Source organism: Euprymna scolopes, chromosome 28 (assembly GCF_053919585.1).
Source record: "Euprymna scolopes isolate OS-2025 chromosome 28, ASM5391958v1, whole genome shotgun sequence".
NCBI classification, from domain to species: Eukaryota; Metazoa; Mollusca; class Cephalopoda; order Sepiida; family Sepiolidae; genus Euprymna; species Euprymna scolopes.
The window spans coordinates 14,245,136-14,317,224 of record NC_136509.1 but is presented as its reverse complement, the minus strand read 5'-3'; the positions used below and the strand labels follow the sequence as shown (position 1 = coordinate 14,317,224).

The 72,089-nt window shown below is 34.1% G+C and overlaps 1 protein-coding gene and 1 pseudogene across 1 annotated transcript; one reads left to right on the top strand and one right to left on the bottom strand.

The window, feature by feature from the left end:
• Positions 1 to 46,878: 46,878 nt before the first annotated feature.
• LOC145249349 (general transcription factor II-I repeat domain-containing protein 2-like) lies at positions 46,879 to 48,735 on the top strand. The gene has a single exon (XM_080110924.1). The coding sequence runs from the start codon at positions 46,879 to 46,881 to the stop codon at positions 48,733 to 48,735; it is 1,857 nt and encodes a 618-aa protein (XP_079967050.1).
• A 4,911-nt stretch (positions 48,736 to 53,646) lies between these two features.
• On the bottom strand, positions 53,647 to 53,763 carry LOC145249787 (5S ribosomal RNA; annotated as a pseudogene).
• Between the last annotated feature and the right edge of the window lie 18,326 nt (positions 53,764 to 72,089).

Sequence of the window (72,089 nt, the reverse complement as noted above, 5' to 3'; positions counted from 1 at the left end):
GAACCTCTGCCACACTTGGAAGAAGAAGAATGTCAGAGTGACCACCCTCAGTGGAGAGACACAGCTATGTTGCGGGGTGGGCGCTGTGAACATTCGCACAAGAACTGGCAATTCGGTTGGTTTGTTGTTTGATTGGTTGTTTTTGTTTTACGGCATATCAACCCTTTTCAGGTTATTTAATGCCGAATCCAAAGATTCTGAAGAAAATTTTTTTAATATAGCATATTTGTTGTTTTCACGTCACTTTCTATTTAACCCATAGTTGGGACCCTAACAGGTACTACCACTCTGGGTCAGAGTGAACCTGAGAGCAATGGCAATTAAAGGGTGGCTCTACACTCCTCAAAGCCTGCAAGCTGGGCCCTCACCACTGTATATAGTTTAAGGTCATATCCAGGACCTGGAAATTCGGCTAATGTTGAGGCGCTGGTAGTGCTTGAAAAATGAAGTGGGCAGTGACGGACTCTATCTTAACTTTTTGTTTATTATATTTATTCTTTTTTTTTTTTTTTGCTGTTTACCAGCCCATTTAACTGCAAGATGATACCCCAGAATCTCAAGGATGCTTCATACCAAATTTGGTACAATTTTATCTGGTAGTTTTGGATCCTATAAGTGTTCAACAGACGTGCAACCGTAATACAGATTCCATCATAGCAAAACAGCTGTTGACAACCAATTTCAATTTTACAAACATAAAATTGAAGATAAAACAATAAGTGTCTGACCCAAGGAAAACCCGGATCTAAAAATAACCATTTGATTAAACAAATTGCTGCAAGTTTTCTGACGCCTTCTTGCAAGACGATATGGGTGGTCCATCTTTAAACCAGTACCATTGTTAGTTTTTATGTTTGTTTTATGATTGGATTTTTGGTCTTAAATCATTTGAAGCACAGATTATAAGTTTGGACAACAGCTGGAACTGAATCTTTGGCTAAATGATACAAAAATTGGTCACATGTTAAGTGGGCTTCAAGTCTCATTCGCATAGAAGAAATTTCAGAAGGTCTTCTGACAAACAATTTAATCGAAATTATAAACATTTCTACCACTAAGTATATGTTAGCGTGTTTAAAGACATTGAAGGGGGAAAAATTCACTACAAATGTTCTGGAAATATCGATTACCAACGATTACTGTATATACTTGTGTATAAGTCGATTTTTATGTATAAGTTAATGTGCATTTTAAGACCAAAGATTTTGTCATTTTAGGTATTACCTGTATATAAGTTGAGTCTAGATTTTAGACAAGGTAAATGGTCCATCTCATGGTTCTTTCTTACACAGATGATTTCCTTTTTGGTGTTTTTTTTTTGTTTTTTTGTAAGGCATATTACAAATTGTTTCTCAGTATCCATGATCGATAATATGTGCATTTATGCAAGTACAGTATATTCAATTTTCATGTATAGAACCAACCGCTGCACACTTACATGCAATGAATGCAAATATTGCTAATCAAACATTCTGATCAATGACATGCTGCAGATTCCAGATGCAGTTACTGTTTTTAGACATAATTTATGTCACGTACGATAATAACGTAAACACATACATTGCACGAGCCGTAATATACCGTAATTATGTGAACACATGCGTTAAGTGCTATCAAATGGTTTCATTGCATAGTTATCATTAAATTGTTAAAACTTGTTGAACTTAGGGGAGAATGATATATTGTGAACACTACATTTCTTTACCTACTAAAAATAACTGTCATATCATCACCGAATACGTCGTATTGAATTTAGGCCTATAGCCACGTCTAGAGAGTGAACATTGCAAGAGCTATTTCAATTATTATTAAACCTCTCACTATAAAAACCACACATCTGCTTACATGCTGCTGAACACACTGCAGTGAGGTTTGGAAGGAGTGCAATTAATTACTAGGATTACTGATATATACCAAGTGCACAAACAAAATGGCGTTTTGTATCTTATAATCGAATGCTGAGTCGCTCTTTAACAACATTTCCAAAAACATTACCTGTGTATAAGTCGACCTTCCCCCCCCAAAAAAAAACTTTAAATTGTCCATCAGAAATTCTACTTATACACAAGTATATACGGTATATATCCGATTCATTAATAATGATTAGACACTGAGATGCGATTCAAACAAATGCTAAAACGTAAATGCTTCTAATTGTTTGTCCTCTTTCTTTCTCTGATTCATTTCAATACACTCTCTTTGTCACTTCTTAAGGCTACAAAGTTTTAACATGAACGTGTTAAACTTAAAGAATTTTCAACCAATGGAAATCTTTCCAAACCCCAAAAAGTAACACCTCTATGTTAATGTAATAAGCCAGTGCAGACTTAGAAATTCCTACAGGACTTGGTCAAGAAAATCATTTTTAGAGATCCTTCAATAGCAGGCTGAATGAAAGGAGCCCAAAAACACCACCCTGGGCTTTTGGGCTGGAGTAGCAAGGGAAAAGAACTCAGTGACTCCCATATCAACTTTAGTAACTCGAGTACAACTATACATCAACTAACAAAAACAAAGGTAAACGCACACACATACACAATGCCACGCAGCCTTAATACACTATGAATTTATTGACTATTCACTCAACTCCTTTACCCAAACACATGTTGTACTATAAGATTTACTAACATAAAAATAACTTTTATATTCTTATCTCTTATATAAAAACGTTTCTTGTCATCACTTATCAAGACCAAAAGCTACTTGATGATAAGTGGTTACGATGACTTAATCATAAAGTGATTCCTACGAACACTAAAAAGCAAATGGTTTTAATTGGAATTGACTTCCCACCGGGCTCACCAAGGCAAAGAAGTTTTAACATGCACATGCTAACTCAAAAATATTTTCAACCAATGGAAATCTTTCCAAACCCCAAAAAAGTAACACGTACATCTAAAATAATAAGCCAGTGCGAAGTTGGAAACTGCTATAAAGCGGGGAGACAAACAGCAAAAACTAGACAGACTTTACCAGTTGCATCTGCATGGAAGATCCCAAGATGTATTCTCTACGTATTGATAACTCACATTTTTTTTTTTTAATTACATTTTCACCCCAAACAAGGCAATTGCCACTTTGGTGTAGGGGGCTACTATCAGGGGCAGCAACTACTGGGGCACTATGTTTGGATTTGGGCAGCAAGATGTCGGTTGACGTTACACTTGAACTTCTGCATGTCAGTACAGTTAGGGAAGCAGGAACCTGGAATGGAATTCCAGAGTCTAGCGGTTCTGGGGAAGAAACTACTGGAGTAGAAAGATCTTTTACATCTAGGGATCTCTACTGTGTGGGGATGGGATTTAGCTGCCTGTCGGGTTTGTCGAGGGTGTCTATGTCGTGGGGGCACAAGTGATTGCAGTTCGTCAGAGCATTCACCATTAAAATACTTGTAGAACAGGCAGACGGATGCAACGTTTCATCGATGGGATAGAGGCTGAAGCTTAGATGCCAGTTCAGGGCCTATCAGATTGGTGACTCTCTTTTGAACCTTGTCAAGGAGCGAGAGACTAGTAGCAGATGCACCAGCCTAAATGTGACAACAATACTTCATACATGGGCGAATGGTGGCCTTATAGAGGTACAGGATACTTTCAGGTGTCAGTAGTTTTCTAGCACGGTAGAGAGAGCCTACCTTTTTCGCAGCGGCCCTGGCAATGTTTTCAATATAATTGTTCCAACTCATGTTTCCTGTGAACGTTAGGCCAAGCAGTTTGAAAGATGTACTCTCAGACAGGGAGTCACTTGAGTACTATTTGAGACCATAATTAACCATGCTCTAGTCCGGCACCTTACAGATGCTAAACTTCTAGCTGACAAACAATATGGATTTAGACAAGCCCGTTCCACAGCTGACATCCTCACTGTAATCTCTGAGCGTAAATACCATTCACTGGACAAAGCGGGGGAGGGCAGAGCAGTAGCTCTAGATATATCTAAGGCTTTTGACAGGGTATGGCACAAGGGTCTCCTCAGGAAAATGAAATCATACAGTATCACTGGTAGAATACTTAACATAATTAAATCCTTCTTAGATAAGAGAAAAATCCAGGTTGTCCTCGACGTTCGTACATCTAAGCAGTGTGATATAAATGCGGGGGTGCCTGAGGGGTCTATCCTTGGACCTCTATTGTTCCTAATATTTATTAATGACCTCCCCGACAAAACTGCCTCTGAGATGGGTATATATGCTGATGACACTACACTCTATAACAGGCATGACAGGAAAACAAATGAACACATATCTAAAGAAATGGCAAAAACACTAGAGGATGACCGCCAATCTGTAGTGGAATGGGGACATAAATGGATGGTCACATTCAATGCTGCCAAGACTAAACTGGTTTCCTTCAATAATTACAAGAAACCTTCTCTGCCACCAATAGCAACTCACATACCAGCTTTATCAACGAACGAACTTCTGGACGCTCACTAACAAGAATAAGGTAAAGCAACACAGGTACATAATACCACACTGCCAAATACTCACATACACATATTCACTCTATAAACACATTGACTTGGAACAACTATAATATATTTTCCTCTTTCTTCCTTTGCTAAAACAATGACATTTAAACACCAATTCATATTAAATGTCAGTGTGATTCTTGGCCCTACCCAAAGACGTTCCAAAATGTCCTCTACCAAGGCCAGGGACCACACTACAAGCTGACGTGTACCAGAAGTTCTCATTGGAGGAAGTAAAGTGACAAAGATTCTCTCTCATGGGCGTTAGATGTCAAGGGGAATGGGCGCCTATTTTTGAAACACATTCATCATCTTCAGTTGGCTGGGAAGATGCAATTCATAATAATCTCATGACGTTCTTATTGACATTAGTTAATTTCATATTTGTTCATATATCTCACGAAAGGGATATATTCGGTTGAAGTACCTGAGTGGTCTGAGCTACAGTCTTCAAATAATAATCTAGTAAGCCACCTTACTGAACTTAACCAGCCAATCATAATCATGTGAAGAAGAATCCGGATGTACTCATATTCATTACATCTTCTGTTCATGTCTAGATTGATTAGGTTACCTTACACTAGGACAGTGACATACAGAGGATGTACGGCAACGGAGCTTTGGCCTCGGGTTTCCATTTAAGAAATTAATAATGATTTAAGATTTGGAGGTTAAATACACTGACAAAAGCGGCCGATATCCCTTTATTTCTTATATCTCTTTCTCTCTATATAAAGCTAGTTATGTATATGTTTACATGTTTCTACGTATAGGCCTCATTCCTAAACTAATAAATCGATCAACCTGAATCATGAAATATATATTTGTTATGGGGTAAGCTGATCTATTTCAGGAATAAATGGATTTACCCAGGCACAATAAATACAGTTATGACTAAGCATTTCAGCAGCTATTGGTGGCAGTTATGGCTCCAGAATCATGATGTATACTTCTGTAACTTTTGTTAAAACACTTTTATTAATTATATGGCTGTCTTTGTCTTGAAAATTACCGGCCCTGCAATCCACAAGAGTGGCTACGAGGATTTAAGATTTTCATTGCCCCAACCAACTGGTGACGAGGATTCCTATAACACTGGTGTTGAGGATTTATTCAAACATTGCTCAAACCTGTGTCACGCAACATCGGAAGCAAGGATTGCAAATCTACATCCCACAAACCTGGAGACAACGTATTTGGTCAAACATTTTCCTTCGAACGTATATCGCACAACTTTGACAAAAAAGAAATTTGGATTTATTTTTTTTAACTCAAAAAGTTGAAGAGCTACTAAGATGCAAGTGGTACCATTAAAACTTCAGAATTTATTTTTCTGCATAGTCACCACTATTTTCATTGAAAACGACTTTTATTTTTTGCAAAAAAGCTTCTTATTCATATATATCTTTTTATGTTTTTTTTTTCAAATTTATGTTAACCAGTGATGCATTTTTACTAATGTTTATCTTCTGATGAAAAACGCTAATTTTTGAAAATCAATTGGTTAAGGTTTGTTCTTTTATGATTCCTTGTTTGAATTTTTGATGGATCAATAGATATTGTAATTAATTCAATTTAATGTTTCATCATCAATTTTTCATATATATATATATATATATATATATATATATATATATATAGGAAATTTATTACTGTGAGTCCAGAATGAGTTTACAAATTGTTTCAACTAGAGGAAAATCCTCAAAGAGAGGAAAAATCCAACTAGCATCATCAGAATTCATAGATGGACTAAGTTATAAAGTCAAATAAAAATGGAAAGATCGTAGATAAAGGGGAGTTAGAAAAGAATATATAATGTATAAAATGTATTTATAATTACATATAATAAATATTATTTATAGTATTTATAATTACATATAATAAATTTATATATAAAAAAAAAAATGTATATATGTAAAAATAAAATATTTTTAACCTTTATATATCTAATTTGAAATAAATAAGAATGTAAGTATACAAACTACTAATTATAGTGGGGGTGATAAGTAGTTAAATGGATTAATCCAAATCTTATAAATACAAGACTGATAAATAAAAAAATGTATCCATTTTAAATGGATAGTACCAGTCAAGGATCCGTCACTTGACACTCAGCCCAACAGGTGAGGGGCCGGAGACCGGCCCAGCACCTGTTGGACTGAGGTACACCGCCTGGGTAATACCTAGGAGGTCCACCCTCCCAGGCCTTGCCACTGGGCTTTCCGGTGGGGCAAGTTTATTGCTTGCTGCCTGAGGCGCCCCGACCGGGGAATGCCGACGGGGTTACTCAGGCAATTTTTAAAATTGCAGGAGTGCCCCTCCTTTAGGGGAGCCTGCTAGGTTACCACTTTCCGGCCTTGTGCCACATTTTGCTGAGTGGACAGCAAATAAATATAATCCATTTCAAATGGATAGTACCAGTCAAGGATCCGTCACTTGACACTCAGCTCAACAGGTGAGGGGCCGGGAACCGGCCCAGCACCTGTTGGACTGAGGTACACCGCCTGGGTAATACCTAGGAGGTCCACCCTCCCAGGCCTTGCCACCGGGCTTTCCGGTGGGGCAAGTTTATTGCTTGTTGCCTGAGGCGCCCCGACCGGGGAATGCCGACGGGGTTACTCAGGCAATTTTTAAAATTGCAGGAGTGCCCCTCCTTTAGGGGAGCCTGCTGGGTTACCACTTTCCGGCCTTGTGCCACATTTTGCTGAGTGGACAGCAAATAAATATAATCCATTTCAAATGGATAGTACCAGTCAAGGATCCGTCACTTGACACTCAGCCCAACAGGTGAGGGGCCGGGAACCGGCCCAGCACCTGTTGGACTGAGGTACACCGCCTGGGTAATACCTAGGAGGTCCACCCTCCCAGGCCTTGCCACTGGGCTTTCCGGTGGGGCAAGTTTATTGCTTGCTGCCTGAGGCGCCCCGACCGGGGAATGCCGACGGGGTTACTCAGGCAATTTTTAAAATTGCAGGAGTGCCCCTCCTTTAGGGGAGCCTGCTGGGTTACCACTTTCCGGCCTTGTGCCACATTTTGCTGAGTGGACAGCAAATAAATATAATCCATTTCAAATGGATAGTACCAGTCAAGGATCCGTCACTTGACAATCAGCCCAACAGGTGAGGGGCCGGAGACCGGCCCAGCACCTGTTGGACTGAGGTACACCGCCTGGGTAATACCTAGGAGGTCCACCCTCCCAGGCCTTGCCACCGGGCTTTCCGGTGGGGCAAGTTTATTGCTTGCTGCCTGAGGCGCCCCGACCGGGGAATGCCGACGGGGTTACTCAGGCAATTTTTAAAATTGCAGGAGTGCCCCTCCTTTAGGGGAGCCTGCTGGGTTACCACTTTCCAGCCTTGTGCCACATTTTGCTGAGTGGACAGCAAATAAATATAATCCATTTTAAATGTGGAAATTGATGAATCGCACAGGTAAGAAATTCATTTTTATACTATGAAAAGGTTAGTAATTGCAATTAAGAATAGGAAATTGGATCAAATGTTTGTAACATGTCTTCTTCCTAAGATAAAGGGTGGTGGTGTTTGATCAACACTGCTGGGGAGCCATGATGTAATATACTGTTTTGTTTTTAAATCCCCGAAACAGTGTTTCATGGTAAACAACTGATGATCCCTTGAAAAATAAAAACAAATTGGTATTATAGTAAATTTGAGAGAGTTGATGCAGTGATTGCAGGTGATTAAATGACTTACTGACTAGATGGTTTTTTAACAAATGGTAAAAAGTAATTTTTTGTATAGTTTTAAAGATTAAAAACTTCAAAGACTGTATATATATATATATATATATATATATATATATATATATATATATATATATATATATATATATATGGAAATGTTAGTTATTTCAAGTGACGAAATAAAAAATGAAGGATTTTCAACCTGGAAGATTTTCAGCAAAATAAACAGGAACACTATTTAAATAAAATTGAGGCAGAAAACTTAGAATTACAGAAAGAACAGCTGGCACAAAATAACTTAAGATGTTCATTCAGACCTAACAAAAAAAATCACTCGACTTGTCAAATGGATGGCAAAATTGTACAGAAGAAAACGTGTTTTCTCAGAACACAATTTGGAATATCATTAAGAATTTCAGCTATGATCTAGAAAACGAGGGTACTTTTGTATTGTACTTCAGGCGTTATGAAAACATATAATTCACACTGTGAAAACTGGACTGGTTTTAATAAGGAAATTGGACAGTGGAACTTGCGAAATTTGTAAATTACATTTTACCTGAAAAGATCAATGTTAAATTTAGTGAATCAGTACAATTGTTGACTGAATTAGTTAGTCCAAAAACATCACCTTTCAGCAAAAAGTGGAAATGTTTGGACCTTACAATAAAGGATAATGATGACTACACAACTTTTGCAAGCATAGTAAATAAACACTGTGATAATTTATCAGAATTAAATGTTAATAATTCCAAATGTCGTATATTTGTACAATGATTGGTGTTGAATGATATTGATGCTGGTTTAGAAATTACAAACTTGGAAATGAGCCAAAGATTCGAAGGATGTCAAGCACCTAGAGTGCTCCACATCAAAACAATCTATAACAAGGTAAAAATGACTTCATCAGTAAAATTTGATTGTCGAAAGAAAATAGTCTCACTCCCAAACTGTGTTTCAGTTTTAAATAAATACATTGGTATAGAGATTGCTCCTATAAAAAGAAGAAATTCTTTAAATGCGATCGTATAGGGCATAAAAGTATCCATTGTAAAACAAAAAAACGAATAACCCCCCAAGCAGACACACATCAAGCTGTCGAATGGAGGAAAGAAAGAATCAAAATTATGGCACCAACAGCTTTTATAACTAAATGGTTTCACAAACTAATGCAAAATCTCGCTGCTTGACTGAATAAAAGGAGGTCACGGGGGGGGGGGGGGGCTAGTAAACACAGACGAACGGGGACAAAAATTCTTGGAGACTGTTATATGTGAATCTTTGGAAACTGTTGCATGAGAATCCGTGACGACTGTTGTTGCATGTTACTGAGAAACTTTTTTAAATAATTTTTTTGCAGAGGGGGTGTCCTTTTTTTTTATGTGTGTTACACTCGGTCCATGTTACATTTCTGCATGTGAGTAGAGTCAGGGAAGCAGGAAACAGGGTTTGAATTCCAAATTCGAATATGTCGAAGGAAGAAACTATTAGAGTAGAAAGCTTTCCAGAATCTAGGGACCTCTAAAGTGGAGGGGGTGGAACTTTTGCTGTTTTGTCAGGTTAGTCTGGGGTGTTTTCGTTGAGAGGACATAAGTGCTACAAGTTCAACTAAGCACATTACATTAAAATATTTGTAAAACAGGCGCAGGGATTCCACACTGTTGTGATGGGACAGGGGATGGGGTTTGGTTGACAATGCAGGACCTATTAAATTTTAGACTTTCTTTTGGGGGGGGGGGTCCTTTCTAGGAGGAAGAGACTAGTGATGCACCAGCTCAGATTTGGCAACAATGTTCCATGCATTTGATAATGTCATCTTCAGCAAGCCCAAGAAATTCATGATCCCAGTAATTATTAATTGTAGTGTAATTTGGACATCTATAAATAATAAATAACGTTCAAACGTTTGTATTATTTCGTAACTACAGAAGTAACATATTTATGTAGAAACGATGAATTCATTTTTTTTTTGTTTGTCTTTTGTTTTTGTTGAGGAATGAAGTAATTGTACCTGTACACAAACATTAGGAGGAAGATACTACTTAATATGAACAGAAACAAAAACATACTCCTCATTAACCCCATGATTAACTGCATGTTTTGGATGAAAAAAAAAAAAAGCAGATGAAAACGGTGCACACACAGTATGTGTAACTGAACCATTAAAATCAATCTCTAGTCTAAGTAATCATTAATTTCACCTAAAAATATCCTGGTTGATCCTGTTGGCACTGCTTTATGGATGAGAACGCATCAGGTGATCAACAATAAAAATATTCTCTTCCCTCTCTAAAAGGAGGTAGTAATGCCTGTAAAGTTAGCGTCGAATTATCTTAGATGTGATACATTCTAGGTAGCATAAAAGTGCTGTTTCTTTGTATCATAACAGTAACCCTAAGTTCAGGTGGCAATGCAAATAAAAGACAAAAAAAGAAACAGTGTGCACACATTGAGCATAATGGAACCATTCTGTCATATGGTCAAGTGGACAACAATATACAGATATAATAATATAGAATAGATTTATTCCAATAGGTACAATAATAGACGTCCATGTCGGATAGCAACAACGGTAACTGAGTTAGAAATAAGCTGAGTTGGAAGCCATGTTTAGTTTCAGAACAGTTTCTGAGGGTTAGTTGTTCTACACAAGTCCTGGAGATAACGTGTTCTCAGTAGACAGCTGTTCTATACAGGTTCCGAATTTTATAATTTTGTAGCCAGAGAGCAAAAGACTCTTCCCATGTTGACACGAAGAAAACATATGCAAGGTTGCTAAAAAAGGTTTAATTTTTATGGAGCAATTCTGGATTCTGATTGGTTGGTAGCAGAGTGTGAATTAATTTGATTTGTCAGTTCCTAGCAGCAGCGTTTATAAATAGAATCTCCTAATTGTGCAAGAACATATCTCTATTATAAGCCAAAAATATTGCAACATATAGAATAGATTTACTCCAATAGGTACAATAATAGACGTCCATGTCGGATAGCAACAATGATAACTGAGTTAGCAATAAACCATTAATAGTTTTTTATGAGTTTTCCTTTTCAACTTACAGTAACCTATTACTTCTCAATGACAATATGCCTTGCTTGAGATAAACCAAAATGAAAAATCAAGTTTAAGTAAACAAAAAGAAAATCCTTAGTCACATTTTGACTGCCCCACTACCACACTCTCATTGGCAACTGATTCAATATAAGAAAAAGAAAAAGTAAAAAAGTCATAAGTAGTTGACTGACTGTTTGACATAATTTCAGTGTTGTTTTTCGGAAATGCCACCAATAAGAATGAAAGAAAAATTTCTGCCCCCCATGCATTAATTTGGTCTTTGGTGGTCTTATAAGAACAAATATTACCATTTTTTTTTCCATAACCAGCTTGAGATCATACGGAATCCTATGATGTATGGTTTGTGTTGCATTGTTGATTAGAAAACAATACACAAATATAATGATATAAAATAGATTTGTCCTGAAAGGTACAATAATAGCCGTCCGTGTGTGGTAGCAAGAATGTTTATTATGAATTTGCCTTTCCAACTCGTAGCTTCAACTGACAACTACCAGTTTTGCTTAAATATACGTGAATGATAATCACGTGTTTGAACCATGTCAGAACATATTCAAAGTTAATTTATTGTCTTAGGAACTGATAAAAGTCAATTTCATCTAAAAGTGTCCTCCCCAGTTATGTTAGTACTCTATTACAGATGAGAGTGGTACAAGTGATAACAAATAATACTCATCCAAAGAAGGTAGTAATGCCTGGGGAGACTGGATTCCCATTAAATTTGAATGTTGCAATTAATTAGAAATAATGCAAAAGTGATGTTAGTAAATCTGATCCTCCAACATCCTGTATAGATGATAATGTCATTAGAGCTCTAACACTAGCTCTCACCCTAAAAAAACTAACCCTAATTTTAACCCTAACACTAATCCTAACTCTAACCTTAACTATAACTTTAACGCTAACCTTAACCATTAATTAACCCTAACGCTAACTCTAACCTTAACTTAAATGCTAACCTTAACCCTAACTTTAACCTTAACCCTAACACTAACCCTAACTTTAACCTTAATCCTAACACTAACCCTAACACTAACCCTAACACTAACCCTAACTTTAACCTTAATCCTAACCCTAACACTAACCTTAACCATAACATTGACCTTAAGCCTAACCCTAACCCCAACCCCAACTCAAACCCTTACACTAACCTTAACCCTAACCTTAACATTAACCTTAACCCAACACTAACCCTTACACCTACCTTAAACATAACCCTAACACTAACCTTTACACTAACTCTAACCCTTGAAGTGTCAGAAATAATGATAAAATCATTTTATTTACTTTTATTGTTGTTGTAAGTCCAAGATTTTGCTAAAAATTGTTTCATCAGGGTAGGAATCTGGTCCGTGATTTTTTTCTTTTCTTCATTTCGGTGTTAAGGTGGAGGTAATGCCTTGGAGTAGAAGAGAAGAGACATATATGTGTTGTTCTGTTGGCTCCATGTGTGTTTTGCTCTAGTTTCGAGCGAGAATTCAAAATTAAAGCTGGTCACGCACTTTTAGAAGACACTTATTTTGAATAAAATTTACATGAGAAATTTGAAAAGATTCAAAAAGTTTTAAAATTTCTCAATTAAATGAGCTAATCTGGATAATGGAAGTTAAAATATAAAACATAAGAATGTCACATGATATAAAAAAATTATATAAGAAAAAATTATATAATATATAAGAAAAAATTATATAACATATAAGAAAAATTATATAACATATAAGAAAAAATTATATAATATATGAGAAAAAAATCATATAACAGATAAGAAAAAATTATATAACATATAAAATAAAATTATATAATATATAAAATAAAATTATATACAAAAATGTAGGTATGAATGAGGTATCTATATGTTACAAAAAGACTGTGACTAAAGACTTGTATTATCACCATTTAATATAATTTTAAATAGAAAGTATTAGTTTATTGGTACAATAAAGTGCTATCAATCGAGGAAAAATAAAAACAATTATAAGAAGGAATGTAGATTAAGAAATTAGAGCCACATTGAATTATATTAGAGTTGAATTTATGGGGGTATGCAGATGGCTAAAGAAGTGTGATTAATAATGTCTAAAATTAATCAATGTCTCTTGATTTTTGTTTAGGCTCTATTCCTATCTTTAAATGTAATAATTAATTTTTCATTTAGGCATAGAAAACAGGGGGAATTTAAGGATTGACACTTTTTATTTCCCTTTTAACAATTCGTGTTAGGTTATTGTTGATTAGTTCCTGGTAATGTAAAGAAAATGGAGTTTTATGGTTATAATTTGGATTAATGAAGGAGCATTTATGGCCACTATCTTTCATTGATATAGTATTTATTTATAGTTGGATTTTAGTATATATAGTATTTATTTATAGTAGGTGGTTAGACATGTTTGTTCAAGAAGGTATTCTGACTTGTTCATACAATTATATGTTTTGGTGTTCTTAAATTTATTTTAGTTGGATTCAGTATTGTCTTTTAGAATTTTGGTTTTACCATTGAGTTAAAAAGCGATGTAAAGCAAATGATGTTTCTTTTATGCGTTTTTTTTTCAGGTATATTAGTGTATAATGTAGGTTTAGTGTAGTCTAGTTGGGTGTTCTTATAACCACTATCTTTTAGGACCTTATTATAAAAGATTTTGTGAGTGTCAGAAATTTCTTTACTTGAAGAGTTATTACAAATTCTTTTACTGGTAGCGTTGGGGATATGTTTGATTATAGATTTTGAAAGCGGGTGGACATAAATAGAATTTGTATTCTCTTTTTGTATTGTTCAAACGTTCCTTTACTAAGGTGTAGGGTTAGTTAGATTAAGAAAATTAACTATTTTTATTTAAATGAAAAGTGTAGAAGGTGGTACAATGCAGAGGTAACAGAAAGACACAAGCTGAAGTAGGTGAGAAAGTTTTATTAATACAACTTACAAATACATGTGTACATAGTCACGTATTTCTTATACACATTATATTTATATTTGCACCGTGAATACATGGGAAAGTCGGTCTGGTGGTATATCCGTGTTATATAATATTTCGAGAAAGATCTCATCGTCAGATATTTATTTGACTTTGGTTCAAACGTGCTGTTGTAAACAGTAACAGTCTCGCAGCAAGCAATAGCCCAGAACTTGTTGATAGCATTTTAATTTAATATAATTAAGAGTTTTTTTGTTCATTTCTTTTTTTATCTAATTTATTTATTTATTTATTTATTTTATAATAATTTATATTCTATGTTGAGGAGATTTAATTAATTTATTTATTTGTTTGTGTTTCTGCATTCTAGTTGAGAGGGGTTGGGACATAGATTTTGAATTAAGTCGGTTGGTAAAGGGAGACTACTTTATGAGCTGATCTAAGGGAAATAACCGTGTTATCTTTGTATAAGTTCGGCTATTACTAATTACAGATATTTCTTCTAAGTTAATAATATTGCATTACTTTTTAATATATTTATTTATTTACTTATTTTTATTTTTTTAGTAATATTATTCCTTTTCCTTATTTAATTCGTTATGCAGTATATATATATATATATATATATATATATATATATATATATATATATATATATATATATATACTCATTTATGGATTCTTGTATCTTTAATTATATATTAATATTTTATTGACTATAATTATTTATTTATATACGCAATGTGCGATGACGAAATAGAAGTTATAAAAGTTTATATAATTTTTTTTTAAATTTATTTACTTATTTATTTTAGTTAATTTGAGTTTCTGTTTTTGGTGTATTATGTCTTATTTGTTATTTGCAATTAATATTATCAGGCTAACTCGGAGAAATCAATTAGGCCATATTAGGCCATATAAACTTGCATGAGCACATATACATGCAGCCATGCACTATGTTCAAATCGAGTGCATAGACTACATATACATGTAAGAGTATATATTTACGCACCCACGCACATCCATATGGTCTCGCACCATCTAATTCATATATCTTAGGCTTGCTATTTAATTGTTAAACATTGTTATTATTATTAATGTGTAGTAATCTTAAGTAAGGATTGCTTATTTATTATTTTGTTTATTTATTTATTTTGGTTTACCTTTAATTTAATTTTGGTTTTATTTTATTTTATTTTATTTATTTATTTATTTATTTTTTTTTTTTATTATATAATGGTGGGATAGTGTGGGTTAAGTTAAGAATGAAGAGCCTAATTCATGTCGGCGATTAATCTTGGGATGCAATTTGGCAATTAGGATTAATTCTTTGATACAAAGGTTGCCAACATTGCGTTCGGTGGCTAAAATATCTACTCTGATGGATTTGTTAGTGTTACCGCATGTGTGAAGCTGTCTGCGAACAGAAGAGGCTTGTGTTTGTGTGTGGTCTTTTACTCTAATATGCAGGTGTCTCACTGTCTCACTGATCTACCGACGTATGATTGGTCACATTTGGTGCACTGTATACGATATACTGTGTATGTATGATGGCACATGTTAGTGGTGTTTATCGGGTAGTTAGTTAGGGTGCAGGGTACGTTGGTTAGGTGGGTTTTGCATTTTGACAAATGTTGTCATAGTGATGGCCCAGTGTGTATATAAGTTGTATGTCTAGACCCTCCCCGTGTATAGCAGTTGTCAAAACGCAAAACCCACCTAAACAATGTATATATATATATATATATATATATATATATATATATATATATATATATATATATATATGTGTGTGTGTGTGTGTGTGTGTGTGTGTGTGTGTGTGTGTGTGTATGTATATATATATATATATATATATATATATATATATATATATATATATATATATATATATATAATTTAAAGGGGGTTAGAGCAATTTTCTATAAAGCAGAGTGTATTAAAATACACTCTGCTCTATAGAAAATATAATCTAAACCCAGCTTTGTAACTTTATTCTAACGTTTATTATTAACCAATATTACTTTACTTATCTACATCATTAATTAACTATTTTTCCTTATATTTTAATATTTTCCAGATTCATCTGTACTACTTAAATGCTAGGTTTATTTATGGTGTCTTTTATTTAAAATAAAACAAAGAAAAACACCCAATATTTTTCTGATGAGGAGACTTTGTTTTCATAAAAAACTATATGCTAAAATTATTTTCTTTGACTCAATGTCTATCACAATAAAAAAAAAACATCGTACAATTTATTGGCTTTGTTGTGCTCCTTCTTATGAAACGGATTTTTAATTTTTAATTTTCAATTTTAATTTTGAATTATAAATCATCAATCACCTTACCATATATATATATATATATATATATATATATATATATATATATATATATATATATATATATTTATATATATATATATATTTATATATATATATATATATATATATATATATATATATATATATATTTATATATATATATATATTTATATATATATATATATATATATATATATATATATATATATATATATATATATGAACAAATGATTAATAAAACATGTTAAAAGACATCTTGAAAAAGAGTTAAAAACATATTTAATTTTAAAAAAGGAAGCACAAGATAAGTGGATAGTCCTTAATCCGCGGAGTTTCGAAGAAATACTCTCCTTCTCATCAGAGGGCAGGAATTAGCAAAATGCAGGATCGGATTTTGCATATAAAAATATTTAATGAAACTACAAGTAAGTCACAGATCTTACTTGGTTAAAAAAAGGGGGAGGTAAGGGGAACAGGAGGCAAAAGAAAAATGATAAAAAGATTTCACATGAATGGATAGTCCGGTGAAGGGTAAAAATCCAAAAATGGTAAAATCCAAAACGGTCGAATTTAAAATTTCAATCCAATGGGTAAATTCCAAATGGTCCAAAATAATCCAAAAGGCAGAGTTCCTTGGAAAAAAGAGCAAATGGAATGAATTCCAAATCATTAAAAGAAAAGCACTGGAGATAATATTTAAAACACGTCTGTCAAGGCTGGATGAATCAAAAAAAATTAATTAATTAATATTTATAATATATTTTAAGTTTACCATTTTGATTACCTTGGTAAACTTATTGTAATTTTTATTTATATATATATATATATATATATATATATATATATATATATATATATATATATATGTAAGTAATCGATATGTATATTTATATTTGTGTTTTGTATGTGAGTACGTTCCTTATGAAATCCTAAACGATTGGACCTATTTATTTGGAATTTGACACAAATGTACTTACATGTACTTAAATGTACAGTGCTCTTAGATAGGTTTTATATTGGAATGCCTTTGATAACTATCGATAATCGATAATTTTGTCTAAAGTTAACACCTTTTACAGACTAACATCACAAGTTCATTTGAGAAGTTTTATTACAATACAAGCAGAAAGGCTCAGCATATAAAATTAACAGTAGGTTCTTCGATATAACAGGGAAGCGTTCGAAATGAATATTTCTGTTTAGAGGACAACTGAGCTATGATACTTTACTTTTGCATTTTCAACTTTAATACAAGCCATTATATAAAATAATTTTATAAAATCAACAGTAGTTTTTCAACAGTGCAATGTAGAGGTACGTGCGAAATGAATAGCTGACGCTAAAAATGTATAAACATTTTGAACCCCCCCCCTCCCATTACTTAAAAATTCATTAAAAATCCGGAAATTAACCAATGTTTATGAAATTTTCAGTATTTATCAAATAATGATCACGGAATATAATGAACCCATTATTTTTATTTGAATCTTAGTGGAAATTTATTATTTTGTTTAAACAAAAACATCTTTACTAACGTTATGGTTTTCAGTAGTAAATAAAAATTAATTAATTAATTTTTTTTTTATGAAAATAAACATCGCAAATTGTAACAATATAAAAAAAGAAAAATTAATTTTCTTTTTAGGAGCATTACAAAAAAAGCCCTTAAAGTCCATATTAATGAATTCAATATAACTTGAAGAAAAATTAATTTCTCGAACTACCGATATTACCATTGGTTTAAGCATTGTTTATTTAATGCTTTCACGCAAAAAATTATAATTGCAAAAAATATTTCCTCGTTTTTTTAGATTACATTTTTTGCAAAATTTTTATTTATAAGATTCAAATAGTTTCCTTGCCTAGCTGAACGTGCAACTTTCAGCATAACATGATTTTTATATAATCTTGAAAAATAAAAAATAGTTGAAAAAATTTAAAAGCAGGAACATAGAAAAATAATTAAATTAAAAAATGGTAAAAATTATATAAATGTTCATGATAGAAATGTACGGATGCACGGTTGGGGGGAGTAAACCAGCACACCTTTCCTCCAACGTCATTTTCAGACAACCTTTTGACTTTTTGATATTTTGGGCTTCCGTAGGATCTATGGTTAGACGACTTCATTTTAATTTGTTTGAGCAAAGCCAGAATCTTTTGGGGGCCAATGAAGCTGTGTTTTTTTTGTACAAACAAGGTGTTTTTTTTTTATTATTCAATTTAATTTCTTAGGGCTTTACTTTACTAATTATCTTTGAAATAGACAAAAAAAAACTAATATTTATCTTTCAAAGGATTTTCACAATGAATTTATTTAACTTCGAAATTTAATATAACATTTTTTTTACGTGTACAATTTTTTTTTTTTTTTCCTGTTTTTGAAATTAACTTTAGGCTTTAATCTTTCAAAAACAGTCGGAAACCTACAAAAAAAATTATGATAAACTGGCTTTCAAAACTATGTCGCCCTATCACATTTTCTGCCATGATTACCCGTACCTACAGACTATGTACAATGGAAGAAATCACTGCGGGGAGGCATGTGAAGCTTCCTTCGTCACGGTAGGTCACAAACTACTAGAGCAAGCAATTATTGAAAAATAGTCGATTTCACTAATTTCAATGACAATAAAATATGAGAGTGTGAAACATTCATTGATCCTCATTCAACTGCGGGCAATGTCGGGTCTCCCTGATAGTATATATATATATATATATATATATATATATATAAGTAAATAATGGATTTGATATCTGGTAGTATATTTTTTAAGTAAACGTTACTTGTGTTTTCCTAGAAAATATTATGTACGTCTACGACAGACTTTTTTTGCATCGGGCTTCTCTTCTTTTTTTTTTGCATAGAGGTCACCACTTATCAAGGCCTGGAAGCCACTCGGGGATAAGGGTTATTGCGTGTACAGTAATCAATGGGATAGTATTGTAGTAATCGTTAGTATTGGAGATTTGATAAAGTGTCTTACTTAAGGGGGCAGTTCATCAGGAATTTGTTTATGTTGGACTTGAAGACATCCAAGTTGTAGTCAGGTGGGAAACAGATAAACGGAAGAGAATTCCACAGGTGTGCACCTCTAAGAAAGAAGCTTTGTTCATGGAATCTACGTTTTGATTTAAGCATAGATAAAGAGTGGGGAAAATTATTGACAGTGGTTTTAGCTAGACGGGTGTTTTTCGTGAAAGATTGGCGAGGGGGGACCAGAGATTGGAGCTCAGAAGAAGTTTTCAAATACTTCCAGATCGTTATATCTTGCATTCGTAAATGGACATCCTTTCTTTCCTTTTCAAAAAAATTTCCATTGTGCCGTCGTCTCGGTGTTTGTTTATCTTTTTCGTATAAATAAAGCGAAACTATTGGAATGCGATCACCTGACCTTTGGGCCGGGTAGTATCTGTTCTGTAATTGGTCCTTTGTCAGTGTAGGGGAAACCCTTCATACTGAGACAATATTTATTTGGATACTGCCAGTTGGGGGAGCTGGTTTCCCCTATCCCCACATTAAATACGACCTTGTATCTAATTTGCTTTCGTGAGAAGTTTAAAAACAACGCCATTTCTGCAAGTCATGTTTTGTTTTTGATTGACTACGTTAAATTTGAACGCTTTAGACTTCCGTTCGCGTCATGGAGTAATGGTAAGACGTCGGATTTTCTTTCACTTTCTTACCTGCCTGCTCACTTTTTTTTTTTTTTTTTTTGCTCAACACACACCTCCAAATACTCAGGCAACGCCAGGCACCCAGACTACTATTGAATAAATAGATAATAATTATCTAGGGGCTTAGAACATAAATCAACAAATTGGAAAACATGACTTGGTCAGGATTCGAAACTGTACCTAAAAATAACAACCGTTTTAAGAAAGCGTCGCCATATGTTGTGCTGCCTTGCACATTCTGAAATTTGATAATTTTGCAAACTTTGAAAAATAAAATAAAAATAAATAAGAAGAAATAAAAAGTCCAGTCAACATTTCTTGCATGTTTGCGATAATCCGGAGAGAAATGGCTTAATGTATGGAAATTAATTGCAAAGGGAAACAGCTGGCCATCGCGCGGCAGGTCATTGAATGTGGTCAAAGAATAACAGACAGCAAATGTGTGCTAATCAGGGAATAATTGACCAAAAATTTATGCTGGCACAGCTTTCAAATTTTTATCGTGAAACATTTACGAAAGTAAAAACAGAATTTAATTCGGCTTTGGGGAATATTTACTTTTCTTTTCCGATTGCCACACTGCCATCTTGTGTCCCCCATTATGGATAACAATGAACTCTTTCTCTTACTATAAAGACTGGGAGGAAATGCCTCTCGGTATTGTTCACAGATTATGCACAAGACTTTCCCACAGAAGAGACGTTGCGAACCTGTTTCTGCTTTATCATTATTTTCATGACAAGTGCTCATCTGAACTTCAATCTCTGGTCCCCCCTCGCCAAACTTTCACGAAAAACACTTGCCTAGCCAAAACCACTATCAATAATTTCCCACACTCTTTATCTGTGCCTAAACCTAAATGTAGATTCCATGAAAAAAGCTCCTTTCTTAGAACTGCATGCCTGTGCAACTCTCTTTCATCTGATTGTCCAATGTAAACAAGTTCTTGACGAACCGTCCCCCAAAGTAATCCAATTTACAAAATTCCCACTACTTATACGCTATAATCACATTGACTAATGTATACCCATGAACCCTTATCCTCGAGTGGCCTCCGAGCCTTGATAAGTGGTGATTCCTGTGGGGGAGAAAAAAAAAAGTCATGCATACTTGGCAGTCGGACTAACGTATACCCATACTCTTTGTTGTATTTACTTTCCTGTTCAAGATATTTTATCTCTACTAAATATCAAGTTGTATCTTTTTTTTCTGGGCTCTTATCGGTCCACATATCACCATAGTAATTATCGGACCGAACTATTTGCTTGTTTAGTTCTGTCAACTTGGGAACGTTCAAATGCTTATTATATCTAAAGCAGCATGAATCTATCCTTTTCTTTAATTCAGGCTAAGTACTAATTAATTGTTAATAGTTATAATAGCAAATAATAATTTGTGGGCAATATGAACAAATACATAGAGGACATTGCAAAGGCTGCTGCAAAGGAGGTGGGTTCCTTCTATCGGGCTAGAAGACTACTCACACGTGAGAGTATCCTGTATCTCTACAAAGCCACCATTCGCCCATGCATAAAGTATTGCTGCCACATCTGGGCTGGTGCATTTACCTCTAGTCTCTGCCTCTTAGACAGCGTCCAAAAAAGAGTTGTCAATCTAATCGGTCCCGCTTTATCAACTAAGCTCCAGCCCCAGTTCCATCGCCGCAATGTTGCATCACTGTGCCTGTTTTACAAATATTTTAATGGAATGTGTTCTGATGAACTCGTTTCACTCATACTCCCTCGACTTACATATCCCTGACAAATCCGCTTAGCAATGAGATCTCACCCTTTCACTGTTGATGTCCCTAAAAGCCAGAAAACTTTCTATTCTAATAGTTTCTTTCCTCAAGCAACTAGACTTTGGAATTCCCTTCCTGCTGCCTACTTCCCTGGCTGTACTAATATGCAGAAGTTTAAATATAACATAAACAAATATCTTGTTAATCTTTCCTAGACACGGCCCAAAATACGTCCAAGAATACGTCCAAGGATGGAGTACTGTTGCCGCATTTGGGCAGGAGCTGCTAGAAAGGACTTGTCCTGCCTTGATAGAGTTCAAAATAGACTTTGTAGCCTCGTAGGGGATGTCCTTTTCTCTTCCTTGCAACCTCTTTCTCACAGAAGAGATGTTGCGAGTTTGTCTCTGCTTTATCATTATTTTCATGGCAAGAGCTCGGTTGAGCTCCATTCTATGGTCCCCCCTCACCAAACTTTCACAAAAAACACCCGTCTAGCAAAAAACACTATCACTAATTTCCCCCACTCTTTATCGGTGCCTAAACCTTAACGTAGATTCCATGAACAAAGCTTCTTTCCTACAACAAATGCCTTAATGAATCATGCTTTCCGGGCTGTTGGAAAACTGCTTTTGTGGTACCAATATTCAAGAATTCTGGCGAAAGAACCGACCCATCAAATTATCGCCCCATTAGCTTCCTCCCACTTTTCGCCAAAATATTTGAGACCATAATTAACCATGCTCTAGTCCAGCACCTTACAGATGTTAAACTTCCGACTGACAAACAATATGGATTTAGACATGCCCGTTCCACAGCTGATATCCTCACTGTAATCTCTGAACGTATATACCATTCACTGGACAAAGCGGAGGAGGGCAGAGCGGTAGCTCTAGATATATCTAAGGCTTTTGACAAGGTATGGCACAAGGGGTCTCCTCAGGAAAATTAAATCATACGGTATCACTGGTAGAATACTTAACATAATTAAATCCTTCTTAGATAAGAGAAAAATTCAGGTTGTCCTCTACAAGTATTTTAATGGTGAATGCTCTGACGAACTGCAGACACTTGTGCCCCCACGACGTAGACATCCTCGACAAACCCGACAGGCAGCTAAATCCCACCCCCACACAGTAGAGATCTCTAGATGTAAAAGATCTTTCTACTCCAGTAGTTCCTTCCCCAGAACCGCTAGACTCTGGAATTCCATTCCAAGTTCCTGCTTCCCTAACTGTACTGACATGCAGAAGTTCAAGTGCAACGTGGACCGACATCTTGCTGCCCAAATCCCAACATAGTGCCCCAGTAGTTGCTGCCCCTGATAGTAGCCCCCTACACCAAAGTGGCAATGCGCCTTGTTTGGGGTGAAAATATAATTTAAAAAAAAAAAAAAAAAAAAAGAACTGCACGCCTATGGTATTGTCTTCCGTTTTCCGACTTTCCAGCTGACTACAATATGGTTGTCTGCAAGTCTAATGTAAACAAGTTTTGATGAGCCGTTCCATATAAGTTAACAAATTTACCGAATTTCCATTACTAACGATTACTATATTGTTCAATTGTCTTTAACCCTTATCCTCGAGTGGCATCTTGGCTTTGATGCCTATGTAAAAGAAAAAGAAAATAGTAGCTCCTTACGTCCGAGTGGCGATATGCTTTGTAAGGGGTGAACATGAGTTAAAAAAAAAAAAATAGGGCGTAAATATGTGGAGGGCAGGGTGCCGCCTGTGATTGTGATCGGCGATTCCATCCTCTGTTGAATGTAGTTATTATTTCCTCTTTCTTTATTGCTCCTTTGTTGTCCTCCTACCCATTTTAAATTATGCCTTACCAAAAGACGGATTTTTATAACAACGCCAAAATCTTGTTAGTAGTGTGGAGGACAGGGTTGCCTGCTAATATTTTTGGCGATCCCATTCTCTATTGTTACGTCAGAGAAGAAGCAAAGGTCGCGTAATGAAGACACGTGGTATGCCGTCATATGATTACAACCAAAGGAATTTATTTACATTAGAGTACAAAACAAACATCGTAAAAGTTCATAGTAGATATGTATTTTGTTACTTGCGTTTTAATAAATACCTTCACGGCGATGTGTAAAACGTCAGTATTACACATTAATAGTGACGTCATCATTTCGTGCATTTGTGTTAATTTCTATAGACAAGCATTCGCGTTATAATTGTCTCGCATTTCCATTATTTTTGTATGCTGTAAAATATTTTTTAAAAATATTAGCAGTTTATTTGAAGCTTCTTCTTTTAAATAGTAAAAAAAAATAGGATGATAATATTAAATTAAATTACAATTACATCGTGTTACATATAGGACGGGGTTAAAACTGTGGCGCGCGTTAGAGGTACCTACGTTTTAGCCTACAGTTCTTGATGAGAGGTCAACAGCAACGTCGGTGTCGGACTGGCATTCGCCAGACTGGAAGCGTCTATCGTCACATCTTCACTTGTTGAGAGTTCCAGCGAAAAGAGAATGAATAATACAAAAACGGAAGTGAACGTAGCTGTATCGCCCCCTGGTGGCAAGGCATGTTGTTACCAGAGTTGAAGGGCGATAATCGTGTTTACGTTAAGGTCATCCGTTTGTATTTATGAGTTCGCTTGTGTGGAGAACTCAGTTGCAATACTGTTACCAAGTAAAACTCAGATTTATCCGAACAAAATAATTTATTACAAAACCCAATTACAGAGAACGATTGGCAAACAGGGAAGGGACAATATGACATAATTATTATTCCAAATGTTTCCCTCGATCATTCACTACAAAGTCTTTTAGGTAAATCATCTAAAGCAGCACGTGCAACATCTAAGGGTATTTTCTTTCAGCATTTGTCCAATTTTATTTTAAAAGCTCCAATATTTTGACCAGGAGCAAAGCAGGATTCACCTTCTTTATATTATTTTATTTATTCATTTATTTATTTTTACAAAGGAGTCAGCACTTGTCGCACCATTGTAGTACTTACCAACACAACAAACGCCCTCGTGTTTGTGCCTTGGGTTTTTATAAGCGGAAGTCTCGAGGTTGTCAGGAATCTACAGGCGCATGCGCAAGAGAAGGGATTGAGATAGTGGTATAAAGGCAGGTCGAGTGAGAAGGTTGTTGTTGTTGTTGTCATTGGACATTACAGTGACGCGTGCGTTAGCAGGTGATTAAGAGGCGGTTTATTTTTGTGTGTCAAGTCGCGCAACTCGGTGAAGGTCATATAAATCGTTCACCTCGGTGAAGGTGAAGGTCATAAGCTATTTCGGCTATTTCATTTTATCTCTTTTCCTGGACAACTATGGCTGGGGCAAAGTTTGATTTAAAACTGATACCCGAATTCAACGGATCCACTTCTGTTGTCGACTGGGTCGAAAGGGTTGAGCTGACCTGCAACCTCTGTGAAGTAAAGGGGGTGCATACCGTGATTCCCCTGAGATTGGCTGGAGGCGCCCTAAGTGTATATCAGCAACTGAGTGCTGTGAAGAAGGCTGATATTACCTGCATAAAAAATGCTTTATACAAGGCATTTGCCATGGATCCCTGTACGGCCTACAAAACATTTGCCACTAGGAAGCTCGTGCCAGGAGAAACCGTGGACGTCTTCTTCACGGAGCTGAAGAAACTTGCAGTTCTATTTGGCAATGGAGTGTCAGAGCAAACACTGGCGTATGCGTTTGTGGCCGGCCTTCCCACCCATGTTAAGCAACTGTTGAGGGCTTCCACCAGCGTATCTGTAACACCCATGGAACATTTGTTAGAACGCGCTCGAGCCATTATCAGAGATGAGGAGGACCTGAGGGAACCGGTTGTAATGATGGCGCAGGCAGCCAAGACTAATGCTGAAAAGAGTCCCAGTTTGAGACCCACGACCAATGGGAGATGTTTCTGCTGTGGCCAGCGAGGCCATTTCGCAAGAAATTGTACTAACAAGGGGCGGGGGCGCCCACGCTGTTTCCAATGTGGTAGCTATGGACATTTATCCCAAAATTGTGCGGGAAATGCATCAGGGGGCAGGACGTCAGCGCCGCCCTGTTCCCCGGACAAGATTTAATTGAGGCGCAACTGACAATAAATGTGTACGTGGACCAAGTCCTTTGTTCAGCTCTTCTCGACTCCGGGTGCTCACACACCATCATGAGTGCCAAGTTGTGTCGAAACTGGACAAAGCAGAACATCAAAGTAACCACAATAGGTGGCAATACGCAAGCTTGCTGTGGAGCCGGAACTGTCAAAGTCCACACGGACTCTGGTGTGGCCGCAAACATTAATGTGCTGGTGATGCGAGGGGATTTGCTGGGATTTGATGTACTGTTGGGATATGATGCTATTAAGGCACTGGGGGGGAGTGGTTATCGGAAGAGATGGGACTGTGCGATTTTTGGAAACCCCAGTGTGTGCTGCAGTTCACATTGATCGGCCTGATTTTAAGGTGGACTACGACCCTCACCAAAAAGCATGGACTGCATCGTGGAAGTGGACAGAAGGAAGGGCGCCAACCGAACTCAAGAATAGCATTGCAGAGTACTCGATACCCGACGAGGCCCGTAATGAATACGAGAAGGAACTTGAGGCATGGATCCAGGATGGATGGCTGATCCCCTACCCCAACAAGCTGGGACCACCCAAGGGTCTGATTCCCTTAATGGCGGTAGTCCAGCATAACAAATCAAAAGTTCGTCCGGTGCTGGACTATTGTGAACTCAATAGATACATTGAGACGTACACTGCCGATGCTGACGTGTGCGCCAGCAAGCTGAGAGAATGGCGCCAGAAGGGCTCCAATGTGTCTATAGTAGACTTGCGGAAGGCTTATTTGCAGGTGCGAGTGGATGAGACATTGTGACCGTTCCAGACAGTGTGGTTCCGGGGTCAGAGATACTGCCTTACTCGGCTTGGCTTTGGGCTGAATGTGGCACCGCAAATCATGAAGACCATCGTAAATGCAGTGTTGTCCCAGAAAAAGACCACTGAGGACGCAACATCGGCCTATATTGATGATGTGTATGTCAATGAAGACGTACAATCTGCGTCGCACGTCAGAGAAAAGTTAGCTCAATTCGGGTTGGAGTGCAAGGATCCTGAACGTCTGAGGGATGGAGCACGGGTATTAGGATTGGACGTTTGCGGGAAAGACGGTACCTTACGATGGAGGCGTGGCAGTGAGATTCCAACCATCCCTGATGTTATTACGCGGCGGACTATTTTTTCCTTGTGTGGGAAACTTATTGGTCACTTACCAGCGTGTGGCTGGCTCCGAGCAGCTGTGGGCGTCATCAAACGCAGGGGGCAAGTTTAGTAACTACAGGTTGGGATGATGTATCTGATGATGCTCTTCTAACTCTGATGACGACAGAAACCCTAGAGAGAGTTAACAAGGAGGATCCTGCCCGTGGAGAATGGTGTGTCGATGGGGACACTGTGAATGTGTGGGTTGACGCTAGTTCTTTGTATGTGGCTTTTGTCATCAAATTAGAGATATCTCCTGCAGGTACACCGGATTGCATCAGTGCAACATGACGACATACGTAGATGTGTGATTTAGCATAAATTACTGAAAAACAACCCAAAACTATAAATAAATAAACAAATAAAAAGTGGGAGAATTATTAAAGTTAGTTAAGAAATTCTCAAAATGCAGTTGTATGTTATAACTCTATTTATGACATCAGTCAATGGACAATGGACAATGACAATTAAAATCTGATAAACAAGTCAGGTTTTTAAAGTAACATAAATACTGCCAACAATCCCCGGCAAGAACAGAGTCTCACTCCTTCCCATATATCCATTCCTTTGAACCTCCTCGAAATCAACATAGATTAGATCATTCATGTAATGATCCGGTCCCTGTTGATTTTTGTAGTAGTTAAGTTCTGTGCAGTTCTAGGAGGTTCAACTTCCTAGGGCTTGCCTTCTCTCTTTGAGAAGGGCTTTGTTTATTGCTAATCGCCTGAGGCACCCCCACTGAGAAATGCCGACGTGGCTGCCCAGGCACTTTTTGCAGGTTAGAATGCCTCTTCTCGAAGGGGGGGGGGCTGACTTCTCAATTCCACTTTCCGACCCTGTTGTCTAAGTTCTTGCAGTGAGAGAGAATTAAATAACATACATCATCTTTTTTTTTAATAATTTTATTTTATTAATGTTCAACCAGAAAATACTTGGTATGTTGTTTTCACTGTTTGATGCGTGACTTGTTCACACAAACTTAATACAATGGCACTCATTTAAAAAAAAAAAAAAACTTCCCACAGATCCATTCCTTTGAACATATATTTCTTTTTTTAAATTTTGTTTTATTAATGTTCGCTATAAACAATAAACTGTGCAAGATTTAAAAAAAAAAAAAAAAAAAAAAAAACTTGAAACAAAGAGAAATTGTTTTCTCTGGGAAATATAAAAAAAACACTGAAACGAGTTAAAATTGCAAGATGAAAAACAAAACAGGACGCAGACTTTTCAGGTTACAATCTTTCATTTCAACAAATTAAGTTAAGAGAGCTTCTTTTATTGAAAAGAGGTAAACAATGCTCTCCGCCATCTTGATGCTAAGCAAATCTGGTGAAATGTCCGTCTTGTTTTCTTTGACTGTTCCATCTTTACTCATCAATCAATTTTCTATTTATTTTTGGATGTACACACACAGTTATCTACTGTTCGTTTCAATATCATCCACACACACACACACACACACATACACACATATAAACACACACACACACACACTTATATATATATAAACATACACACACACATTTAAACACAAACACACACATATATAAACACACACACGCATGCACACACACACATATATAGCACACACACATAAACAGACACACACATATGTATAAACACATACACACACATATCAACACACACACATATATATATATATATATAAACAGGCACACGCATATATATAAACACACACACATATATATAAACACAAATACATAAATATCTAAACACACGCACATATATATAAACAAACACACACACATACATATACACATATATGTAAACACACACATACACATATAAACACAAGAGCGAACTTAAATGCCTACTAGACACTATCCTCGAATGTCTCTGTACAGGGGTCTGTCAGGACAACCTGGCAAGAGGATACTATCGCAGACTTAGCATCTAAATAATACGACTTCTAAAACGTTTATAATTACAAAAGAGAATTAAACTATATAAGGATGAAAAAAAAGCAAGAAAGCCTTAACTAAAATTGTTAAATAGAAATAGACTTAGCACTTGTATAAGCCGATTTCTCAAAAGTCTACACTTATAAAAGAGAATTTAACTATATAAGGATGAAAAAAAAAAACCTTAACTAAATTTTTTAAAAAGAAAACAGGCATCTGGTAAGAACAAAATTGATAGGTGCCCGCACGGAAGTCGTAGAGCGTTCCGACGATGACGACGACGACGACGATGACGACGACATAAGCAATAGCTATTCAGCAAATGATGTCAATGACCAGGTTTGTTATAAGCGAAGTAAAAAAAGAAAACATAAAAACGAACATTAAAACTTAAACGGCTCTCGTCAGCCATCTTGTTTCTGTCCGGGGGAAAAAATTTCCAGGCCCGCATTTATTTTTTATATAATGATGTTCATTTTTATTTAACTATAGCTTATTCCTATCTTTGTATACTTTATTTTATTCTAATATGAATTTTCTAATTTTTTATTTTTTTATTTAATGCTTTTTAGTAAATATGTACTGTTCTGTTTTTGCATGGTTTCCGGTTCTGTTAAATTTAGCTGGTGCATGGGAGATAATTAATTTTTCTTATTAATTTCCCTTCCGTTTTCTCGTTAAGGGGAGATAATCCATATTCCAGTTGGTCCAAGGGAGGTAATTAATCTATCTTATTTATTTATTTATATTTTTTCCTTTAATGTTTTAAATATTTTAAATATTTTAAATAATTGAGGGTAGGTGTGCAGGCTATTTAATTTCTAAGTCTTTTAAATGTGTTGTGTTCTTTAAGGTAATTATAATATTCTTCATTTTATACTTAATTTTTGTACTTAATATTTATACTTACAATTTCCTAAATGTCCATTACACTTTACTAATTTATGCGTTAAGTGACTGCATCTAGAGTACTCTTGAAGAAATTTCTATTAGGTGGGGTCTTCGTTTATTGTCCGGTCCTCCCAGTTTATTAGTAGCGCTTGTCTCCTATGCAAACAGGCTTTGAAGGTCTCACTGCGTACGTTCAAACAGGTATTTTGAGGGTCATTAATAGTCTTTATAATGTGGTATTTCTCCGCATCACAATGTTGGCATCGTTTTTAGGCTGGTGAGTATGTTGGATCATAGAGAGAAGACCAGCATACTCACCAGCCTCAAAACGATGCCAACTTTGAGATGCGGAGAAATATCACAAATTAATAAGAAAAATTAATTATCTCCCTTGCACCAGCTAAATTTAACAGAAGGCAGACCGGAAGCCATGCAAAAACAGAACAGTACATATTTACTAAAAAGCATTAAATAAAAAATAAAAAATTAGAAAATTCATCTATATATATAAAAGCAAAAATGTATGTATGTATGTATGTATGTATGTATGTATGTATGTATGTATGAGTGTTTGTGTGTCTGCTAAAAACTTTCGACAGACACGACGAAAATTCACAAACTCGGTATCATATTGAAGCCCCATCCTTCGCCTGAAAAATTGGCCAAAAACGTTAATTTTTCACCCTGAAATTGACAATTTTCGACAGGCGGGGGAGGGGGTCAACAAAAACCGTCTCCTCTGACGACGACCGGTTCTACGCATGCGTCAGATGTCGTCATGACCTGATTTACTTTAAATAGTTGAAGAAGTGACTAAATTTCATGTACGTCGCGTTAGCTCAGTTGGTTAGCGCGTTGGGTAATTATCTAAACGTTTTGGGTTCAAATCGTGGTGTGAGATGGGTTTTTTTTTTCGATTTTTTAAATTTAAATATTGAACCAGTTTTATTTAAGCCATTTTTCACGTAACGTTCGGTTTTATGTTTTTTTTTTTTTTTTTTACTTTGCTTATCCACCCCCGTACACACCCCAAAACACCCGGGTACCCACCGATTTTTTAAATTTTAATATCGAAACAGGCTAATTTAAGCCATTTTTCACATTTTTTTGTTTGTTTTAACGTTCGTTTTTCTGTTTTCTTTTTTTGTTTTTTCGATTTTTACATTTAACATCGTTCGTTTGCCTTACGTTAGTTTTTTGTGTTTTTTTTCGATGTTTTGATTACCCCCCCTCCCCGTTTAAGTTTTAATGTTCGTTTTTATGTTTTCTTTTTTTACTTAACTTATAACAAACAAACCTGGTCATTGACCTCATTTGCTGAACAGCTATTGCTTACGTCGTCGTCATCATCGTCATCGTCGTAACGCTCTACGACTTCCGTGCGGGCACCTATCAATTTTGTTCTTACCTAAATAAATTCAAACGTCTTTCAGTAACTCATTCTGGCTGGCCGAACAGTTCATTTTTTTTCACATTTTATTTTCCAACTTTGCCTCAAGGCTTCGGGTTTGATCCTTCCTCCCCTCCCCCGGTTTCTTTTTTATTTAAGAGCACACACACCTCCAAACACCCGGGCAACGCCGAGTGGCCCCACTAGTATTAGAATACAATAAAGTATACAGAGATAGGAATAAGCTATAGTTAAATGAAAATGAACATCATTTTATAAAAAATAAATGCGGGCCTGGAAATTTTTCCCCCGAACAGAAACAACATGGCTGACGAGAGCCAAACATCGTTTACCTGTTACCATTAACTGGTTCCCTTTATGTTGGGCTTGAAACCGACGGTACCAATGTTTTTCTGAACTTCTGTACAATTAAATAAATAAATATTAAGCTCTTATATCGAAAAAGTTTTTCTTTCTAATCTAGCACTTTGTTGGAATTCTTTCCCCAAAAATCATCAAACAAATATATACATAGTCATCCACATACAGTACTGTTTTGCAGCTCATCGGTGCGGCTAAACAGGAAACTAACTCAAGCCAGGATTGAAACCCAACCGTCTGTACGACAGCCAAGGCTCCTAACCACTACGCTATTGGCGACTGCTGCGTGAGTGATGAGTTCGGACGATGTTTTGACATCGTCCGAACTACCTCTGCTCGATTTATTTACACAAAGAGCATCGCTTTATAAGCAAATGATAATTCGTGTATCACTTCTCAATATGCTCAACTTAAGGACCATTATATATATATATATATATATATATATATATATATATATATATATATATATATATATATATATATATATATATATTTGTAGTGCATCCGAACTACTTAATCTTACTTATTAATAATTATTATAGTAAATAATTATATGTGTGTGTGTATGTGTGTGAATGGTTAGCCGAAAAAAATGTGAAAAACAAAACAAATAATCAATAAATAATTGTTACCAAAGGCAATAAATGCTACTTTTTTTTACTTATATGAATGAGTTTATTTTATGTTTTAAAGTATTTTCAAGCGCTTTTCTTTATTTTTTTAATCTAAAATTGCGAGTGTGTGCCAAATATCTCCAGATTTTCTAGAATTCCCCGCTAGATTGCAAACTAAATCTCCAGATCTAGCAGGAAAACCGCTAAATTGGAAACACTGGTCACGTGACAGGAAGCGGTAATAAATAATTGTCCCTAAATAAAAAACATGGCCTATCGGTACAAAGAAGACCACCTATTTATCATAGAAAAATTAAGTATAATGTTATAATTAAAAAGAAATATATAAAAACACACATGGATATAGTAAATATATTATACCAAAACGTGGAAGCCATCCGTCCAGTGTTTTTTTAGACTATTAATTACGAACGAACCAAGAGTTACATTTTTATACATATATATATATATATATATATATATATATATATATATATATATATATATATATATATATATATATATATATGTGTGTAGTAAGGTGGAGCAAATACCGTAACTAGGGGCCGGAAAAAACATTGTATTCCACATCGTAACCTGCAAAAACCGTATATTAGGGCCATCATATCCCGGGGTTCCACACACACACTATATATATATATATATATATATATATATATATATATATATATATATATATATATATATATATATAATGAACTTCACACAACTAAGTTGTTTGAAATCCAAACAGATGATTTGCTACCGAAACCTAAAAGTGCATCTTTCAGTGATTTAAAACGTGGCCCCATATACTAATTTGTATGTCCTGGCACAATATGTGTAGCGCCTATTATTCCCTAATGGTCAGATACGTCTGTGTGTGTGTGTGTGTGTGTGTGTGTGTGTGTGTGTGTGTGTGTGTGTGTGTGTGTGTTTACAGAACAGTATGAACTCTTCCCCCCCTCTCTCTCTCTCTGTCTTAAACACATTCCCAAAAGATGACAACTATTAATGCTTGCTCCTTTACCAGAAACAAATAGCATCTTTTCAGAAGAGGAGAGTATAAATCTGGCAGTACGCCCTCGCCTTGTCTGAAGAGGCCAACAATTTCAAATAGACGGAAACAGATAATTTGCACTTGTGCAAACACCACCTCCATCTCCATCACCACCACCACCACCACCACCGCTGCTAATGCCAAAAGCCATGATACCCAACTTGATGAACACATCTGGCCAGAATATAAATTCTTCATCGGAGGCAAGCGTCACTTCCATAAATCATCGAGCGTTTATAAACATGTGAGAATGAAACTCATAATCATTTGGTGACAATGAAATAATAGAAACTTGGATACTATTTTGTTTCTTTACTAATGAGTCGACAGTTATAAAGGCCAAAAACTATTCGAGCATAAAGGCATGAGTAAGGAACTAAAAATAAATAAATAAATACAACTTCAAGGTCAAAAACTTGCCAACGATGAGTGTTAGGTGAAATAGATTCTGACCCAGTAAACAGCAATTCTTCCCTCGTTGTCAGAAACATCGCTCATAGAATATGAGGACCAAAGGAAAAAATAAGGGAAGCAAGAGTTATAAGGCTGCCAGTTCAAATCATCATCATCATCATCATCATCATCATCATCATCATCATCATAATAATAATAATAATAATTGTTATTGTTGTTGCTACCCAAATTCCAAGAACACAAATTCCAAGAACACAAATTCCAAGAAATCCTATAAACTGTGCCTACCCCCCCTCCCCGTTTATAAAAAAAGAAAAGTCATCAGCCTTGGCTAATATCATGTAAAATATTCATGAAATGGCAAGGAGGATGACAGGACTGATGGAAGAAGAAACCTACCAATGGATGCAAAGGAGAATGATACGTTGAAGAGGCTTATTGCCATCCAAATTCCAATGAAGACCAATGGTCCTTGCCAGCAGAAATCAATGGCAAGCGACTATTGCAATAACGCAAATTCATTTGCAAAGGTTATGGAAAGTGGAGAGTGCGGAAAATCTAGAGACACTTGTTGTCACCCAGACTCCAGGGAACATCACCAGTTGTTGTCAGTAAATAATCTCTGATATTGATCTGTGTGAGGACTCCAAGTGAGTACACAATAATAAGAATAAGTAAAAAAAAAAAGCTGAAAGGAACACGAAATGAGCCCAAGAGAACTGAAAGCTGCAAGAAAATCTATAAACTGTGCACCCCCTCCTTCTCCCCACCCCCCCACCCCCAAAAAAGAAAATGCGTCAGCCTTGATTGATACCATGCAAAATACTCATGAAGAGTTAAGGAGAATGGAAGGAGTGAGGAGGGATACCATTAACCAGACACCCACTCAATGAGTGCAAAGAGTACCAGGAATGAAATCCCAGTGAAGACCAATTGTTATCACCAGCGAGAAATCAATGGTAAGCAACTGTTGTGATAATGCAAAGTTATTTGTAAGGACTATTGAAAGAAGTGGAGAGAACACTGCGAGTCATTATCAGTGAGTAATCTCTGATAATCACCTGTGTGAGAACTCCTAGTGAGTATGAATAATAATAATATTCGGTTTCACATCTGTTTTATATGCTGCTATGTATGTACTGAACAGCTTTTAGAAATCCACTTCCAAACGGACATATCTCTGGCTAGGTTGTTAATCATCCCTCTTTCTCTCAAGCCCATCCTTATCACTTCCTCCCATATTTTCCTTGATCTTCTGTGAACTGGATCTGCTACCTCAACTGTTGTATATATACTGACCCAAGAACATTCATCCATTCTTCCAATATGGCCACACCATCGTAGCCTCCTCTTTTGCACACATTTCCCTGTACTGTCCAGATCTAATTTACCTCTGAGGTCATCAGATCTAAGCCTGTCTTTTAGACTTACATTACATTACATTACATTACACATCCATTGCATCATTCTCATATCGTTACTCTCCATGCAATGCATGTCCTCAACAAAGCTTCTTTCTTAGAACTGAACGCCTGTCGAACTCTGTTTTGGTTTCCTGCTTTCCAACTGACTTCAAGTCCAATGTAAACAAGTTCTAGATGAACCATCCACTTAAATAATCCAATTTACCAAACGGTGGCTTCTTTTTTTTGTTGTTGTTGATACGGAGCAGCGAAAGAATACAATCCTCTATTTCTAGACATACAAAATATAATGATTTTTTTTTTCTTCTTCCAATATTTATCCAATTTCTCATCTACTGCTAGGGAGTAGCACTCGTGCACACGCGCATCTAGTTGAAACTAAGCACATGGTGTTGTGATTGACTGATCGCCATGTTACGTCAGACAGCAGCCAAACCGGAGCTGTTGACGTCATGTTCTGGGGAAAGCCGAGCGAACGCTGAGTTACGCCTGGTTTAAAGGATTCATTAGTACCCACCCATCATTGGAGCTTAACAGAGCTTCAATCGTTGCTTCCTCTTAACCAAACATCCACAGCAAAATCTTATCAATAACCACTTGTCTTAAACTCTTTAGTTCTTGTCCAGAATTCTCCCTATATTATAAAAACAAAAATGAAATCATTTTTTAAGCGATTAATAGGAATTTGTAGGCATTACAACATAAATCTACTCTACTAAGTATTGTTGAGTTATCTCCCTTTGTTTCTTTTTAAAGTTGTTTGAACATCTGTTTTATGAGAGGGGGGTGCGCTTCAGAGCACGCTTTCTTGCTCCTTGACACAATACAAAATCGGCTTCGCAATCTAGTGGGAGGATTGATCTCTGCTGTTCTTTCCTGTTTTACAGAAGAGGCGTTGCTAGTTTTTTTTTCTCTCTCTCTCTCTCTCTCTCTCTCTCTCTCTCTCTCTCTCTCTCTCTCTCTTTTATTTATTTAAAATGTAAGGGAAAGATGAAAAAATACTTTTGATTTTTTTTTTTTTTTTCTCGATATACAATCCTTTAATTATGCTATGCCAAAAATAAATTTACCATTTTAACGTTTTCTGATACTGAACCACAACCCGGAAAAACAGCACCCGCCCATACTTCACCACATTCTAACCCTAACTCTAACCTTAACCCATACTCCATCACACCCTATTTCACTCACAATTTCGTTTTCCATTTCGTTTTTTATAAAAAAAAAAAAAAAAACAACTTTTTTTTAGATGAATGCCCTGTTGCTTGTGTATCACCTTATCAAAACTCATCAACATAATTTTTATCCTGATAGCAAATAAGTAATTGAAGTATTTAAGGGAAGGGCATCCTAGCTAAAGGCACGGTTGGGGTAGGAACTTGTTAAATATCTGGTTTACAGTGACCTGGAAAACCGCCATTTATTTTCCAAAAAATAGTTTTTTGGTCTTCAAACGATTTTCTATTTATTTTAAATAGGAGTTTGGTCACATTTTTTTTAAAAACATTATTTTCTAAGGTTAATTTGGACATTTCAGAAAAACAAATACCCTTAGAAATATTTTATTAAATTATTAAAATCATTTTGTTTTCTGAGCATTTTGGTATATTTTCAAAAGAAGAAGAAAAAAAGACTCGTTTTTGTTTTTTCATTATTCTGGTAGTATTAATCTCGAGGAGTTAACGAGAAAAGGATACGTTTGGTTTAAATTGAAGGAGTTTGGTAAAAAAATATATATATATATATATATATATATATATATATATATATATATATACATATATATACTGCAGGTTGTCAAGCACCGTACCACATTTCACAGGTAGAAAGAGGCTGTAGCGCCAATCTTTCATTTGAGGAAAGTGCAAGTGTTGACAACATTACCACGCCCTAACTTTCACTTAAAATATGTCGGTGAGGAGAGGGCATGATTCAGTCATTTTTTTTTTTTTTTTGCACCAATTCTAACAGACTATTTCCAAAAAATGAATTTTATTTTTAGAAATATTTTCTGTTTAGAAATGGTTATCAAGGCTTTGACCGAGAGGCGCACAACTGAACCATGCCAGAGTAGTGAAAGTCTTTTAAAAATGAAAATTAGCAAGGAAAACAGCTGAATTCGGTTTCCACCCCCTCCCCTCGCATTTCCATGTAGAACGGGATTATATTTTGTATCTCTAGAAATAGGGGATTGTATTCTTTTGCTGCTCCGTATAATTCAAATAACTTGGTGATATGGATTGGATGTGAGTGATGTGAGTTCGTTCTCGAATCCTTGTCGCCAAATCTGATATATCCATGCGGGAATATAATCAGTATAAATTAATCAGATGAAATGAGACTCAACATACAAAGTAAGTTATAACAAGTTTATTGCACAAAGGTACAATGTAATAAATAAGAGATGAACACTCGAATGTATGGTGAATGCTAGGGTATCAAAATTATCTCACTCGCTTTCATTGGTTATCAGTTGCTAGCGTCTTTTACCACAGCCACCAAGAGTAAGAAGAAGGCCTGTTAACTGAAATTGCCTGCAGACAATATAGGTAAGATTTGTCAAACTGTCAGTACTATATGAGGGCCATTTGAAAAGGAGCAATAAGACATTTTTAAAAAGAAAAAGGAACACAGTTCGATTAATACTGAAACTGAACTTTATTCAATATAAAATATAAATATTATCTATGTAAAATTAAGTAATTTTAAAGCAATATACAATTTAATACTGATAAAACTGAATTATGAAGTTAGGAAACAAAGAATTAAAAAACATAGTATAAACCAACGATGAATAATTTTAAAAGTGAAAGCCATCGATAAATAATTTTAAGAATGAAAACAAACGATAAAATATAAAAAAATTGAAATCAAACAAATAATTTAAATACAAACAAACAATAAAAGTTACTAGTGCAGAAATATTTTTTAATTTAATTTAGAGAAAAATCACATGGGTTGAATGTCATTTTTTGAAACTTTAGAGCTGAGGATTGATAAAGTGAATATTATCTATGTAAAAATTAGAAAAGATAGTAAACAAACATTTACAATAATAATAATCACAGTGTAGTATCTGTTCTGATGCTACACTTCATTTGTTCATTTGTTCTGTCCTCCGTCAGTGGAGAAGAACTCCTTCATGACTGAGATAATTTTTATTTTATTTTTTGTTCCTATCCAGAGTGCCCCTTTTTGGGGAACTAGATTTTCCCAGATTAAAAACTGACCTTGTGTCTAACTATACCCTAGTGGGGAGGCAAATAAATAAATTTAAAAAAATATATTTTTTTGACAAATATTCTCATGTAAAAAATTATTTGTTTATAATTCTAAAAAGAAACAATCAATTTTAATATATAACGTTCAGTCACCGCTAATTTTATTAATAGCCGCGTGGTGAATAATTTTCAAACCGACTTTAGAAAAAAATATAGAACTTTAAAATATTTGGAAATACTCAATGAAAGGTGTTATTTATTATTAAAAAGACATTTTGACAATTATTCTCATGTAAAAATTATTTGTTTATAATTTTAAAAGCTAAAACAAAATTAAATTAAATTTTCAACCTTACTGATAGACTTTTTTAGCCTTATAAGAAAATAATCAGTTAAAAATATCAACATAATATTTGCTGTATTAGCAATAAATAGTATTGTTTCTTTAATTTATATTAACAATGTTATCAAACGTTATGAAAGTACTTGAATACAGTTCTAATTAAATGCACGTTTAATTATTAACAAATAACATTACTTACTTTACTATATTTGGTTGGAATAAAATTTTCCCTTCTAATGGCATTATCTAAATTGAGACTTGCTCTTTCTCTTTAGGAAAAGAAAATATATGTACTTTGGGGCCTTTTGGATAATTTCCCCGGCAATTTGGAACAACGCAAGAATAAACTATTTTGGACAGCAAACTGAAAACTAGACGAAACTGCTGCTGATAGGGACCGTTAGCCTAGGCAATGTATGTGGATCCGATAATGACGTCACACTGTCATGTGCATCGGCCTTTTTTTACTCTCGGTAGCAACGCTTTTACAGACTGAGTAATCCCTTCTCAGGGAGTGTCAGGATCTTCCACTATATCTATATATATATATATGTTTAATGGGAGATAACTCCTAAATATTCTGAGCCAAGTGCTTTCTAGAAACAAGGTTGAATCTCGATGCAGAGTCTGCAAAAACATCTATATTTTTCCGCTTTTCCATAGAAAAAGAGATGTTTTGCTTGAACAAATACAGGCGTGGAGTTATTGTATTTATTTGCTTCTCCACCAAAACAAATTAGGCACAAGGCCGTTTTTAATGTGGGGTAAAAACCAGCTCCCCTAAAAGTAGGCAAAAAGGGGGCACTCTGGTTACCAAAAATAATAATTGTTCCAGTATAGAGGGTTTCCCCTCCATTGACTGGTACAAATTATCTTCAGTGCAGCATCTGCAGAACAGATACTACACTTTGATCCCGGTCCGAAGTCCGTAGTGAATGTAAGTGAGAGTTAAAATGAACAAGTAAAAGCTGAGGTTAGATATGCCTCTCTAAAAAAAAAGCTGACTATAATCGAAGGCAACCTGAAGGCTCCTTTTTCATTTCCTACTATACCGACGTGCAAGAGAGGGTGCTGTTCTATCCCAAGATTACTCCACTTACCCTTGATCTTCACCTTATAACACAGAGGGGGTATCAAGTAGATTTATTTTTAGTATGACAATCTAGTCAATTAACAAGCACTAATCATTACTTCAAGTGGGTCAATCAATGTTTCTCTAACAGGACACCAGTTTTATTATGGAAATCACCCCCCCCCCAGACAAGGCATATGAAGCCACTTGATGTAAGAAGTTAACAGAACAGAAGATGATTATAGTAAAGATAGGAGATGCTTATTGACCTTAGTCTTAAAAAGACCAAGGCTGTAGGTAGGTGGAAAACAGTCAGCAGGAAAAGAGTTCCACAAACTTGCAGTTCTTAGAAATATGCTAATAGAATAGGAAGCTGTATTACCATGAGGTTGTAAAACAGAGAGAAACTACTAGACCAATGAGTCAAACGAGCTGGAAGAAAGGAAGCAGAGAATAGATCATACAATTCTAAAGAGCACATGGCATAATAGTATTTATAAAAAAAAAGACTGAGACTAAAGAGTTTAGAGAAGGCTATAGGTAGGAGAAAACAGGGAATGGGAAAGAAAGTTCCACAGTCTTGCAGTTCTTGGAATGAAGCTCTTGGAATAAGAAGCTGTATTAAAATAAGGTATCAACGCAATGAAGTGATAGAGACCACTAGAACAACAGGTAAAACGAGCTGGAACAAAGGAAGCAGGGAATAAATGAAGAACACATACTATAACCTAGTTTATAAAACTCACTATGTTTGTCTGTCTGTCTCTATATTTTCAAACTCTATCTCCTCCGAAACTAAAAGTCGACGAGCAGCGCTAGGGGCCTCAAATGATTGGATTTCTTACGGACCGTTATTTTATGGGTCTTTAACCGGTTAAAATAGTTTTTTAAGGGGTCAAAAATGGGTCAAAATAGAAAAAAATCGTTATACATTTTGTACATTCATCTTAGTTTATTTTTAATCAGTTCATATGCGTGTCATGTTGGTACAGTGGTAACGTCACCAGCTTTGAATGCTACAGTTTTGATTTCCATTTCGATTCCAACTGATGGCACCCAAATACTTTTTTGTTACTTTTGAAATCACGGCTCTATAATAACATATATGAAATCTGGACACAACCGGGCGCTCGCTAGTAGTATTTATATAAAAAAAAAGAAAGACTTAGACTAGCAACATCACGTCTGTGAGAGAGAAGTTGCAGAGAAGAAGAAAGGGAGGAGATAATCAAATTACAGATACGTTTCTGCACCTTTATCAAGAACCCTCAAATGGGACAGAAATTTACTATCCCAAATATGTACTCCAAACATGATATGATAATACGGTGTCAGAAAGTGCTTCGAGTGATAGAGAGAATCAGTTTATAAGAAACTACAAGAATAGGAAACTGTATTACAATGACGTATCAAAACAGTGAAGTGATGAAGACCAATAGACTGAAATCAAATGAGCTGTAACAAAGGAAGCAAGAAATAAATCGGGCAATTCAAATAACATATGCTATAATAGTATTGATAAAAAAAGACTGAGATTAGCAACATTACGTCTTTGAAAGAGGTGTTGCGGATACATTCCTGCACCTTATATCAAGTACTTCCAAATGAAGCAGAGAGTCATCAGGCCAAATATGACAACAATACTCCATAGATGGTCTGATAGTATATTCGGAGAGAAAAAGAATTGCATCATGTATGACGCTCACATTACACATTTTCTATCATTTAATTTCTGGCCATGCAACACATGTTCTCATATTTCACTTCTATACATCATAATACTGCATGCCTGTAAACAAACACTCTCTCATAACGAATACATATCTATCTATATATCTATAAAAGTGAAATTGTTTGTCTGTGTGTGTATCTGTGTTTGTACATTTCCCTACCAAACTACTCTGTCAATTTTAAATCTACAGACTCGAGATTTTACGGAAGGGGTATTGAGATTTGCGAAAATCTTTTTAATCAGTTTTCGTCCAGATATTTGGCTGTCAAAGAGTCAAAGTTCCACGATTTCACCTTTTAAAACTCTACCAAACTCCTCCGCCAATTTTTGGTCCAAACACTTGAGATTTTAGATGTAGGTAGCTTGGACATGGATCAAACTTTTTATGTTGATTTGAGCCCAAAACAATAAATGTTAAGGGGTCAAAATTGGGGTCAAAGTTTAAAAAAAATTGACTTCTGAGGTCTCTACCAATTTATTCAGCCAATTTTTTATCTAAACATTTGAAATTTTACATAAAGTGTATTCAGACATAGGCTTTTTAATCGGTTTTTGGCCGAAAATTTGGCTGCCAAGAGGTCAAAGTTCCAAAGATTTGACCTTAGCAGTCTCTAGCAAACTAGTCAGCCAATTTTGGGTCTAAACATTTGAAATTTTACATAAAGTGTATTCAGACATAGGCTTTTTAATCGGTTTTTGGCCGAAAATTTGGCTGCCAAGAGGTCAAAGTTCCAAAGATTTGACCTTAGCAGTCTCTAGCAAACTAGTCAGCCAATTTTGGGTCTAAACATTTGAAATTTTACATAAAAGATATTTAGACATGCAGCAAGCTTTTTAGTCAGTTTTTTGGCGCAAAATTGACTGTCAAGAGGTCAAAGTTGAAAGAGTTGACCTTTGCAGACTCTACCAAACTCCTCCGCCAATTTTGGGTCTAAACACTTGAAATTTTAGATGTAGGTTATCTGGACATGAGTCAAACTTTTTAATATATATATACTAAGACTTGAAGTTCTGAACTATATATATACTAAGACATGAAGTTCTGAACAGAACATATGGCCTGAGCAAAGCCTGGCTGAACTGCTAATATATAATATATTAGCAGGCTGCCCGGCATTACCCGGTTGTAAGGTACGCTTAAATCTGATATTATAATTCATACAGATTACGTATTAATTATTATAGAGATGATTCTCTATTGATTATTATGTTGAACCTAATATATAGCAGTGAGATAAAAACTAAAAAATATATATGACTTGGGTGCTATCAGCTAGAATCGAAACCAAAATATACAACTCTCGACTCTTATTCCTTAGCCTCTGAGTACGCACACAACACACACACACACACACACATACATATATATATATATATATATATATATATATATATATATATATATATATATATAAATATAAATTCACCTGCCATCCCTTTTTTAAAAGATAGAATTGCCCGATTGTCGAAGACAAGATTCAAGCAATCAAGCAGACATATTTCTAAATATATATATTTGTATGCACACACACACACACACACACACACACACACACACACATATATATAAGTCTCCTCTTGTGGAATTGAACTCTCTCTTCCTCTTACGCATTAAGCTATATATATATATATATATATATATATATATATATATATATATATATATATATAAATTCACCTGTCATCTCGTCTTGTAAAAAAAAAATTGATCGCCTGATCGTTGAAAATAAGATGCAAGAAAGCAAGTAAGCTTCGCAGCATTTTATGATTATATAGATAACAGAGTGACCTAACATCTCTAATTTTTTAGGACAATGAAGAACCTTCAAACCAAATATGGCAATAATACTCGAATACTGACAGTAGATTTGTAGAGAAAGAGAATAGTCTCAGGTGTGAGAAAACGTTTGCCACTTTTCCTGAATTTTGGTATTTTAAATCTTTAGTACGCCTGTCGTTGGCAGACATGAAGGCCACCAATCTCTGGTGCGTAACAAGAATGAAATGTTGTCGGGATAAATAGTGATTCCACTTGCGAACAGCCTCAATAATTACCGTCTCACCTCCTACTCTATTGTGTGATGTCCTAATTCGTTTCCCTGTAGTGTGTTTATCATGGAAGGCACTGGTCATCATCTTCGGTTGAGGACAGCAGAAATGGCTTCACCTGACGCGTTGTACTCAGTTTTGAAAGGTGAACTTTTTGTCTGTTGATTGTAAAGACATCCGGAATGTGATTTACCTTGTATTGTACAAGAAATAGACTTGCTGCTTACGGAAGTGATTTGGCATGGAGACAGTTCAGTTATTACTAGCCGAAGTTTGGAAAAATGCTGAAAAATAAAATTAAAAAAAACAATACAGAAGATATACAAGACAGAGATTAGGGATATGTGTTTTAAATTAAACAACAATAATAATAATAACAGTAATAATAATAACAACAACAATAATAATAATAATAATAATAATAATAATAATAATAATAATAATAATAATAATAATAATAATAATAATAATAATAATAAAGTCTTTGCAAAACTAATTGTGTTTGCGGCTTTAAGAAGTCTAGCTATATCAAAAAATGAAGTTCTTTAACATCCAAGAAAAAACAGACGGCTCTCTGAATGTTCACAGTTTTACTGGGATTTTTTCCCTTGGCACCAAAGTCAACAGTCTAGACCAGGGGTCGGCAACCTACGGCACGCGTGCCACAGGTGGCACGCCAAGCAATTCTAATGGCACGCCGAGCCTCCAAATCTTTTAAACTTCATACAGCCAAAAGGAAACAGTTCTCCTTGGAATTATGAGGATATCTGCGATCTCTTGCGTACTCTTGCCACCTAAGTGCATGCCCACAACAAGAAAACGCGTTTTATTTTTGTCCGTGCGAACCGTAGGCGTTAGATGCTCCATGCTCGTTCAAAGTATGTTCTGTCAGATACTATAATTTTGAAATGCGTTTTGAATTGAGTCTGGTGACTCAGTCTCACCGACCCAGATGAAATACAACGTAGCGTGAGAGAGTTGCAAATGTAAAATTTAGTCAAAAATCATAATAAAAAAATCTAATAAATATATAAAAAGTAACTTATCAGACGAAAATAAATGACCATTAAGTAAATGAATGATTCCTCTACAAAAATCAACAATAAAAATAATCAAGAATTCATAAATTTGGAAATTAAAGCAATATTTTCAGAGATAGGTTGATAAAATCCGCCCAAAATTTCAACGAATCGCCGGAAGTTTTGTTTACATCAGCAGCAGCGCTGACATTTGAAATCTACGGATGCCTTGAAGTGTATATAAAATTTAACTTGAAATTATAAAAAGTGTATATGTAAACCAAAAAATCTTTTGACTATGATTATCTTAATTAAAATAAAACACTTACCAGTGATAATAACAACACGTGTAACATGGAGTTTATTTGTTTTTGTTTAAATTTATTTTAATATTTATACAAATAAAAAAACAATGCCGGAAAAAAAGTTAAGAAAAGTATATAAATTTTTATTTGTAATTATAAAACTTTTGTTTTTAGCTTTTTATTATTATTTAAGTTTTGTAATGAAACTAAGTATATGCTACCATATTCAAAATATGATAAACCTTATTAGGAAACAAATTATTTTTTGGTAGTCATTTTTTTTTCAATATCTGTCTGGCTGTCTGGCTGTCGTTCGTTTAGCAGAAAGAGAGAGAAAGAGTGAGAAATGATTATAATGTTCTGGAACAATATGTAAAACCCCTCCTTTTTTCACACTAAATGACACTATTTACCATCCCTTGTGAAGAGACGATGACTGGCAATGGGTCATTTTGGGGTTAAAGCTTACCAAAACAAAACAAACTTCCATTTTTGTTATCTCCCTATACTGTAACTCTCTAACTTACCACTTACCCTTTCTTTCACTAAGCTTGTCATAAATCTGTCATCAGCTCTAAGAGAGATTAAAAACACGTGGACTCTATTTGAAAAAAGGAGAATGTTTGTTGTGAGTACTTTAAGCTTTAAATAATGATTATAAATAGAAGGGATAACTTTCAGTTTATATTTTTTTTTTGTTTTTAAATATTTTTACATGGTTTTTTTTTTTTCGTAACATTTACTAAGTGTTCCGATACAGATAAAATAGCTATTTTAGCAGATCTTCGAAAGAGCAAATTTAATTTTAAGGGAAAGACTAAAGAAACTTTAATTTTTTTAGCATGATAAAAATAAAAAAATTACACAGCTCATAAATCTTTTTTAAAAAATAAAAGAATGTACATATTTTAAACTTTAGCGTTTATTTTCAAAATGAAGGGATAAAGGTTTAAAAAAAAACAACACATTATTTTATTCATTTTTTTATGATCTTTAAATAAAGATATAAATTAGAGTGTTCCAAGACGAATTTTTAATAGAAATTCATACTTTCATACTTTTAGACAGAGGGGGGGGTAAAAATAAATAAAAGAAGTATGAAAATGAATTTTTCAGAAAATAATTTTATTTCCATTCGAAAGAGCGTAGAATTTTACATAAAATCTGAAAAAATGAAAAGGATTTGATGAATAGAAAAAAAATTATCGATTTTTAAAATCATAGAAAATTTTCAAGAATTTACAAATTTACAAATTGAAATTGAAACTATTACGTGAAAACGCTCACGCGCAGTAAGGAAGCTTTGACTTTTTTGTGATATTTTTTACGATAAAATTAATTATATGAGATTTTATTTTAAAAAGTTTTACTTTTCTTTAAGAAAAATCTTTCCTAAACACAATGAGCTAAAAAAATTTTGAAAATTATTAGTTTTAAACATTTTATTTGCTGTTTGAAATTGAGGGGTGTTAAATTTAGGAAGGGTGCTAGAGTTACAGAATTGTTCAGTGGTCAGAATATGAATACAAGATAAGGTATAATTGCCTTTCAAATTCTTGAAATTGTACTTTTAATTTTCAAGCTCGTAACTGGGATTAGAAGAGATGAGCAATTTCGATCATCTTCATACTAAACAAAATGGTATGATTGGAGGAATACGTGGATGAAATATTTTTTTTAAATTGTGAATGCCACGCACGAATAGGATCCTAGCTCGAGCTAATCAAAACCTTTAGACTTTTTCTGGGACACCCTGTACATAATTTTTCTCCACAATTTTTATTAAAATGTATCCTGGGTCTCCCACAGCAAAGGCAAGAATAATTTGTTTGGTATTTTATATATATCATAATTGATGTTTACGTAATTAGGCCTATTTATATTTTCAGAATACCCCTGCTGTTAGATATGACTGAAAAAAAAAGAAAACTTGATCATCGCCCATTTCAAGACAATTGGACAATAGAATATGGATTTGTGGAACAAAAGGATCGTGCTGTTTGTGCTTTCTGTTGCGAAAGTGTTGTGTGTCGCACATCTAGTGTACAAAGGCACTTTCAAACCAAACATCAATCTAAGTTTAAAACTTCAGAAGAAAAAGGTGAAGCCATCAAAAAAGCTATTTCTGGTTTCAAAAAACAAACTGTTATTTTGAGCCAAGCTGTTGGAATGAAGAGTAAAGCTACTGAATGTAGTTACAAAATAGCCCAGTGTGTGGCTTTAAATGGTAAACCTTTTACAGATGGTGAATACATCAAAGAAGCTTTTTTGAGTGGTGCTGAAGTTTTGTTTCGTGATTTAAAAAATAAGGACATTATACTCTCTCGAATTAGAGAAATACCAGTCTCTGCAAGATCAGTTGAGAGGCGCATATCTGACTTGGCTGAAAATGTGACAACTAAGCAAACAACTGGATTAAAGCAATCCCTTGTATTTAGTGTCGCTCTTGATGAAAGCACCGATGTAAACGATGCGTCTCGCCTAGCAGTGGTTGCAAGATATCTCGAGAATAATCACATTTATGAGGAGTTGTGTTGTTTATTACCCCTTCATGATACAACCAAAGCAGAAGATATTTTGTGTGCATTTACTGGTTATTTTTCTAAACAAGACATTAACTTGAACAAATTATTCTGCGTAACAACCGATGGTGCTGCTGCAATGGTTGGCAAGAAGAAAGGATTTGTAAAACTTCTGGAAAATCATGTTGGACGCAAACTGTTAAGTTTTCATTGTATTATACATCAGGAGGGCTTATGTGCAAAGACCTCGTCTTTGGATTTGGTCTCTGTGATGAAAACTGTTGTTGAGATAATCAACTTTCTTATTTCTCGCTCTTCATTGGTTCACAGGCAATTCAAATCGCTTCTACAAGAAGTTGAGTGTGAATATGGAGATCTTCTGTTATACAACAATGTTCGCTGGCTTAGTCGAGGCAAAGTTTTAGCTAGATTTGTTTGTTGTCTTGAGGCTATTAAGATGTTTCTTGATGAAAAACAGAAACGATTCCCTCAGCTGAATGATGAAAGCTGGTTGTTGAAGTTGATGTTTATGACCGACATAAACACACATTTGAATGAGCTTAATTTGAAATTACAAGGACAGGGACAAACAGTCCTTGATCTTTTCAGCTATTGGAAAGCGTTTACAATGAAACTTGACATTTTTACCCGTGACATCAACATCAAAGCATTTAAGTACTTTCCAAATGTGAAAAATCATGCAAATCAATTCGAAGTGAACACAGATGAGCTTCAGGAGTACGTGAAAGCACTCAAAGCAGAATTCGAAAAACGAAGCCAGGACTTCTACATTCATGGATCCTTATTTTCATATCTGATTAAGCCCGACATGCTTGATTTGACAAATGCCCAACTGGAACTTTTTAGCTGGATGGACATTGATGATTTTGAAATGCAACAGATTGAATTTAGGTCTTCAGAAATATGGACATTAAAATTTGCTGAACTAAGAAAGTCTCTGGAAGATGAAAATTTTGAAAAGTCTGGTGCTATTCTGAACTGTTGGATCTCCCTCCCAAGCTCATTCATCTGTTTGAAGAAAATTGCTTTTGCTCTTCTCTCAGCTTTTGGTTCAACTTATTCTTGTGAGCAAATTTTCTCTCACATGAAAGCAGTGTTGTCTCCACGTCGAAGTCGTCTAACACCTGAACATTCAGAAAACTGTGTTAAGCTCAAAGTTACAAAGTATGTTCCCGACATTGAGGAATTGGCAAAGACCATGCAAGGACAAGGGTCCCATTAATAATAAAAACTTTTCAGAAACAGTTTTTTCACATTATTTATAAACTTTGACATTATTATATATTTTATGAAATAAATATAGAGAACAGGTATATTGACCTTGATCGTTATAAATAATAAATGTTGGCACGCTGAATAATTTGAAACCCTAAGTCGGCACACGCTAAACAAAAGGTTGCCGACCCCTGGTCTAGACCATTCTTACAACAATGACCAATTCTCTGTTGATTGCAGTATGATGCCGGTTCTAGAAAGTCCATTATCCCAGGCTTCTCTCTCTCTCTCTCTCTCTCTCTCTCTCTCTCTCTATATATATATATATATATATATATATATATATATATATATATATATATATATATATATATATATACTAGCTGTACCCTGCCACGCGTTGCAGTGGCTCAATTTGGTGTAATGGAAAAATTTAATAAAAGAGAAAATGCATGTTTCTTATATTAGTACAGCAATCCACTGCAAAAAGTTAAAAAGAAGACGAAACTGAAAAAATGGTACTCTTGCAGAATTTGATCTGGATCCTCGAGAGTTTCTGTCAATCATTCATGTTTTGGACTTGACCAACAATCAGTGGATGAAGCCGAACATAGCAAAAATGTTGAAACGCTAAATGCTTTTTTTTTTTTTTGTTTTAAAAAATGTGATTTAGTAATTAATATTTAGTTGATGGTGGGGGGAGGGGGGTTACTATACACAGATTCGAAAAAGTCGTCCAAAAACAAATAAATGAAAGCAAAGGTAAGGTAATTTACGTTTCTACCTAATTGGATAATTGTTTAGTGTTTTTATGTAATGTAAAACGTTTAATTGGCTCAAAAAACAGAAATGGTCGCGAATTCTGTTGAATACGTTAAGTTTGGGAAAGTAAGTTGAAAACTAAAAACTATACAAAACAGTGTCTGAAACTCACCGAACATATGTTACCATGACATAGGCTGGCATAATCGGTAGGTTTCTGACAGTATTTTATATAGTTTTTTTAGTTTTAACTCACTTTCTCTAACTTAAAGTAATCAACAGTGTCCACCACCATTTGTAGCTTTCAAATACACCAATAAACACTGTTTTTCGAGCCGACTAAACGTTACATTAAATGAAAAGGGTTTATATTACTAAACACAGATACAAAGAAGTTGTCAAAAAATAAATATATAACAAATAAATGTTATCAAAGGCAAGAAAAGTAAGTGTTCTACCTAACTGGATAAGATTTTAGTGTTTTTATGTAATGCATAATCGGTTCAAAAACATTCAATGTTTATCGGTATATCTGAAAAATACAAATGGCGGCAGACTGTATCGAACACGTTAAGTTTGGGGAAATTTTGGGAAAATGAGTTTAAACTAAAAAACCATACAAAATACTGTTAGGAACTCACTCAATATATGTTACCATGATGTAGGCTGGTATATAATCGGTGGTTTTAAACTTTTGCTCGATACAGGTGACGACTTTTAAAAATCCCTTTTAGTGATTACCTGGTTTGAGGATATGATACAACTAAACGGCAAATCTGCTCAAAAAAATCCGGTATTATTTTACTTTAAGGCCCGTTTCACGTTCATATATAACGAAATATTTTATTGTAGATTTCGGTGTGCTAAAAACGAATCTGCAAACCGTTTACGTAGCAAAAAAAAAGTTTTCATGACATTCATGAAATTACTTTTTCGAAAAGTGGGTGATCACTTTTCAATGTAAATTTAACTTAGAATGAGCACCCACTTTCTGGCCACCTGAGAGAGGGGCATTTTTCTGTTTCTTGGCTAAAAAGTTTTTTGTTTGATTTCTTTTGCATGGTAATAACCCCTGAACTCTGGGACTATTTTCCATTTAACAGCCGTAGCCTTCGTTTACGCTATGCGTAAGCATAAACGAAAGCTGTTTAGCCAATAAACATGGGAAAAAATCCCCCCTCTCTCAGGTGGCTAGAAAGTGGGTGCTCATTTTAAGTTAAATTTACATGGAAAAGTGATCGCCACTTTTTCGAAAAAGTAATTTCTTCATATCATAAAAACTATTTTTTTGTGACGGAAACGGTTTGCAGATTCGTTTTTAGCACACCAAAATCTACAAAAAAATTTTTGTTATTTACGAACGTGAGACGCACAGCCCTTAATGGAAAATTATATCAAAAATCCGGGGGAAAATAGTTTTCAATAAAAACAGCAAATGAATTCGATAGAAAAAAAATGGATGCTATTTTTTTTTTTTTTCTGTGTGTTTCTTGGCTAAAAAGTCTTTTTTGTTTGATTTCTTTTGCATGGTATTAACCCCTGAACTCTGGGACTATTTTCCATTTCACAGACGTAGCCTTTGTGTATGCTATGCGTGAGCATAAACGAAAACTGTTAAATATGCATTCGCGTACCAAACTGCCTTGTCAAAAAAAACCTTTAAGCCAATAAACACGAAAATAAATGCCCCTTTCTCAGGTGGCCAGAAAGTGGGTGCTCATTTTAAGCTAAATTTAGATGGAAAAGTGATCACCCACTTTTCGAAAAAAAAATTTCTTCAGATCATGAAAACTATTTTGGTACTCCTTGGGCGTTGAGTTCCATGGCGACCCGCAGAATTATTTAATGGTCGTTCCCTTAGTACCCCCCTAGTCAAGGCTAATGCATGCGCACGTAACATTTTTTATTTATTTACTTACGTGGTGGAGTTTCTATACTGATAGGTTTTTTGAAATTTTTTCACTGGATTATTATTGATTGAACACTAACCAGATTATGAAAAAAAATTGAAAAAAAAAAAAAATCATTTCAACATTTGAAAGGGGTACTCACTTTTTAGTTACCACGTTCTGGTAAATCGGTCACTTTTTATTTTATTTTTTTTTTTTTTCTAAATACGGAAGTGTCTTCGGGAGATATAAAATGGTCGCATGTTGACGAAGCAATGTATCGGGAGGCGTACGGGATTAAAAATTATTGGTAAATTTTTAGATTAGGTCCACCTCCTCAATTTTCTTTTAAATGACGACTTGAAATGGTTTTCGACTATGCTGAATACGAAAATCGCATCGAAATTTTGCAGAAATAAGTAGTTATCAAGATATATAAAGTTGTATTATGCATTGTAATCTTTGGCGGCCATCTTTTTTACGTGTGTGTATTTGTTTATGGCGCGTGTGCACGTAAAAAGATGGCCGCCGAAGAATACAATGCATAATACAACTATTTATTTCCGCAAAATTTCAATGCAATTTGCGTGTTCAGCATACTCGGAAACCTATAAATGTCGTCATTGAAAGGAAAATTGTGGAGGTGGACCTAATCTAAAAAAATACCAAATTATTAAACATTTCTCCAGCATGTTAGTGAAATTTATAATACTTTAAAAAAATTAAAAAGAAACAAAAGTTTTGAAAAAAAACTCACCTTTCACAAAAACAATTTAAAAAAAAAAACACAAACTGACTAAATAAGTAAAAAAGAAAAATAAATAATTAAAAATCTCGAAACTTTATTTTCATGAAAACAATAAAAAAAAAAGTCCTGCTCTCTCTATTTTTTTTCTTTGAGAAACAAATATATTTCTGACTTACAAATGCGGTAGAGACTCATTATTTTTACTTTCTATGGTTTTGATATACCGCGTTTTTATTGCTTACAAAATAGGTGACTGATTTATCAGAACGTTGTAACTAAAAAGTGAGCACCACTTTCAAATGTCAAAATAATGATTTCTTTTTTACATTTTTTTTTTTTAATAATCTGTTTAATTAGTGTCCAATCAATAATAATCCAGTGAAAAAAAATTCCAAAAACCTATAAGTATAGAAATTAAGCATGGGAGTAATGGTTGTACAACAACGTCGCCTTTCGCACTTTTACAAACAATTTTTAAAAAAAGTAACTAAACCATTTATTGATAATTTGTACAAACATTTATTTATTTACGTAGGCTTAACTCCTTTCATGAATAAGAAAAGTTTTACTCTTTAAGAATAATAAAAGGAAAAAGTTACTGAACATTTATAAAAGGACTTCTTTTCATGAAGGCCAGAGGAATAGTTGGCCGAAAATTCGTGAAACAACAACTAATAAAGATGAGAATAATAGTCCGCAATAAATAAAAATGGTGCTAATGCAGAGAGCGATCCGCGCTATTTTTTAAATCATATTTCCACGTTTAAATAACGTTTTATGATGTTTTTTTTATTTATTTATTCAATTGTAAGGTTAAAGTACAGAATAGGTACAAAACATCCTTACCTCCCCATGTTAAGAATGACTTTTTAAATAATAACATTATTTCAGCACGGATCACTCTCTGCATGAGTAATCTTATATAGAAAAACAAAAAAAAAAAAACTCAAAAGCAAGCAACAAACTTTTTTTTTTTGGCCTTATATAATAAAGAAAAGATGTGTAAATTAAAAAATTTGGAAGATAAACAAATGAAATATGTTTTTTTTTGTTTTTTTTTTTTTTACTTATCGAGTTAACAGAAAATGAAACCTTTCGTCAATTCGTGGCTGTGAAATGAATCGAACCGGAAGTTCAATTTTATCAACAGAACAGATTCGCAGAAACGATTAAATAAATATATTTATTTTATTTAATATTTTAATTTTAATTAGGTAAATTTATTTTAATAACATAAAAACATACCTCGACTCTAAAAATGGGTTGTCTGAAAATTTCAAATAAATTGGTAACGTAGAAATATAGTTTTATTCTTTTAGAACGAACAAACTTTACATTTTTATATATATAGATATATAGTTGTAGTGCTCCAGCTGCTAGTTTGTTTACAAAACCATCCATAGCCCTTGAGCCCCTGTAGGGGCATAGGCCATGTACAACTTTTTGTAGATGCTTTTGTAGCGAGGAGTTCTTTTTACAGTGGGAGGGTGCTGGCCCCACGCCCAACCTTCCCAGAAGGTACATACAGCGCCTAGCCTTCCCAAATGGTCACCCATCTGGTACTGGCCTGGCTCAACGTTGCTTAACTTTGGTGATCTGGTGAGAACCGGTGTGTCAACACGATATGTATATATATATACAGTAGCAAAAGCACCAGTCGTTGACTGGGTTCAAAAACAGCCTACAGAAAATGGACGCTGATTTATTAAAGTATGATAAGTTATGAAAAGGAAGGGTTGTAAAGAGATAGTTTCGAATTTGGGGGTATCAAAATCAAAGCAAAATATGATGAAAGTAAAAATAAAATAGATAAACCCCATAATGTGTTATACCATACCTGTTCACACTGAAACACTTATAACAATATTCTGCGGATCTATATTAAAAAACCTTGTTAAACTTTGTGACATATTTCCATTCTATGGAGGTCAGGCGCGAACGAACACCCCATAATTTTATTATACCATATTTCTTCAAACTGAAACATAATTATCAAAGTACACTTACGCAGATAGATATGAAAAGTCTTTATTAAAGTTTGTGCCTTTTTCCATTCTATGGAGGCCAGGCGCGAACGCAGACCCCACAATTCTATTATGCCATCCCTATTTAAGTTAAAACATACTTATCAAAGTATTATTATGTACATCTATATCAAAAACACTTGTAAACGATTTTTTTTTAATTTTTAAATTTTTTATTTCCATACTTTGTGGACCAGGCGCGTATGCAGACCCCACAATTTTAATGAACCACCGTTCTGCCAGATCAAACATACCCATTTCTGTGTCTCGATACATCTTCTATCATTATATATAATCAGTTTTTTAAAAATAGTCAACCATATAGGAGCCTATTCGTGACCACACACACACACACACACACACACAGCTTTATATATATATATATATATATATATATATATATATATATATATATATATATAAGAAAGAAAGAGAGGTCTATATATGAAGCAAGGCTTGCTGATTGTTTGATTGCTTGCTGGAGCACTACAAATGTTTATTTAATAGATATTTGATGAGACTTTTGTGAGTATCGATCCATGGTCCTGTGGTTGTAACTGACAACTTTCAACGCAAAGGAAAGGTACTAGTCTAATCGCACTGATGAGTTGTAATACAAAAAAACAGTACTCTATGTGGATGACTATACATATATATATATATATATATATTAAGTAATGTGATTTATAATTTAAAAATTTAAAAAAAATTTTTAAATTTAAAAATCAAATTTTAATTAAATTAAAAATCAGTTTCATAAGAAGGAACAACAACAAAGTCAATTATCTGTACGATCGTTTCGGAAATCCGTGCTTTTTATTTGTGGTATACATGAAGTCACGTAGAACAATTATACATAGTTTTTTTGGTAGGCATGGTCTCCTCATCAGCAAATTTAGGAGGATTTCTATTGAATTGAAAAGACACCAAAAATAAACCTAGCATTAAAAGTAAGGCAGATGAATCTGAAAAATTGAAGTAAAAGGTTTGGATTTAAAATTTATAAGAAAATTAGTATAGGTTAGAGATAGAAATGAGTAGAAAAAATATTTTTTTTTTTTGAATTTACATAATAAATTTGATTTAAAAATATATAGATATAGTTACCTTTTAGTTTTTCTTTTTTTGAAATCAGGAACTGTATTTAAAGTAGTCATTTAGATGTTTGCTATAGCTTTTTATTTTATTGAATGATGAATTTTAAAAGGGCGACGCTCGTGCAGTAAATTGTTTCCGTTAGCGTATTTTGATTTAAAGACGCTACAGTTAATATCTATAGAGAGAGAATATTTATTTTGCAAGTTTTTATATATGCATATAGAAACTTAAAAATAACGTTGTTAAAAGTATAAATGTATATTTGTGCACACATGGAAGTAACACTTTAGTTGTAGCCTGCCAAGATACAATTTTGTTAAATTTTGACCACTTGGCAGCTATTTATAACAGCTAAAAAACAAATAGAATTTGTTCTGCAGATTCAAATTCCCTAGATATCAAGTTTCAAGTTTGTAAACCAAAAATTGACAGAGTACTTTAGTAGAGACCGTTCTGCACACAGACAGACAAGGTTACTTTTATATAAATATACGAGGGGCGTGCAATAAGTAATGCCCCTGACCCACTTCCAGTTGTCTGATCTAGCTGAAATTGTGTGTGTGCAATGATTTATATCTCTACGGGTTATGTGGCAAATGACAGCTCTGAACTAATTGTGGTTTCTGTTTTACAGCTGTTTGAACTGAGTCAGGTGTGAAATGGAGCCTGTTGAATGTCGAGCAGTGATCTGGTTTTTGTATTTGAAAGGACGCACACCACAGGAGACTTTTGATGAAATGAAAGAAACTTATGGTGATAATGCCCCATCATATGACCTTGTAAAACGCTGGCATCGTGAATTCAAACATGGCTGGAAGTCTGTGGAAACAGCTCCCAGACCTGGTCGCCTCCCTTCTGCCATTGATGAGGCATCTGTTCGTCAAGTTGAGGCTGCCATTTTGGAAGATCAGCACATTACTATTCGCCAAATAGCCCAACATGTCAAGATTAGTACAGGGTCTGTGGAAACTATCATTCATGACCATTTGCATATGCATAAGGTGTCTGCCAGATGGATTCCCAGGTTGCTCACACCATTCCAGAAGCGAGAACACGTTGAATGCCTGAGGATGAATTTGGAGATGTGCCAAGAAGATGAGTCAAAGTTTTTCAAAAGACTGATTACATAGGATGAAAGCTGGGTCCATCACTATGATCCAGAGACCAAAGCCCAGTCAATGTAGTGGAAGCACTTGGACTCACCACCTCCAAAGAAGGCAAGGGTGCGGCCCTCCGCTGGCAAGGTCATGCTTACAGTCTTCTGGGACCAGGACGGAGCAGTGATGACAGATTTCCTGGCAAAGGGTACCACAATTACAGGAGCCTATTATGCTTCACTTTTGAGGAAATTAAGGGAAGCTATCAAAATCAAGAGGCAAGGCAAGATGAGTAAAGGTATCCTCCTCCTGCAGGACAACGCTCTGGTCCACAACTCGCATGTTGCTAGATCAGAAGCACGGGCGTGTGGTTATGAAATCCCTCCCCATCCTCCCTACTCTCCTGACCTTGCACTCTCTGACTTTCACTTCTTCCCAGCCATGGAGTTGTTTTTGAAAGGAAAGCGTTTCCCAAATGATGCAGCCTTGATTTCTGAAGTCACGTCGTGGTTGGAGGACCAACCTGGGGTGTTCTACAAAAATGGTGTCCAGAGCTGCCTCAAACGATGGGAGAAATGCATAACTCCGGGTGTTTCCTATGTAGAGAAAGACTAATAACTGTGCCAAGTTTCGTTGCTCTACTGCTATGGGAAGTGGGTCAGGGACATTACTTATTGCACGCCCCTCATAAATATATATATATAGATATATATATATATATACAACAAAATGACAACAAAATAATCGCCTCTATTAATGTTGAAAGCTTATTTACAAACGTTCCCATCAAAAAAACTATTGATATAATCCTCAACCACACATACAAAAGCCCATCTCTCCCTTCCTCTAAAATTAACAGAATACTCAAAAAATTACTGCTAGTCTACACTACCGGAGTACCCTTCTACAACCACATAGGGAACATTTACACCCAAATTGACGGCGTATCCATAGGTCCGGCTTCGGACCCATCTTCAGTGAGTTATGCATAAGTCACCTCGAAAACCTGATACTTAACAACACCAATAAACTATTTATGTAATGTATGTAGACGATATTTCTCTCCTAACAACTAACAAATTTTTACTCTTAAGGACCTTCTTCAAGACAACTCCGTACTCAAATTCACTGTTGAGTTAAATGTTAATAACAAAATTCGTTTCCTCAACGTTTTTATTGACACTTCCAATAGCACTTTTAGCACCTCCAACTACAAAAAACCTACCTGCTATAATTTTTGCCTTCTAAATTTCAAGACTGAATGCCCCCACCAATACAAAATAGCCATCATCAAAAACCTCATCAACCGAGCAAAACTTATCTCTTCCAACAAAAAATACTTCTCATCGAACTAAAAAATATTAAACAAGTCTTCATCAACAAAGTTAGTTATTAAAAAAAAAATCCCTCCCCTCCGCTTAAACCACTAGACCGGACCACCGTCATCTATCAGTTCAAATGTCCCTTAGGAGAATGTAACTCCTATAACAACAACGCAACTAATAGTTACATCAGACATACAACCACAACATATTCACACCGCCTCACCTGCTACAATGTTGAATCTAGTGCCGTCTTCCAACATTTACATAAAAAACATTACTGCTCCCTCAAATTTCAGAGAAATTCTAGTTAATAATACCACGAAATGCATATAAAATAACTTAAAATCCTTGAATTTTTGAAAACCAAAACACAAAAACGAGGAGGAGCGTACCATTTGAATTGACTCTGCCAAACCCATATGGACCCAGCAGAGACCAAGTCTCATTGTTTGATCTGACCCGTGCATTGAAGTCACCAACTGTTTAGTCGTCAGGAGGAGCAATAGATTTTATTTTTGACTCATCCAGAGTGCTTTTTTTAAGGTAGCTGAATATCTTACAGATGAACGAAAATAAGATCTTGTGTCTAATTTTTCCCTGGTGGGAAAACAGGTAAGTGGAGACTTCAGAGTCGCGTAAATAATCTTTTCTCTCTTCATCTATATATCTATAAAAGTGAGAATGTGTGTGCGTGTTTGTGTATGTGTGTGTGTGTGTGTGAACCCTTCTTAACCTATATACTCAACGAATTTTTTGATCTAAAGACTTGAAATTTGGTATATAGGGTATTCGGACATCTGGAAAACTTTTTAATCAGTTTTCATCCGGAAAAAAAAAGGTTGCTAAGAGGTCAAAATTGAAAAATTGGTATATGGGGTCGTCGGATTTTTATCTGTTTGTCAACTGTTACACGAATGCGCATTATAATATTGACAGATTTTTTTATGTCAAAAAAGAAAACACTTTTTTAAGATCGTGTCAAGTTGACCTAATGGTTATCGTTCTTGACTCACTGTCTTTAGGTTTTAGTTTCGATCTCAGCTCGAGTACTTTTTCTTTTTACTTTTTTTAGTGAACTGTTTAGAAAAACATAATACTCGTATGCACTTGTCTCAGTTTCTTTCCGTTTTCTTTTTTTTTTTTTTACTTCATTTTTATTAATTTATTTATTCATTTGCTTATTTATTTTAAGGAATTTCATGTTACGTTTTAATACAGGGACAGGGCATATCTCTTTTACTTATTCACGTCTACGCATGCCCCCTCCTCAATTCCAGACTGTCGTCACACATGTAAACAAAGGCCAACATCGCCAAGAACCGAGAATATGATACGAAAACCAATTTCATTTTTATTTTTTTTATTTCTATAAAGAATTTTTGTTCAACTCAGCGTTTTTTTTTCTTTTCTTTTCTTTTCCTCTGTCTTTTATCAATTTCACATGATCCAATAATTAAACTTGATTTGTCTGCTTGTTTGTCACTGATAGAATCTAAAACTACTCAGATCGCTATTGAAATGCCCCTTGAGCCAAACTCATACAAGATAGCTGACATCAAAAAACAGCAGAGACCAAATTTGTGCTAACAACAGGCATCAAGGTTCACATGTGTGATGCATTAAAATTTATGAGCGAAAAGTAATTAACTTTGTTTGTTTTTTTTGTTTTTTTTGTTTTTGTTTTTGTTTTTTCAAAATATGATCAAACGTATGCAATTTATCTAGCGGCAAAAAATGCCCAGTATGCACCTGTTGTAGAACCATATCTTATGTCATTGTGAAATAACTTTTCCTTTCTAACTGCTGATATAAAGTTACATATATTTCTATTCTGGTTATATATTTCTATTTATATAAATTTATATATTATATATTTCTATTTATATAAATTTATATATTATATATTTATATTTATATAAATTTATATATTATATATTTATATTTATATAAATTTATATATTATATATTTCTATTTATATAAATTTATATATTATATATTTCTATTTATATGAATTTATATATTATATATTTCTATTTATATAAATTTATATATTATATATTTCTATTTATATAAATTTATATGTTATATATTTATATTTATATAAATTTATATATTATATATTTCTATTTATATAAATTTATATATTATATATTTCTATTTATATAAATTTATATGTTATATATTTCTATTTATATAAATTTATATATTATATATTTATATTTATATTAATTTATATATTATATATTTATATTTATATAAATTTATATATTACATATTTCTATTTATATAAATTTATATATTATATATTTCTATTTATATAAATTTATATATTATATATTTCTATTTATAGGAATTTATATATTATATATTTATATTTATATAAATTAATATATTATATATTTCTATTTATATAAATTTATATGTTATATATTTATATTTATATAAATTTATATATTATATATTCCTATTTATATTAATATATATATTATATATTTCTATTTATATAAATTTATATGTTATATATTATATTTATATAAATTTATATATTATATATTTCTATTTATATAAATTTATATGTTATATATTTATATTTATATAAATTTATATATTATATATTTATATTTATATAAATTTATATATTATATATTTCTATTTATATAAATTTATATATTATATATTTATATTTATATAAATTTATATATTATATATTTTTATTTATATAAATTTATATATTATATATTTCTATTTATATGAATTTATATATTATATATTTATATTTATATAAATTAATATATTATATATTTCTATTTATATATATTTATATGTTATATATTTATATTTATATATTATATATTTCTATTTATATAAATTTATATATTATATATTTATATTCATATAAAGTTCCATGTTATATATTTCTGTTCAAATAAAGTGTATCAAAAACTATTATTCATGAAAATAACTTAGACACTGGATGATTCCTGGTTTGTTAAATTAGATTTTTTTTTCGGATATTTTTTAAGTTCAACTTATGTGTATTGTCTATATATTAATACAATAGCGTGTGTGTTATTTTCTGTCTCACGCTTACATCCGGGTCGTTTAATTGTCATGTACTTCCATTTTTTCTAATAAATAATTTTGCCAAGAATTCTTCATAAGTTTTGGTTTCGGTTTCGATTATAACAGACTAGCCTGGGTGCCCGGCATTGCCCGGATGTTTGAAGGTGTGTGTTAAGCACAAAAAAAAAAAAAGTGGTAGTGGTAGTGTGCAAACAGGTTTGAATCCGTACCACGAAATAGGAAAATAACGCAAAAAAAAAAAAAAAGAACATGATGTCTTTGCCTTGCGTCCATCGTCAGATCAGAAGTGGCGAATGTTTAAATTAAGGCTAGTCAATCGAAAAGAGAGAATGACTTTCGAAAATATCGGCCAAAAGAGCGACCCCTCCCTGTATAAAAGTGCCCAGTTGAAGGTGAAGGAATTAATGTTCTTAGTCAATTTTTCGATATTTGTCGTCCGAAGGGTCGAGATTCAAAACAATACCGACCTTGTGAAAATCCGTCACCTCTGTCGAAATTTTTAGGCATCCATACATGATGATTGCAACGTCTCTTGTCAGACGAGTGCCACTCCCTCAGACATTTAAAATTCATGAGCCCAAATGCCTGAGGGAGTATCTATACAAATATGATGTTACAGAGTCTTAGCTTTGTACGACAGCTAAATCTCTCTCTCGGTTCAAAAGGTTGAGATCCAGCAACAAGCAAGAGCAAGATAGCCAGCAACAAATTAAACTGCAGACCAGCTTAATGCGCGTACTGGTCTTCCGCTTTATGGTTTTTTTAAATCAGAGATTTGCTTCTCCTAGAAAGGTTGCCTTCACCACGGCTTACGGGAGCCCTTTCCACCCCAATACACATTCACACAAATATACACGGTGCTAGTTGGCCGTTGACCCAGAAAAAGGGTTCATTCGCCCTTTGACCAAAGGGCGAATGAACATCCATACATACATTTAAACGGGCAGGTGAGATTTATATTATAGACTAGCCTGGGTGCCCGGTGTTACCCGAGTGTTTGAAGGTGTGTGTTGAGCAAAAAAAAAGTGGTAGTAGGCAGGCAGGCTCGAACCAGTGATGTGAAGGTGGAAAAGAAAGTGGAGGTGCATGTAAGAGTGTTGGTTGAGCAAAAAAAAAAAAAAAGAAGGAAAATTACGAGCGCAAAAAAATAAATAAATGAATAGCAGTAGTAAGCAGGCTCGAACCTGTAACGCGCTAGAGGAAAAAGAGGTGAAAAAGAAAACAAATAATCTTATCGATGAGCTTATCGTGGTTTTGACGTCACGGGCGGTCGAAATAACGCCTTTTATGCAATGTCGTTTACGCGAGCTTCGAATTTGCAAAAAATGTCAGCGAAAAAAAAGACCTCCCCTGTACAAAAGCGCCCAGTTAAGGATGAAGGATTAATGTTTTTAGCCAATTTTTTTATATTTGTCAACCAAAGGGTCGAGCTTCAAAATTATACCTATCTCATGAAAAATCGTCGTTAGGCATACATACATACATGATGATTGCAACGTCTTGTCAGACGAGTGCCACTCCCTCAGACATTTAAAATCCATGAGCCCAAATGCCTGAGGGAGTATCTATACAAAGATGATGTTACAGAGTCTTAGCTTTGTACGACAGCTAAGTCTCTCTCTCGGTTCAAAATGTTGAGATCCAGCAACAAGCAAGAGCAAGATAGCCAGCAACAAATTAAACTGCAGACCAGCTTAATGCGGGTACTGGTCTCCCGCTTTATGGTTTTTTAAATCAGAGATTTGCTTCTCCTAGAAAGGTTGCCTTCACCACGGCTTACGGGAGCCCTCTCCACCCCAATACACATATACACACACACAAATATACACGGTGCTAGTTGGCCGTTGACCCAGAAAAAGAGTTCATTCGCCCTTTGGAAAGTCTTGTTTTTAATCCTCCAGGGAGACTAGCCGTCCTCCTCACCAAACAAGTCTGGTGGGGGAATCAGTTTAGTCGCTGGTGACCCGACCATGAGGCAGGTAGTACTGGGTTACATGGTACTAGTAGCATATGACATGACCTGACACACACATACATACATACATACATTTAAACAAACAGCTGAGATTTATATTATAGACAGATGGCACTCCAATAATCTTTTTTTTTTTTAATAATTTTATCAAGAATTCTTCATAAGTCTTGGTTTCGGTTTCGATTTTAGCTGATGGCATCTTAGTAATCTATTTTTTTGTAAATAATTTTATCAAGAATTTTTCATAAGTTTTAGTTTCGGTTTCGATTATAGTTGAAGGGACTTTTTGGGATTCGGTTTTGATTCAAGCTGATGAACCAAATTCATATAGATATTATTTTTTATTTTTGAAATCGCAACTTTATAAAATATAAAAATCGGTAGAACATTAACTCTATAATAATATATGCAAAATCCGCAAGAATTAAAATATTTTACGACCTGCCTACGCCAGGTGTCCCTGCTAGCTTGGATAAATACTTTTGCAGTTTTAACAAAATAGTTACTATAATATCAGAGCGTCTCCATTTACACTGAATATCTACAAAATGCCAACATCAATATATTGCATATGAATCGGTCCCCTATGGAATTTCCACAGGTCCCACTAGTTTATCTATCTATAAAAGTGAAATTGTCTGCATATGTATCTGATTGTGTGTGTACATTTCCCTACCAAATTACTCTGTCAATTTTCAGTCGACTGACTCGAGATTTGACATAAGTGGTATTAAGATTTAGGAAAATCTTTTTGATCGGTTTTTGGTCAGAAATTTGGCTGTCAAAGGGTCGAAGTGCAACGATTTGACCTTTGAAAACTCTACCAAACTCCTCCACCAATTTTGGGTCTAAACACTTGAAATTTCAGATGTGGGTTACTTGGACATGGATCAAGCAAACTATTTAACTTGTTTTAAGCCCAAAACAATAAATGTTAAGAGGTCAAAATTGGGATCAAAGTTTTAAAAAAAAATGACATCTCAGCCATTTTTTTATTCAAGAATTTGAAATTTTACATGAAGTGTATTCAGACATAGGGCAAACCTTTTAATCGGTTTTCAGTCGAAAATTTGGCTGCCAAGGGATCAAAGTTCAAAAGATTTGAGCTTTGCGATCTCTAGAAAACTATTCAGCCAATTTTGGGTCTAAACATTTGAAATTTTGCATAAAGGATATTTAGACACGTAGCAAGCTTTTTAATCAGGTTTTGGGCGAAAATTAGGCTGCCAAGAGGTCAAAATTGAAAGAGTTTATCTTTGCTGACTCTACCAAACTCCTCCGGCAATTTTGGGTCTAAACAATTGAAATTTTAGATGTAGGTTACCTGGACATGAGTTAAACTTTTTAATATATATGTATGCATATGCACATAAAGTTATGAACAGTACATAGGGCCCGAGCAAACCTGGGCTGAACTGCTTATATATATATATATATATATATATATATATATATATATATATATATATATATAATACACATAATATACACCTAAGTTGAATTGAAAAAATATCCATATATAAATTTTAAATGCATGTATATCATATATATATATATATATATATATGTATATATATGATTATTTCCACAGCCAGACAACGTCGCAGCTCACAAGAGCCATAACAGCCAACAAACCGGAAGTCCAAGACCCGAGTTTCGCCCTCATTCAGGTTCATCAGTTAGACATATCCGAACCCGAGCCTCTTGCAGGCGAGGTGAGCACTCTACCAACTGAATGAACGTGCCACACACAAGAAAATCTATTAACTAACACAGATCAAGCGAACTGCGGCGAAATCTGACAATGAAACGAACCTACTTCATATATATATATACATATATATATATATATATATATAGATATATATATATATATATATATATATATATATATAAAAGATGAGAATTAAAAGTTTGATAAAACTTTATAATTACAAGTTAAATTACCCTTTAAAATAAAATTGGAAAAACCAGGACGTTTGGAGTTATCGGAATCGGAATCGGTATCAGAAAAAATTGTACCAGCATTTCTGATTCTAAATACGATAGTTTTGATTTTTTGTTGCTGTCAAGAACTCGATATTTATTTTTATGACAAAAAAATGAATATTTATTGCTTTTGATCTACCAGGAAAAAAACTAAAATTTATAAACCTGTTGTTTTATACTTATTGATTTGCATATCTATGAATTGGCAGCCCAAAATTGTAACGTTGCATGGAGTTACACTTTACGTTAGTAATTCATAAAAATAAAATTGGAAAGAAATAAATAAAAATCCAGGTCGGCATTTTTTTTTTTTAAACACAAACATTTATTAGCATTACTCGCTGCCACATGTCCATCTAACCTGGAATCCGTTTCTCTTTCTTCCGACCACACGCTGGCCACAGCTGGTTCGTTTTTGCCTTCACTTTACACGTCCGTCTCCTTCACTTTTATATCTTCTCTCGATTATGTGGTGTCCTCTTTTTTTTTCTTTTTCTTCAAACACAAGCCTTAGTACACTTGCCAATTTGCATACACGTTCAAACGTTGCTCCTGCTGCTAATACAATCGCTTGCCATCCATATTTCGGCTGCTCCTCATGTTTTCATATGTGCTCATATGCGCTCTGTTACAAAAAGGCTTATAAAAAACTGGAGGCGAGAGTACAGGAGCACAGGTTGCACGAAAGATATGATACGTGATAAAAAGTTGTGCGTATCTTGACATTTTTTTTTTTTACATTTTTTTTATTATTACAAAATCATAATGACAAATTTGGTTTAAAATGGCAACAGAAAAAAATGTCCTGATAAAAAATGGTAGGGTTTAAAATGGCACGAGTGGATTGATAAGAACAAAATGGCGCTAGTGAAAAATAAGGAAGAAAAATTTACAATGTTTTTGTGAAAACCTTGGCTACAATAGATAAAGGGCCAAGATCAAAGTGTAGTATCTGTTCTTCAGATGCTGCACTTCAATTTCTTGTTCACTGAGCTTCAATCTATGGTCCCCCCTCGCCAAACTTTCACAAGAAACACTCGTCTAGCTGTAAACACTATCAATAATTTCCCCCACTCTTTATCTGTGCCTAAACCTAAACGTAGATTCCATGAACAAAGCTTCTTTCTTAGAACTGCACGCCTGTGGAATTGTCTTCCGTTTTCCTGCTTTCCGGCTGACTACAATATGGTTGTCTTCAAGTCTAAAGTAAATAAGTTCTTGATGAGCCGTTCCATATAAGTTATTAAATTTACCAAATTTTCATTACTAATGATTACTATATTGACCAACTTCTACTGTACACTCTTTAACCCTTATCCTTGAGTGGCCTCTGGGCCTTGATAATGTGGTGATGCCTTTGTAAAAAAAAAAAAAAAAAAAAAAAAAAACTGCCAGTTGAGGAGAAATCCAATCACGACTTATACAATTTTTGTTCCTTTCTTCACGTTAAAAAACAACCTTGGTGTCTAACACTGCCCTCGTGGGGAGGCATTGTAAATAGATACAATAGATAAAGGGTATAAAAAAAATGGTTTATTTCTCTTTACTATCCAGCCAACAAGTAAAGAAACCGTTACTCCTTAATTTGAATATTCTGAGGGCCATTTGTTTCTTGGACGTAAAAGAACTTTAGAGCTGAACTTTTAAAGCCGCAACTTTTCTTAATTATTATTTGATTTTAATAATTCAATGCATATATTATCCTTATCCCAGTCTTATGTTGTTTTCTGTACTTTTTTCTTTCAGTATTTTCCAACTTCGGCAAGTGAGAATCGAACCACTCCTTTGCCAAAACATTTCAAGGAAAAACATAAAGAAGTTTGTCAAATTAAAAACAAAATTATATTTACACTTAAAAGTAGATAAATACTTTTTTTTACTCCTCAAAAAAAAAAAACAAAAAAAAACTTGAAAATTGAAATCGAGTATTTAGAACAGAATCGATAATTATTGTATGGGAATCAGAAAAAAATGGGAATCGTCCCATCACTAATTTGAACACAACATGTCTGCCACCTTGATTGAGAAAAACTTTCGGTGTGACGAGCGACCGAACAAATCCGTGAATTTTTTAAAGAAAGAAAACATTTTTTTTTTTCGTACAGAAGCACTTAAATGGGTGTGGGAGAGATAATTTGGATTAGTGTTATCAGTATGTTGTGTTTAGTGTCCAAGTCAGAGGTCACCAGAGTGACATTTTAAGAAGGTCACACAAATATAAGAATCGGGATGGCATGATAAACAGATAAAGGTGACGAGTGAAAATAGTCGTTAAATAAAATAAGTCTGCAGAAGTGGCAGAATTTAGTGAAGTAAGTCAGTTTGCAATGAGTGTTCAATAAGTAATGCCCCTGACCTACTTCCAGTTGTCTCATCTAGCTGAAATTTTGCATGTGCAATGTTTTATATCTCTATGGGTTATGTGCCTCATTACACATCTGAACGAACTGTGTTTTTTTTTATTTACAGCTGTTTGAACTGAGTCAGGTGTGAAATAGATTCTGTTGAGTGTCGTGCAGTGATCTGGTTTTTATATTTGAATTATATGATCTACATGAGACATTTGATGAAATGAAAAAAACAACATGGTTATAATGCCTCATCATATGACCTTGTAAAACTCTGGAATCGTGAATTCAAACATGGAAACAGACCCCAAACCTGATCACCCTCCTGTTATTGATGAGTCATCTGTCAATTAAGTTGAGACCGCCATTTTGAAAGATCAAAGTCTAACTATTCATCAAATCGGCAAAAGATGTCAAGATTAGTACAAGGTCTGTGGAAACAATCATTCATGAACATTTTCACATGTTTGTGAGATGGATTCCAAGGTTGTTGTCACCATACCAGAAGAACGCTTAAAGGAGTTGAATCTCTTGGAACTAGCTACACCGGTGAGGCACCGAGGTTCCGTCTAAGTGTTAAAATGTTGATTGTTGAGAATCATGCATTCGTTTTGAATGAATTAGATGATTAGTCTGCATTCGTTTCCTCGATATCTTTCTAGTTAGAATTCTTTCTAGAAAGACATTGGTTTGATTTGATTTGATTGTTTTTGTTTTACGGCATATCAACCCTTTCTAGGTCATTTAATGCCGAATCCAGTGATTTTGAAGAAAAAGTTTTTAATAGAATATTTGATTTTTTTTTTCAAAAAAAAGTTTCTATTTAACCCATAGTTGGGACCCTAACAGGTACTAGCACTCTGGGTCAGAGTGGACCTGGGAGCAATGGTAATTAAAGGGTGGCTCCACACTCCCCAAAGCCCGCAAACTAGGACCTCACCATCAGATATAGTTTAAGGTCATATCCAGGACCGGGAAGTAGGGAAGAAAAATGAAAGGGCGGAGGGAAGGGGCTGTTGATTTTGTTTTGTTTTTGTAGAACATAATTAAGTTTTACAAAATAGAATAGAAAACAAAAACAAATCGATGTAGGTGCATTTCGTCTCAGAAAGCCAATAGGCAGCCTGATCTGGTAGCACCAGAGAAAGACATTGGGTACTTATGGTGGGGACCACATGAAGGTTGCCAGCATCATATGAAAGTGTTTTTGTGGAACAACCTGGATTCAAACTTTTCGCCCTCAGGTTAAAAACTCAAGCTCAATACATTATCATTGGATAAATATATGCTTTCTTAAGGGATATCACACATATTATATATATATATATATATATATATATATATATATATATATATATATATATATATATGTGTGTGTGTGTGTGTGTGTGTGTGTGTGTGTGTGTGTGTGTGTGTGTGTGTGTGTGTGTGTTTAAAATGTATTTAACGATTCGAAAAAGTTAATCTTCAAATACAGAATTTTTTATTGTTTGAATACAAAGAATACAATTGAATAAATCTATTTCCTTAACCCATGAGTTTTCAATGCTTATTCTTCTCCTCAGAGGAAAAATATTAGCAAATGTTTTTATTAGTTTGCACTTTATTTGCTAAAAGAAATGAATATAGAAAATTAATTTTTTAAAACATTTTAGATACATAGAATAAGAGAATGGGATATTGAGGCAGAAAAACGGATTGTATTTTAAATCCAATTAATTATTTGACTGGGATTATCTTATATAAAATATTACATCTAATAATATTTTGTAAGACCGAAAATCACTAGATTTACATATAAGTAGATATATTTCATTTCATTATTTTCAAGTATATATATATATATATATATATATATATATATATATATATATATATATATATATATATATATATATTGATTCCTTTGGAACTTACCTGTTGGATTGGAAGTTTTTAATTCGACCGTGTTTGGATTTTACCATTCTTGGATTTTTTACCCTTCACCGGACTACCCATTCATGTGAAATCTTTTTATCATTTTTTCTTTTACCTCCTATTCCCCTTACCTCATCCTTTTTTTAACCAAGTAAGATCTGTGACTTACTTGTGGTTTCATTAAATACTGTTACATGCAAAATCCGATCCCGCATTTTGCTAATTCCTGCCCTCTGATGAGAAGGAGAGTATTTCTTCGAAACTCTGCAGATTAAGGACTATCCACTTATCTTGTGCTTCCTTTTTAAAATTAAATATGTTTTTAACTCTTTTTCAAGATGTTTTTTAACGTTTTATTAATCATTTGTTCATATATATATATATATATATATATATATATATATATATATATATATATATATATATATATATAAGAACAAGTAGTTAATAAAACATGTTAAAAAACACTTTGAAAAAGAGTTAAAAACATAATTTTAATTCAGCCTTGCCTCGACAGTTGAGCTGCATATTTCTTTCATTCCTTTTTTTTACGCACATTTTATCTTTCTTTTAATAATATATTGGAATTCTTTCCCTTTTCCTTGTACCTATTTGTGAATTATTCCACAAATTTCTACCTTTTGGATTACTTTGGATCATCTTCCAATTACGCGATTCCCTTGGATTTTATTTGTGCGAATGGAAATTTAACTAATTTTCTTGGATTCCGCATCTTTGGATTTTACCGTCATTGGATATTTTACCCTTCACCAGACTATCCATTCATGTGAAATCACTTTTTTATTCACCTATTCCCTCTGCTTCACTTTTTGTTATCAAGTAAGATCTATGACTTACTTGTAGTTTCATTTAATACTTTTGCAAGCAAAATCCGACCCCGCATTTTGCTAAATCCTACCCTATGATGAGAAGGAAAGTATTTCTTCGAAACTCTGCGGTTTAAGGACTCTACACATATTTTGTGCTTCCATTTTTAAAATTAAATATGTTTTTAACTCTTTTTCAAAGTGTTTTTTAACATGTTTTAATAACTACTTGTTCTTATTATAAGCTCTATCACCTATTTGGTTTTATCGAGCTTTTACATCTGGTTGAGATTACTTTATAAATATTAATTCTTTAATATTTATAATTTACTTTAGTTTTGCCAATCTTGGATCATTTTGGTAAACTTAACTGTAATTCTTATTATATATATATATATATATATATATATATATATATATATATATATATATATATATATATATATATAGCGTCCAAAAGTTAAGGAACAGTTGATCATTTTTTTTTTTGAATGATTCTAACTTTATCTATAAAAATGGAAAACATTTTTTGGTGATATTTCCAATATTTAATAATGGTAGTTAAATAAAAAAAATTTTTTTTTTTTTTTTTGATTTTGAATACATATTAGTTTTTTACATATAAATAAACTTAATTAAATTACAGGCGTCCAAAAGGTAAGGAACCCGGAAAATTAATACAATCTTTTGTAATTTTAATAACAACTTAACAAAACGTTGACTCCGAATATTTGAAAAAAGCTATCTATACAAGAAAAACAGCTTATTTGTGACCATTATGATGAAAAATATCCATAGGGGAGATTGCTAAAATACTGAAAAGGTCTCAAAACGTTTTTCGGGTTACTGAAAATAGAAAAAAAGGTTTACCATTGACTGAAAAGAAAAAATCGGGCCGATCCCGAATAACAACTAAGAGGGAGGATAGAAAAATCAGTCGATCATCTCGTTCTGATCGCTTTGAAATTGCGGCTTTGATATCCCGGGATTTTACATCCGAAACTGGACAAAAATTTCCGACCAACGATCTCACGAAGATTAAACGAAGTTTGATTATTTACAAAAAGTCTATGCTCAAAGCCTTTAATTTCTATTAAAATAGAAAGGCCAGATTGTTATTCGCCAAAAAACATTTGTTTTGGGAAGAAAAAAAATAGGAAAAGGTTCATTTTAGTGATGAATCTAAATTCAATCTTTTCGGATCAGACAAAAGACCACATGTTAGAAGAAAAACAGGAGAAAGACTGTCCCCTAAATGCGTTAAAAGTGCAATAAAATTTGGAGGGGACGGTATAATGGTATGGGGCATGATATCTTCAAAAGGAACTGACCCCTTGGCAGGATTCTTGGAAAAGTTTATGCCCAAAAGTATAGAGAATTGATTAGAGAACATGTGGTTTCTAATCTTTCTGATTCTGATATTCTTATGCAAGACAACGCACCGTGCCATAAAGCAAAAATAGTTTTTAAAAGAGCTAAATAGATCCAATAGTTGCGTTACGGATTGACCAGCTCAGAGTCCCAACTTGAATCAAATTGAAAATGTTTGGAAACTTATTGGTGATAAGATCACAGAAAAAAATGCAAAACAAATCTTGATGTTTTATGGGAATGTATAAAAAAGTCCTGGAATAATATCTCACCTATAACATGTGAACGATTGTTTCTGTCTTGCAGCAAAAGATGCCATAGTGTGATATATGTGTGTGTGTGTGTGTGTGTGTGTGTGTGTGTGTGTGTGTGTGTGTGTGTGTGTGTGTGTGTGTGTGTGTGTGTGTGTTCCTAGAATTCTAATCAACAATGATTCAGCATACGATCGTTTCAGAGACTACTTGGAATTATTTTCTTAGCTTTGTATATTCCAATTCGTCTCCTCGTTACCACGGTCACAAAAAGAGGTTTAGTGAGAACATCAACATCTTACAGTTTCTTTTTAATGAGGTTTTCAGATTTATACTTTACAAGACAGAGGTATATATTCACTGCATCTGCACAAGGATCACATGAAGGTTGCCAACATCATAAGTGAAAGTGTTTCTATGGAACAACCTAAATTCAAACACGTCACACTCAGCTTGTCAGTCTATGTCGTTAAAAACTTAGTCAGCGTCATCTCAAGCGTTTGTGATGGAAATTGATATTTCAGTGTTTGTCAAACACTAATTTTATTTAAGCTTTGGATTGCCATTGTAACCTTTTCTTTCTTTTTTTTTTTTCATTTTTACAATCAGTTACATATTTAAAATGACATTGATCTTTGCATTTCATTCTTGATCT

Coding starts and splice junctions, on each gene's coding strand:
- LOC145249349 (XM_080110924.1), top strand. CDS start 46,879: ATGACTGAAAAAAAAAGAAAACTTGATCATCGCCCATTTCAAGACAAT.